The sequence below is a fragment of the Lygodium microphyllum genome, chromosome 2 (genome assembly GCF_053477565.2).
Source record: "Lygodium microphyllum isolate KBCC chromosome 2, Lygodium_microphyllum_v1.1.10, whole genome shotgun sequence".
NCBI lineage: Eukaryota > Viridiplantae > Streptophyta > Polypodiopsida > Schizaeales > Lygodiaceae > Lygodium > Lygodium microphyllum.
This window is the reverse complement of record NC_141136.1, coordinates 111,927,847-111,999,935: the sequence shown is the minus strand read 5'-3', so window position 1 is coordinate 111,999,935 and position 72,089 is coordinate 111,927,847. Positions and strand designations below refer to the sequence as shown.

General features: G+C 41.4%; 1 protein-coding gene across 3 annotated transcripts; it reads right to left on the bottom strand.

The window, feature by feature from the left end:
* Positions 1-56,487: 56,487 nt before the first annotated feature.
* Positions 56,488-70,271, bottom strand: LOC148040194 (uncharacterized). Of its 3 annotated transcripts, none has more exons than XR_015694421.1 (8): positions 69,612-70,269; positions 69,054-69,106; positions 68,915-68,952; positions 68,508-68,808; positions 67,115-67,527; positions 66,812-66,997; positions 57,433-57,652; positions 56,488-57,346 (listed from the first exon to the last, which is right to left on the bottom strand). XR_015694421.1 is itself a non-coding variant. In XM_087697487.1 (7 exons), exons 1-7 carry the CDS (start codon positions 69,985-69,987, stop codon positions 57,716-57,718), a joined length of 1,374 nt encoding a protein of 457 aa, XP_087553613.1. In that variant the 5' UTR covers positions 69,988-70,271; the 3' UTR covers positions 57,602-57,715. The 3 variants fall into 3 exon arrangements, 1 of the variants encoding a protein (XP_087553613.1); XR_015694420.1 differs by having other exon boundaries at positions 56,490-57,353; XM_087697487.1 differs by lacking the exon at positions 56,488-57,346 and having other exon boundaries at positions 57,602-57,722; positions 69,612-70,271.
* Positions 70,272-72,089: the final 1,818 nt, after the last annotated feature.

The window sequence follows — 72,089 nt, the reverse complement described above, 5'->3', positions numbered from 1 at the left end:
AGGTGTTGTTTTCGTGTGTATTCTTAGGATATCTTAGTGGCAATTAATTCCTTGGTTGCTTGGGGGGCTTGAACAAATACAAATTTAGATTCCTCCCATGAGTAAGGCATACCTCCGTTGCTAAAGGATCGTCCAAAAGACCTAGGTCTAGTTGATCATAGCTTTTAGCAAGTGTGGTAAATGTGGCATCCAACTGTCGAAGGCAGGAAACCAAGTCATCCCCCATATTTTTAGTGAAGTCTGTGGCCAAAGTGAAAATTGATCTTCGTTCGTAAGAGGGTCTAAGACCTGCAACTAGGTGGTTGGGGTTTGACTGAGTTCATTCTCTGCCTCCTAGGTTTTGAATACAAGTTCCTAGCCTTGAGAGGTCGTGATTGTGTGCTTTTAGGTGGTGGTCCTTGATGTTTAGGCATCCATTTGAACTATGGTGCATGGGCCTTAGCTTTGATTTTAGCGGTTTTCTGGTTTTGAGGTTTGGCAGGTTGTGATAAGTCATAGCCCTCCTCCTTAGGCTTAGTAGTGGGTTGCTCTATCGGTGGCTTTGCAAGCTTTGATGGAGCCGTGCTGCCTTTGTTGAAAGTCATGATTATTCGTACATTGTCGATGGCTAAATGAATGCACTATGACTAGTAGTTGACATTGCATAGTATTTACTTTTTAAATGTACGTCCCAACATCGAATATGTACCCACATCCTTTGTATTCGGCAACACATAAAAGATCATTGGCATGCTTTCAAACTTGATAGAGACTGTAACCTTGCACTTTCCCAGAAGTGCATATGATCAACCCCCATATGGGCTAAGTTTGGTGTTAGTGGGCTGCAATTGTGGTCTGCCAATTTGGATCCAATGATTGTGAGTTAAGACATTAAAGTCAGCACCCTCATCAATCAATGCATCAAACACTCATCAAGCATATGTGTTTGCTTAGCAGTGACAGTCATGCGCAGGTAAGCCGGAGCGACAACTTCCTCATCTTCATCTTCAATTTCCATGATAGAGGCCACTCGTACATTGACAGGGTTGGGTTGTCTATGCAAGATCCTTGCCATTATGCAAATTGGTACTGAGGGTTTGTAACTAGGCTTACCAATTGCCTTAGCGGCTTGCTCATACTCCTCATTATTTGAGAATGGTAGATTGATAGTGGCTAGTATGTGCATCCAATCTCGCTCATCCTCTAGACAAGGGATATACTTGGTGAGCGGCCCGTACGATATTCTAACTTGCACGTCACCCTTTAGCATGGTTGAGATGGCATCTAAGTCGACTGGAGTAGTCTTCCAAGTATCCATCTCTACCCTTACCGCTTCCATTCGATTGCCTAGGAAGATCAGATTGTTGCCCTAGTCTTCTATGACTCGTGCATTACGCATCCAAGGTCGGCTTAATAGGATGTCGTAATCCACTCCCTTCTTCATGAGACAATGAAGTTCACAAAAAATTGGACAAAGGCTGCCCAAAGAGTCATAGAATAGTGTAATCTGGCAAAATATGTTGAGAAATTTGGGCAAGAGACCGACCATGCCAAATGCGTAGAATTCTTGAGAACCTATGACCCTGATAGAGAATGTGGCACAATGACAATTGGAAGAGGAAAAGGAGCCAAGCAGGTACACGTCCAACTCAGTAAAGCCTTCATGGAGAAGGCACTAGGGCTGAAATCCAAGGTGGAAAGGAGACCAAAAAGAGATGTCTATGCCATGTTGAACATGAGGAAGGACCTGACTAATGATGGCATTAGCATCCAAGACATCCCCAACCCAAAGATAAGGCTCCAAGCAAAGGTCATCCACTCCCTATTCTCCAACCAAAGGTATAATTTGCTTATGCACAGAATCAATGTGCCCACATTAGAGAGCATGGCAGCCCACTCACTGGATGAGATTGATTGGAATGGGTATGTGAGAAAGACGATAGACCAATTAGCCCTCGCACAAGTAGGCCAGTAGGTGGAGAATCCCCGGCATCAAAAGGTGGAGTTGAAAGAAAGAAACCATCATCAAAATCCTCGCTCATTAGGTATGGGGGAGTTTTGACAGCTCTTATCCAAGAGGTAGTGAAAGTGATGCAGAAGTATGAAGAGGAAGGGGTCGACGAGACACAAGAAAGGTCGCCCCCCACCATGAACAAGAGAAATCCAGTGAAAGGACCGTGAGTGAGGAAGAAGGAGAGTGGCAAGCACAATCTAGCTGAGGAGGGACCAAGAAATCGAAGAAAAAGGCTCCGTAGAAGAAGACTGAAGAAGAGCATAGGAAGAAAGAAAAAACAAATTTGACAAAAGCCCAAAGGGAGCCCAAAAGTGCCGAAGAAAAAAGGAAAAGGAGAGAGACGGAGGAGATGAAAATAATAAAGGAGGAATCTAGGAAGGCCGAAGAGGAAAGGAGGAGGAAAGTAGAGCAGGAGGCCAAGGAGTTAAGGAGGAAGGAAGAATAAGACATATCCCTCTCCATACACCTCTCAGTGAAGTAGCCTCCTTCAAGGGAAGAAGAGCTGGATGCCATGAGTCCACCACCAAGATGTGCGAAGGTCCAAGCACCAGCTCCAAAGCACGCAAAAGCCTGCCATCCCTAATAACCAAGGGTAAGGGCAAGGGTCTAATCAACCCCATCCCACCCCTCCTACTGCCCGCCACCCCGGTCACTGCACCCATCCAAGGCTCCTCTACCACGGTGGATGCAGCAATCTTGTGGCATGGGTGCAGTTTCTGGTCAATAAAGAGACAACTCATGGTGCAAGTGGAGGAACCCCTATGACTAGAGCTAAAAGACCGACTATAGATGCGGAGTCTAGACAGGACCCCAAAAGGCATAAAATAGAAGCATCTACGACCACGACCCCCACTGCACTACCGTTGTCTACAAACTATGACGACTATGTGCAGGAACTCCTATCATAACTGGAGCGGGCGAAATAAGACTAGAAAATAGCCATCGCTGAACTTGACGCCGAAAGGGAGATGATGGTAGCTTCTCAATTAGAAAGAACCCATCAAGTGGCCATGTATAAAAAAGAGATCAAGGAGCTAAAAGAGAAGCTCAAGGCCAAGGGAGGAGAAGAAGAGAGGTGGCAAGCAAAGCTTGCGGTGGAAACACACAGCCTCATGAGCCTACAACACCATTATGATGAGCTGGTAGTGCTATATAAAGACCTACAAAAGGAAATTGAAAAGATGAAAAATACCGTGGAGCAGCTAGCAAAAGAAGAAGAAGAAGAGAGAAGCCAATGGCACCAAAAGCTCTTAGAAGATCTGGAAAAGAGGATTACCTTCATTTTTTCTTAGTGTTGCTCTTGCTCTTTTTATGTATTTGCATACTCTATTGGAACAAGCCTCTTTTTGTGTCAATGGAATTGAAAGAAGTAAGAAATTTGGGAATCTAATCAAAGTATTTTTCATTGTGACAACACTTTGTCTTCTATCTTATTATTGCTCTTTTGCTTTTATGTATTCTTATGCTCTATTGGAAAAGGCTTAGCATGCCAATTGGATTAGATGAATGAAGTAAATTTTTGAGATAATTGGAATGCTAAAGTAGTTTCTATTTGCATTTACACTTGGATTGGTTTAAGAAGTCACTTATAACCATATCTTTCAATGTTACAAGTCTTTTATTCTCTTTTGCTTTTAAGAAACATGGATAGAACTCCAATGAAAAAGAGGATTCAGTGGAAGAAGAATATTCCACATGGAGAGAAAAGAACCACAAGGTTCTTTTCAATGAAATTGAAGTTGAAAGATTGAGACATGAAGGCCAAAAGAACATTGATTTATGGGTAAATGGAGGTTTATATTAAAAAGATCCATTAAGTCCACCATCTAGATTTTGGACTCTTCATGAGACAATTAGGTTTATTGGAGATGGAAAGGATGCCTTGTTGGGGTATCATAATTGTGTGGGGTCTTAATATATAAGTGAGGTTCAAAATTTGAGGCAATTACTTTATCACAACCATTCTTCTTGGGAGGCAAAGTATGGACAACAAGCAAATAGACTAGTCGTGGTAGACATAGAGTTAAAAACAATGAAGGAGGAAATGGAGAAGCTCAGGGAGAAAAATAAATCACAAAAGGATCAAGAGAAAAAATTGAAAGCCTCATTCATGGGGGAAATCCGACTATGTGTTGAGCTTAGCATAGGACAAGAAAGAGGATTTTGAAATGTTACCCTAGCATATAGGCAAAGGTCAATAATGAATTGTAGATACATCTCTATTGATGGAAAGCTTGGGTTAGTGCATGAATCTTCTTTTTTATGTAGGCCAAAAGTCCTAATGAATATAAAGTATAAATGTCTGTAGGGCAGATAAGGATTGGTAGTGCTTTTTATTTTTTGAAAATCAAGACATGTACAAGAAGGCTCAAGTTTTATATGCACCTCATATAGCCCACAACTATCCGTGGCTATATGGAAAACAATATGTTTGAGATCCTCAATGGTAACTTCATTCACAAGGCTTGCAACCATATTATGTGCACTTGTGACTCTTTTGGCTACCTCTTCTGAAACCCCATGCCTCCACTTTGTAGACCTTGATGATGCTAGGGTTGGAGGAATTGATGGACTTGTCGTTGGTGTGGGCATGGTGATACCTGTTTCAGTGGCCACGTGGCTTACTCTCCTTGTGATTGTTTCAAGCCCAAATTGTACATTTATCATGTTACCTATCTCTTCATGTGTGATATTTTGTACCTGCACCTAACTTCCAGATAAGAGGGATTCTTGGGGCATATACTATATTTTTATCCACATAGTGAGCATCTGTAACATCATCTCACCTTCAGGCCTTCTTTTAGAAAATAAGCTTGAAGGCACAACATCTTTTGAACAATTTTGTATTATCTTGCCACATTTTGTCTTTTTTCCAATCAATCCCATATACTTTACTTTGTAACCTCGTGGAGTCCAATGCCCACAAAATTGGATTGATATTGTGTTTCACAACTATGAATTACCCTCTCACTGGTGTTGATGCATCTTGTTTTGACATTGTTGTGTGATGTAAAGTTTCTCCATCCTTAGAGCCCCCACATGCAGTGTTTCCCATTGGACATTTGCTATCTCTTTCCACCCCATGAAACAAATTTTGCAAGGGTAGCCTTTTTACCATTACTCCCTAGTTTCCATGACAAACCCAAGCTTGTGAGAACAAGTTCCCATTTTACTTGTTGATTTCCTCCCCTTTCATTGTGCAGTTTCCTTATTCCCTTTGCAAATTTGTTGGCTTCTCAAACATGAGAGTTCCTGCCATTGATCCATGCACCATACGTGCAACATGTGGTGGGCTTGGGATATTCCTTGTTGTAATACTCTACAAAAGGGCTTCCATGCTTGGGCCATCACCAAGATGCTTGCTGAGGGTATATGCATGCTGTGTTGCACTCTAAAGCATGGCATTGTCGATGTCTGATAAACATGCATCATAGAGTGAGATCTTGTCCTTGAATCGCTCCCTAGCAAGCTAGGAACAATACATGCTCTTTGAGGGATTCATCCTTGGTATTTGGGCAACCTCCATGGCAATCGTTGAAACCTACAATTGTCAAGGCTTGTATTGAATCAAGTATTATTGATCATATATATTACAACAACTGAAATCATGTTTTATGAGCCCTTACAATAGACATGAGGTTTCCCCAATGAGAAATTTGATAACTAAGACAAGTATCCATGGAGGAAATATCACTCTCTTGGACGTGGCCTTTTTGCCACCACTTTCTTATGAATGCTACTCACATCACATCATCGGTTTTTGTTTGCACCAGCCTCCACTACTAATGGAGAGGTATTCCTATTGCTCTTCTTTCTTCACAAACTTTTTAGTATGTTGCAATGAGATTTGCTTCTAGTGAAACAAGCATGAGCTCTCTCCCCCAACCATCAAATTTTTTGGGCCCCCATTGAAGAGAGTTCTAATGGACAACCAATTTTCTCTTGCCTCGTTTGCCATAAATTCAAAAAAATCTACACATGGATATCCCCATTACTACATCATGGAGTTTAACCACTCCCAAAATAAGACTTGGTTGGTTGTGTCCTCATCTTTCATCTCACACATTGTCATGCTACTACGGGAACAGTGTGAAAAACTCTAGAGTGCATCATCATTTGACTTTCTTATTGATCTAGAGAGTCAATGCCATATTAGTCATTAGTGTCAGTGTCCATATTATGGATGGTTCAAAAATACTAGATTTTTGGATAAGTTTACCTTATTTTTGATATTTTGGATATTATTTCTTGTAAATATCCTAAAAAGATGTAGAAAGCTTCTAGAATAAGGTGGCATGCAAAAAGCAAGTGGCTTTTTCAGCTAGTTTTGGAGATTTCATACAAAAAAGAAGGATTGGAGAAATTATGCACCGCGCAATCGTAATTTATAGGCAACAACACTTCGAATTGGGAGAAGAAGAAGGAGTGATTTGGAAGAATTCTTACCAAGTTTGCTAGATTTTTTCCACCTTTTCGGAGCCAATGGAACCATTAGATTGGTGGTCTAAGTAGCATAGACGAAGCTAGTGTTTGATGCACGTTTTTGGTCTACAAGGGAGCTCCAAGAGATCTAATGCTTGGAGATTGCTTCTGAGTAGTGCCAAACAAGGAATTTTAGGTTCTATCAATACAAATGCTTTGATTCATTGTGCTTTGTCTTTATTGTATGTACCTCTTGTGTATTAGTTTTCTTCTCTTCCATCTCCTATTCTCTACTTCCTTCTATCTCCGATCCTCGATGGATACAACCTTTCGACTAAAACCCCTTTGACATTGTGGGAGCTTTCGCTCAACCACCAAGACCCACGGATCACTTATTGTTCAAACGTTCCAAGCCGAGCACTAATGGCGACCTCTCACATAGCCGACGTGCCATCCATATCTACGGGTGTAGTGAGCTTACCTCCATGCCGATCAAGTTACCTCCTCTCCCGCGCACTCCGGTAGCTCCACGATTCAAGTGCAAGCTTCAAGCAAGCTCCATCCTCAAGCTCCACGCTCCAAGCTCCATCATCGCGAGCAAGATAAGAGAAGAGAAGAGAAGAGAAGAAGAGAGGAGAAGATGGAGAGCTTCTCCTCCCCGGTCCCTCACCCTCACACACTCACTCTCTCACACTCTCACACTCCCTCTCTCAAGCACAAGCTCAAGAAAGTAAGAACAAGAAGAAGAAGAAGAAGAGGAGAGCCACTTTTGGCCACACATAAGAATGAGCTTCTCATTCACTTTTCAACTTTATATACAAAACCCTAAATCCCTTTTCGGTGGTCATCCCCTTATCCCCTTTTTTACATGGCCGGCTGTGGCCTAGGCCCTTTTCCCCATGGTCCTTCTATCTTCCTAGCTTCCTTTCCACCACACGTCTACATTTACAAATTGCACGGGTGAGAGCCTGGCTCTCCTTGAATTAAACCATGATGCGCTTGCACTCTTTTACAAAAGTATTGACTTGCGCTTTTCCTTGTGCGCCTTTCTCTCTTATTTAGGACTTTTCTCCCTGTGCGTCTTTGTCTTCCATTTCACTTTGCCTTAGCATTTGTCTTCTGCTTTAGCTTTTCTGGATTTTCCACCTTCATTCGTTTGAGGGTTAACATTACCCCCCTCCTAGACGAGTGCCAGTCCCATGGCACTCACCAGCGTAGGTAGCAGGCTTTAACATGCACCGAAGATGTGGGTGGCAAGGACGTCTGTAATTGCCATGGAGGAGTGTTGGAAGTGGTGGGGAGGAAGGTCATTGGGGGCACGTTGGTGGTTTAGGTGGTTGGTGGTAGGGCTATTGGAGTTGGTGGTAGGGCTGTTCTTTGCGGGGATTGCACTGATGGAGTACAAGTGGTGGGTTGTTGGGGATTCTGCACATGATGATTCTTGGTGGGCTTGCAGGATGATAATGAATAGGAATTCAGAGTTGAGTGTCAATGAAGAGCGAACGACACCTTCGTTGAAGTCTTCAATACCTGCAATTGAAGACCTCTCATAGGTGGTCTCTCCCTAGGGGTAGTGCTAGTCTTCTCTATCGTGCACAAGACATAGTTCAAATAGTTTGGGAGACATGTCGAACTCTAAGCAAGCGAAGAGTATTGTCCTGCATTTAAGGACCCAAACTGTGTATATATTTTGGTGCAGATATTATGTGAGTGCTCGTGCATACTTAGATAATACGTAGCTAGAAGACCGCGGGCTGGTTTCTCATAACAATGTGTGGATGAAGCAAAGTTGTCCATGTTGAGAAGAAGTATACATGAAGGTGTATGAGACATCCTTTGCATTGTGACTGCACGACGTAACATAATTGAACACAAGGACACTGCACTATTGGTAGCTGGTAGCTATTGGACCTGTGTGATGAGGACAATGTACTTTTCATAGCCATTCGTGCAATGCTTACCACAATTGAATGCAATGGTATTAAGGCAGAGTGCAAGAGGGAATCGTGCGAATGGGTCAGGGTGACAGGTCTAACCATAGGCGAGACAAGCTCCCTAGATATGTCCTGCCTTTGATGTGCCCTGAACAATTGTGGGTGATGTTTAAGGGGCTAGGGGATTAGGGGCGGAGCTAGCCGACCAAGGCCACTGGATGCCCTTAATTTGAGGACCCCTAGGTGTTGTGCTGTGATGGTGGGTGCTTATTATCTTTTCGTTCTTTTCTTTTTTTTTTCTTTTCTGTTTTCTTTTTTGTTTTTTTTTTCTTGTGCTTTTTTTCTTTTTTTTCTTTTTTTTTCTTTCTTTCTTTCTTTCTTTTCTCTTTTCTCCTTTTTTTTTTGACTTGCCTGAGTACAACCATTGCAATATGTTGAGGCTATCTGCCTTCCAATGGGTTGGGAAATGTCAAGCTTCGAAGGCTCACGAAATGGATATTACAGGGATGATTGTACCCTAGCCTCGTTGTTAGAGAAGCAGTTGTTGAGATGGGGAGATACACTTGAGAAATTGCAAACCTCTTTGTGACACGCGATGTCGGTACAATTGAGGTAACAACTGTTGTGAGCCAACTGTAGAGCTTGACCCAGAAAGAGAGCATAGCCCATGTCTATGCTTTGGCTCATGCAATGTGGACACTCGTAAGGGTGATTCTTCACGTTCGGCAGCGTGGTTTTGTCGTGGTGCTTTGTGAGGTTGGTGGTCTTGTGGTGACTTGGGCATTGAACACGTTCACATGAAAACTTGTGTCATCCTGCATCCACTTGTCACTTCATGAGAGTATATGCAAGTCGCAAGCGTCAAGTACAACGAACAAATGCAATCATGTCAAGATATTACTTTTTCAAAATCCTATGATGCTGATTGCGATGCCTATTCTAGTGCTTGTTAAAGACTTAACATATATTAGCAATAGGTGAGGAAAGTGTGTACAAGTGGGGAGTTTGCCCCTTTAACCCTCAAAAGACAAAAATTTATGGAAGGTTGGCCTTTGTTAAGTTGCTTGCATATCATAGGAGCTATTCTATTTGCACAAGGCGGGGTGAGTCCGAGTGGTCAGGCAACTGAGGCTCTACTGGTGAGGAGCTCCTGTGAGGTTGGGTAGGGAAGATGTCGGTTGGGACCTGAATGGTGTAGTCTCTTACCGCAACCGTTTCCAAAATGCTTTTGAACAATGCATTGAATTCTTCCTTGTCTCGAGCTGCCCTTTTTGCCTTTGAGCACCTGGTGTCCGAGCGTCTGTTGGGGGCTCGCGCAATTGGTGTTGCCACTCCTTGTGTGCTTCTTTGAGCTTCTATTCCCTTGGCCTGGGGATTCTTTGGCCTACGTCTGGAGCGGTGTCACTTGGGACCTCGTTTCTTTGCATACATTTTGAGGCTAGGCACATAGCGCACCGGCGGAGGAGCTCGTGCTGCATGTTCCCTTCGATGGTAGAAAGCGTTTTTGCAAGCCAGCTGCCCTGGGTGCTCCATGTCTTCCACGTAGGGGAACTGCAAAATGAGAACCAAGGATTAGGCCTTGATACAAGATAAAACCATTTGTATGGAGGGGATTATAGTGTGGGTTATCAAGCGCATATGACGAGGAGGGGAGAGATGAGGCATGCAATGTTTGTTGTAGAGGGATAACCCCCATGATGATGTTCATTTTTCCTCCAGCCAATAGCAGATCTTGGCTCATGTTAAGTTGCATGGACTGGTTGTCATGGAGTGGGATAGGGTTTATCCTCGGAAGGATAGATCGGAAAGGGGGAAAGGTGTACAGAGAGGGACAACACCCTGTCTACACCCTCAGAGATGTTGGTCAGGGCTTCCTATGGTGGTAATGAGGGTTGCATGCCCTCCACCTGGAGGCGGGAACAGTCACACAACTTCTAAATATGTGGTGAGAGGAGGACTTGAGGAGCTTAGCCTGTTGAACCCAACTCTTCTCCCTGCGCTTGACTATCATTGCTTGTGTGTGTTGATATTGTCTATATAGGGTCACAAAATTTATTGTTCATTTATGTACATATTTGCGAATCCTTGTCACTTCACGAGGATAAAAACCAATTGTAGAACTTCGGATTGTACTGGAGCATGGCACACACATCTAGTACTCATGGCAGCTTACTCAATACCAATAGATATTTTGCAACATCGAGTAGCATGGAACCTTGTCCGAGTCTATTGGCAACATGTAACTCCTCCTCAGTGAGAACCTTATCAGATAGAGAGTTCTCTTGGCTAGTTTTAGCTAAGTCTGTACCCCGAATGGCGGTCAGCACTCGAAAGGAAGTTGGTGCCACATAGGTTGGGTCTCTTTGAGACTACCATTTGGCCAATCGCTCCTCTGAGACTGTCATGATCTGGGCTCCTAGTTCGGCCATTGCAACGCGGTTTTCACACCAACATTGTTCAAATTGACTTCGACCCTCTGATAGTCACTTTAGTTGCTCTATCTCTAAAAGATTTGGTTGGTAGAGCACATCATTGAATGTTACAGTTAAGCATAGTTCGTCGGCTTTCTCGTCAGAGATGAGTCGCATGTGTTCATACAGGAGCCTATTATAGTGCTCGTCAAGATGTTCTTGCTCTTCCCAGGATAAGGAAAATGAAAAGTATTCTTCAAGCTACTCTTTAAGGAATGTGCCCATGTCTGCCAGGATGTAGACACGTGCGAACACTTTGAGCTTAGCATCCAACTCGGTTAAGCATTCCGTGACACTTCTATGTTCGACGAGGGCTTGCTCGGTTGCTATCTCATGCAAGGTTTTAGGAGTTTTCCTGGGCTTCAGCATTGCTGGGGGCTCAAGCCTAGATGAGCAAGTTTGGCCATCGCTAGGATTTCTTATGCTCTTGGGGTTTCCATGTTTCTCCTGAGGCTTCGCTATTGAGTCATGGTTCTCCTTGGATGTGACTGGTATAAATTTGTCACCCTGTTGTGACAGCGTTGTATCCACTCTTGATTGGTCAATGCGAGTTCTATTGTCGGTGGATTGAGTGTTGCGAGCAGCCATTGATGGTAACGACTATTTTGATTTTTCGGAGCATATGGATGTGTCTGAGGTTTCACTGCTATTAGGAGAGGCATCAATTGGTTCAGTGGTGGATGGACTCGCTGCTTTATTCCTCAGCTCTCCAACACTCTTCGTCTCAATGTTCTTGGGGTCCACAACCACCTACAACTGCTATTGTTTTCATTGTTTTCTCCTCTTTTTCTTGGTCAGTGAAGGTGCATCTCTCAACGGCTCAGGACCCTAGACTAGGTCAACCGTTGATGTGCTTGGTTGCGCCTCAGCATTTTATTTCTCTAGTATGTCCTCATGTGACATAGCCATGGCCTACTGAATAGCCTCGCTAGGTTGTGAGGGTACGACTGTCTTCCTCTTTGGAGAGTCTAGCTCTTCAGCCAATTCCCTTGTGTTTAACTCCTCCAGCCTAGGCTTTAGGCACTTTGGAAGTGCTAGAGTTGTCAAGGAAATTGGTTGCGACACCTCCTCCACAGGTAAACTAGTAAGGACATGTTCCACAAGGGGCATTGTCATGGCCAAGGGCTGTGGCTGCTGTGATCCCTGATTTGAAGTAGTAGCGACTAGTCCAGTGGGCTGGCTACCCTTGGTGGCTTGCGGTGTCAAGTCCCTAGGGCGATTGAAAGTGGTCGTGTCTTTTTTTACCCTTTGAGCATTCATCTGTGTAGATCGAGAATGAGTTGATCTAGTCGCATTAGGTTGCTCAGGCATATCCTTGGGCCGAGAGCTATAGATGGTGTCATGTCCCCCCTCTTGGACATTTGGAAGCTTAGATGGAGATAGAGATTGGGACTGAGCATCCGCCCTTGACGACTGCTTTTGTGCTTCCTGTGTCTGTTTGGGACAAGAGGGTGTAAGAGATCTAGGACTCTTAGGTGGACTTGGCACTGGTTGAATGATTTGCTCGAGGCTATTAGACGATTGTGCCATGTGCTTTGTTGAGCGATCAGCCTTGCCATGAGCAATACTGTGCCTATGATGCCTATTATCCTCTTGGAAAATCAAAGGCTTTTTGGGCACTAATGGCTTTTGTGCACGCTCAATGGTTACATATGACATCTGCTTATTAAGCATGCTAGGCCGAGGCTCTTTCTTTCGAACACTCATGTTTGGTTTCTTGTCTTGAGACCTGGAGTTTCTCTTAGATTTCCTCCTGTGCTTTGTTGCTTTTGGTGCAATCTGGCCTTTAGCTGATAGAGGTGGTTTAGCAGGGGGTTTTGGTACCCAAATCCATCGGTTACCTGCATAATACCCTTGAGCACGTAGCAATGCTTTGGATATCCATCATGGCATTGTGCTAACCCTCCATTGATGCCTTCGTCTATAAGGCTTGGGCTTCTTTTGGGGTCTTCTACGATATTTGTAAGTCCAAAGCCCGTCCTTGGAATTGTCTCTTGACCTTCTTGTTTCAGGCATGGCCTCACTCATTGGTTCTTGTTGTTCGACCTGTGCTTGTATCAGCTCTTCCAACAAGTCCTTGCTCTCGTTAGTAGGCTTGGCTATTACATCAGCACCTTCCTTGCCTTTCCCTCGAGGTTTGATGAGCTCACCCTTGCTAAAGGTTGTAACTATCCTCACTCGTAACTAGCACTATTTGGAGGAACATGAAATAGGATAGGCAAGCTTTCAGTTTCAATTGTCGCAAGGATTTCGTACTTCCCTATGAGTGCTTGTGGGTGTCCCCCATAAGGGCTAAGAGTTGCATTAGTCGGTGTGAGCTCTGGTTGGCCTAGTAGGGTCCATGATTCATAGGTCAAGATATTAAAACTTGCTCCTTCATCAATGAGAGCATCGATAGTATGCTCTCTTTTCGTGGTGAGTTTGACCCTAAGATAAGTAGGTGGTTCTATGTCTTCATCTTCCGGGTATTGGCTTGTAAATCTAAGCCTTCTGAAAAATGCCCTTGAGTCCCCAACTGCACGACCAGATGTGGATTCTCCACTGATATCTTGGATCGTCAGTGCAGTGCTGCTCAAGGTACATCTCTTGTCAAGAGTGTCATGTCTATTCATCTTCGCATTTGTAGCTTGCTGAAGTTGCATTTTGCTCTGACTAGACACGGTCTGAACAAAATGTCTTTGTGTTCTCGTGGTGTGGCCTTTTTGCCCTTGATGGCTAGATTGGCATGTTGAGGTTCTAGGGTCTCTCTTTGTCTTTGTTTGGGTGTGGGCTTCTGGTTGTTGCTTTGTAAGTGAAGATCTGTGCTTGTGTAGGGCCATTACTACACTAGGGCCTAATTCGGAGGACCTGTCACGACATGCGTTTTCCCTCCGACCTATTTGGGGGAGGTGCGGAGGGGGCGCCCCCTCTGCGGGGGTCCCGGGGGGCAGTCCCCCCCGGCCCACAGGGCTGTTACGACAAACACCATGCGCAATTTGGAGGACCGTTTATAGCCAAATTTGAACTACTTGCTCTAAGTTTCAGCCCAGCGATGGATCTGTGATATGCCTTTAGCTCTGCATAGCCTTTCGGGTCAATTTCGGGGTTTAGATGCATCAAAATTTGTGTTCTAGATACCTGTCCGATTTTGACAGTTTTTTTGACCGATTCTCAGATGTCCGATTTTCAAGAGTCCGATTATCAGAATCAGACGTCTGTTTTCGGGTTGGTCCGATTAGCCCCGTGGTCCGATTTCGGTCACATCCAATTTCTGGGATCTGACGTCTGATTCCTTGTGTCGGAGTGTTCGATTTTGACACTGGGTCTGATTATAACAGTCGATTAGGGTGGTCTGATTTTTGGAGCAGTCCGATTCTAGGACTCAGATCGAAAAAGTGGTCCGATTCTGGGAATCGGATTGGAAAGGTGGTCTGATTTTCGGAGTCGGACGGTTTTCGGGGAGGTCCGATTTTCAGAGTCGGACGGTTCGACTCCAGAGATAGGGCAATCCTATTCTGGGACTTGGATGAACTAGTTTGACTACGCAGCCGACGGCCCACGAGTTGCACGCGATGCCTCTAGGCCGACGTCTACTTCACTGAATTGTGCCGTGCCATCTAATTAGATGCAAAGCAACAGAGGAAAATGCCTGGCGTACCTAAAAACGGTGTGGCGCTCGAATCGACCACAGCACGTTGACGATCTCCCTGCAGCTCTCTCTCTCTCTCCCTGGCTCTCAAGCTAACTCTCTTCTTAGAGGGTAGGATGTCAAATGTGGCCTTTCCTGGTTCCCTAGGCCTCTTATTGTCCCATTTCAACTTGCTGTGACCTTAGAGGTTAGACCCTCATACTCTTCCAGCCAGAAATCTGAATCTGTGACCCCTATTTCCCTGTTTCAGTATGTTTTACAGCAATAGAAAACCCTGCTGTTTTTCTTCTTTTTTCCTATTCTAACCTTACCCTAATGCAACAAAAATCAAAACCAGAGATGGAGATGAATGGTCCTACTCTAATATTCAACAACAAATCAAAAACCTACTTGCTAAGGAGATCGAATACCTCTTCAAACTCCCTCGCTTCCTATCTATCTACCTCAAGCACCGGTTCGGGGAAAACCCTACTCCAATGCTCGATTCGAAGCGCGCAAGCGCTCAAGGCTTGAATCCGTTGGTCCCGACAACGGAACCAAAATGTGGGAGCTTTCACTCAACCGCCAAGACCCACGGACCGCTTATTGTTAAAGCATTCAAAGCCGAGCACTAATGGCTACCTCTCACATAGCCGACACACCATCCATATCTACAGGTGTAGTGAGCTTTCCTCCATGCCGATCGAGTTACCTCCTCTCCCGCGCACTCCGGTAGCTCCACAGTTCAAGTGCAAGCTTCAAGCAAGCTCCATTCTCAAGCTCCACGCTCCAAGCTCCATCACCGCGAGCAAGAGAAGAGAAGAGAAGAGAAGAGAAGAAGAGAGGAGAAGATGGAGAGCTTCTCCTCCCCAGTCCCTCACCCTCACACACTCACTCCCTCACACTCTCACACTCCCTCTCTCAAGCACAAGCTCAAGCAAGCAAGAAGAAGAAGAAGAAGAAGAAGAAGAGAGCCACTTTTGGCCACACACAAGAATGAGCTTCTCATTCACTTTTCAACTTTATATACAAAACCCTAAATCCCTTTTGGGCGGTCATCCCCTTATCCCCTTTTTTACATGGCCAGCTATGGCATAGGCCCTTTTTCCCATTGTCCTTCTAGCTTCCTTTCCACCACCCATCTACATTTACAAATTGCACGGGTGAGAGCCCGACGCTCCTTGAATTAAACCATGATGGGCTTGCGCTCTTTTACAAAAGTATTGACTTGCGCTTTTCCTTGTGCGCCTTTCTCCCTTATTTAGGACTTTTCTCCCTGTGCGTCTTTGTCTTCCGTTTCACTTTGCCTTGGCCTTTGTATTCTACTTTAGCTTTTCCAGATTTTCCACCTTCGTTCGTTTGAGGGTTAATAGACATTGGTGAACCCGACATGAAAGGTTGTTATCAAAAGGAAAGACAATATGGGAGAACCTTCGAGCACAATTTCTAGTGATGTTTTGCAACAACTAGTGTAGAATGTGAATATGCTTATGCAGGTACGACAACAACAATAGGTGATGTAAGCTTCTACTCAAACAGAAACTATTGTGATGAATGCTCTGCAAGTAGTAGAGCGTGAGATGAAGTTGTTCAATGGCAAGAATGTATATGCATATGTGCTGCTCAAAAGATGTAATTCTTTGGGGTGGCTCAACTTGCATGGAGCTAGTATTTTGTATGGGTTACTGTACATGAATTGAAAGCACGAATTACTTAATTGTATATGCAGGATGCTGACTAGGTAGCTTTCAAGAATACACTCAGGGAAGAATTTTACATTGAAGACATTAGTTTGGTTATCCGCAAGACTTTCCAGGAGTGGGTTCTACAACCCAATAAGGGTCTTGTGGTTACAGAGTTATTAAGAGAATTTGAAAGTCTGTTTGAGTAGTTAGATCTTGCAGAATAGCAATATGTTGCAAGTCAGAAAATTGAATTGTTTCTACAAGTAGTAGATCTTGAGCTTCAAGAGAAGTTTGATGATTTCCTAGAGGATCAGACTACAGAGACATGTTTTAAAACAAAGTCAAGGCATGTCAAGGAAGCTGTTACTGCACTGGTGAAAAAGCATAGAAGAAGATAAAGATTGCATGTCTCTAGCTTGCCCACTGTTACAGGCAAAACAGTTGATATATCTAGTAAGCCACCCACTTCTGTGGCTAATCCTATGGCTGCACCTGCCGTTGTTCCCATTATTAAAGAAGATGTATTAGATGAATTGGTCAAAGGTATGTGGGATCTTCAGTTGAAGGTTGCAAAATTGGATGAGAAAGGACAAGAGGAAAGGGGACGGGAAACAACCCCTAAACTAGGGAAAAGATGTACATGGTGTGATAGTTTGTAGCATGAAAGGAAGGGTTGTGCTGCTTATTAGGAGGCATTGGTATAACAACTCATCTTTTGGAAAGATGGCAAGATCCATGCATAAGAAACAAGATTATCCCTTGCTTTGAATTTTGGAAAGGGAGGTATGCAAAAGTTGTTGGAAGACTTGGCTGTCCGAAATGCTTATGCGACTGTACATGCTTCTACTTTTGGTTTGCAATTGGATAGAATATCTAGCCAAATGGTCCGAAAGTTGCATATGGACACATGCTTTGCATGTGGCTGAAAATAGAAAAGTTATTGATATTGAAATGTCTCATGCAGGGCAAGACATTCGTAATATAATTGGTTGGAAATCACCGATAGATGCATATTCAATGGATGCATATTTAGCAAAGGTGTAAAACACGAATCTACTTGTGGAAGAGAAACCAAAAAGAGAATAAGATAATGTAGGGACATCTAAAAGAGTGATAAGAAGAAGTGTAGATCAGCCTCAAGTGACAAATCAGTCACCTCCCGAGCATGTTATGGAAGAGGTCAGTCAGGAGCAAAAACATGAAAGCAAACAAGAAGGTTCTTGAAGAATAGATCTTAAATAGTCGAGTGGAATTCGCCTTGGGAGAGGTTCTTGGCATCGCCAAGTGGGAATTTCATGATGAAATCATTGAAGCATTAGTTTCTTGGTGATACCACTAGTCCATTGCTACAATTTGAAGAGGAAATTGGTTTGTTGGGTACTTGGGCTGAATATGAGCATGATGTAAGTACTGGTTTATGTCAAGAATCGTGTGGTGGGGGGACTTGCTTGAGCTGCTGCACCAAACACACACTGTATACACAAGAGGAAGCTCACTCAAGAACACAAGAAGAGAGATGGAGGACAAAACGTTTTCTTGCCGGTTTCTTCTTCTTCTTCCACACACTATACAATGTACACAAAGTATAGAAGATACAACATAAAGGAAAGTGGCCTTCTAAGTCAAACAGTGCATAATCGACTACACTAATCGACTGGCATTATATCTTTGCTAGCTGTAGGTAGGTGTAACAAACTAAATATAATAAGTGATAAGTCATGGCCATGTGAGTATCATAATGACCACCAACGTGCTAAGTGTAGACGTGCAGACTCATCTAGCCACGCGGTCCATCATCAATGTCCGCACGTGTTGAGCTTGCCATCTCAATAGTTTATCTATGCAGGATGCTACTAATCAATGGGCACCATGTGGAAAAGAGAAGAAAGTGGCTGAAAATGCATTGTCTTGTAGCAACATGCATGGTGGAGTAAGGCATGTGTACCAATATGGGGAAGAGACTCCAAGATTTATTCCTCAAAGTCATTACACAAGAAATCACTAGGCCAAGGCTACCACTAAAATGGTAGTTTGTTGGCGTTGAGGTTAAAAAAGGGTGGTGGGAGATGACATTCTTGTGAAGTAGAGTCTTGTCTTAAAAACCGTCTATTAAAGGAGCCACGTCTTACGGCCACCTTTCAAAACTTGGCCCTATGTCTTTACTCAGCCTATGTCTCTCTTCTCCCCTATGCTCTGGTGGCTTTGCTTCTTTGGACTGTGCAGTTTGTGGTTGGACATGCAACCCATGTCTTAGAGCCTTGCGCGTGATCTCTAGCTTTCTCCTTAATGACTCAACATCCTCCTCTTCCTCAGATTGCGTGGCATCTAAGAGAGTGTGGAGGAATGCACATTGTTGGGCTTCCAAAGTCACTTATGCAGCCTCTGCATGCGCTCTCTACGAACACGTTGTCGCCTTCTGCAAGGGCTAGCCGGTGCACTAAGTCTCTCACCCTTTCTTTGCTCATGTCCACCCATTCATTTGCTTTCTTCTTCATTTCTTCCAGGCTTTTGTTGTGCCTACAGGCTAATGCCCTTAGCCTCCTCTCCTGTTCCTCGATTTATCTTTCCAATCATTGTTGCTCTTCAAGCTTCGAGCCATGACTTCTAAAATCATAAAAATCTTAACATTACAAGTATCTTTGTCAACCTTCTTTCTTTTTTCCAATAGGGCATGCAAATACATAAAAAGTGTAAGATTTCTTAAACTCTTAACAATACCAATGGAAATGATATCTCAAGCTTCTTCTAACAACATGGACAAATATATAGAAGGAGAATGCTAACGAGAGGAGGAAGGAATGGAAACAATAAACAAAACAACAAAATAATATGTAAAACCTAGAGAGAACCTAGAAAAGTGAAAGAAATAGTAAAAGTTTAATTGATAAATAAAATGTAATTAGAACATGAAAAATAGACATCTAACAGTTGTAATTAATTTTCTTGAGAAATGTGGTGTTATTGTCAATATCTTATTTAAAATCTTTGAGAGTGAGGTTATTAAATATGAAAGTAAAAGAAAGAGAAAGAAAAAAGAGAGCTACCACAATTATTTAATGATATTTCGGTCCTAAACTTAAAGAAAAACAAGCAATTCATAAGGTGTTCTTCTTCTTCTATTTTTATCTAGTTAGAATGTGATTAATAATTAATCCAGATCCTTACAAGGCCCTTTCAGCCTCAAAAATTGCCTTAATGTGTCGTGGATCTTCATATCTTGTGTCAAAATGTGTGTCCTCTTTTGTATATGTTGAATTTGTCATTGGTCCATCTTCATCCTCAAGTGAAAGAGAATTCATGGAATCAAAAACTCATTGGTTTCAAGGATTCACATGCAAAATTTACCACCATGTAGGATTGCCATCTAGATGTTGTAAAAGAAGGCACATTGAGCAAGCATCAAGAGAAGGTAAGGCTCTTTGGTTTTTCATAGCAACTTCAAAGGGTTGATGGACCAAAATTTAATTGGTTCTCTATCCATGGTAGATTGAGGTCCTCTATAGTCCACACAAAACAAATTAACATCCAAAACAATTTGTAATTAACAAACAACTTTGTGAGTTTGCAAGGCTAACTAATTTCATCAATAACTACTATTTTCAAGCAAGGTTTATGAACCTGTTTCATAATGCAGTAGTTGACTTCATATATGCTCACTAGTTCTTCCACATAGCCCAACTCATAAATGCTCACTAAGAGAACAACCCAACTCATCATCGACTAGATTTGTCTCGTGAGTGCTTACATGACAAAGTTGTTGAATGATACAACAACATAATAATATCGAGTAATACAAAGATAATCAATCCTCTTCATTTGAAGATGTTGTCCATATAACAACAATATAAGAATATTGAGCAATACAAAGATCATCAATCCTCTTCATTCGAAGATGTTGTCTTTAGCCTCACATATTGAATATCCAAACATAGTATTGAGAAATCAAAAGCTTTAACACAAAATATATGCATACAATATAAAATTTAAAACACAATAGTATTAATTATGAGTGTTCTCTTTATCACACCCAAGAATGAGCTCAAAGTCCTTATGTGTAGCTTTTTGCCCTTTTGCTTGTGCTATTTTAGCTTCATTTCATATCCATTACGATAACATTGTTGGAGTTGCTTGTCTTTTCTTTCATGCACTTCTTGTATGATATCATTTTCTAATGTGCTTCTCAACCTATTTTGCATACATTCTAAGTTACAGATTATAGAGGTTCTTAAAATCTTGTCTATGTTGAGCTTTCATGTGTGCACTTTATCACATAACACCTTTGATGATTCTTTGTTGTCTTCATCTAACTTCCAAGCATGAGGGCCTCATCATCCACATCATGCACGTTCTACAAGATAGTAATGCACTCCTAAAACAACAATCCCTCCACCATACAACCTTCAAGCCTTACTCTTTGGCACAAAAATCCCTTCAAAGCATCCCTTATCTAGTGTTAATAACTCTAGTGAGCATATCTATTCAATTAGGTAAATAAGAAAATGCACTTGGATGTCCCAAAAATGGCATTTATTATTTCCTTTTCATTGTGCAGAAAAGCTCATATTTTTCTATGTTATATGACGAGAGTTAATCTCTTTTGACATAGTCCACCTGCAACAATTAGCAAATATAATAAGTTATGGATAAATATCAATGTAAATTGCAAAGAAGAATAAGAATTTTGTCTTCAAAAGGAGAACATGTATAACTAGCAAGTGATCGCAATTGGCATATCACTTCTCAAACATGCTTAGCTAGAAGCCCATCAATAATAAGCAACAAGAAGTGCTATTACATGTAAGGCAATGATAGGATGTGAATAACCATTTTAAAATCAATATCAAACTTCTTTGTTAATAATGGGGTAGGTAGCATGTCAATGTACTTTTATGAGATTATGCCAATCATGTGTCTTCAACCCAAAAAATAGCATGTCAATGTACTTTTATGAGATTATGCCAATCATGTGTCTTCAACCCAAAAATAGCAAATCAACTTATTGCACATAGCATGTGGGGATGCACATGGTGAACATGTTGCACATAGCATGTGGGGATACACATGGATCTTACTCTCTTATTGATCATGCTTAACTCTTCCTTTCTTAGTACCCATGGAGTTGACTTATCTCATCATCAAATGTAGGCCATAAGATTGGTTTCTGGTTGGGTTGCATTAGATTCACTCTTGCTACCTTTGTATCCTTGCAACCTACAAGATGCTTCCAAATAGAGTGTGTCACATTCTTGAAAATCTACATAAGATCAAGAAGATGAGTTATCCTTGTATATTTCTAATAATCCAAGTTATACCATACTAAAATAGATGGTGTCATGGATACTTTCCCTCTTCCTTTTTGGTAATCTTCATCTTCCTCCTCACTCATAAGCTCTACTTCCAAATTAACAAAAGGTAATGTCTTCCACCTTCTATACCACTTCATTGGAGCCATTCATATAGAACAACACCCATTCTCCATCTTGCCATTCAAATGTCTTGCGTATATTCATGATCATAGCATATGTCCTATTGGTAGAAATCATCGATATTAAATATATAGATTTTTCATATACCTTAATGCAACTGATCTCCACAAGATGGACATGCATAACCATTTATTGAAAAACCTACAAAAAAATGTGTTATGTTACAACAATTAATTGATAGATATTCTCATAGTTTTTATCATCAATGACTTTAATCTCTTGCTTGAAGCAAAAGCATTCCCAAAATTTTGATGTAGCTCAAGCACAACCAATCACCACATGATCGACATGCTTTATAACATTTCCTTGACAAACATATGAAAAAATGTGTTATGTTACCATAATTAATTGATAAATATTCTCATAGTTTTGACAATCAATGACCTTAATCTCTTACTTGAAGCAAAACCATAGCCATAAAAGTCGTGAGCTATCCATGATACAATAATAAACCTTGAAACCTTGTGCAAAAGGATTGATCATATATCGACCACCTTTGTTGTAGATTGTAGATGAGTGGAGCTAGGTAAACATCAATGTCTTTGGGTTGACATTTTCCTATGTTCGTGTCTCTTATCAATTAATAGCTCATAAAGCATAGAGATCGACTTATGCATAAGATTACTACTCACATACCTAGAATCAATAAAGGTAATATTAAGTACCCCTTGTTAATAGACATGAATAGCGGTAGGTTGTAGTAATAAGAACTATTGGCCATATTGATCATCTTCTTGATGGCATTGAGAATGGACTTATTTGATGAAGTGCACCATCAAGTTTGATATGTGGAGGCTCCCTATGGAACTTTGACCATGTTCTATATCGATATGCTTGAATTCTTCTTGTCACTTTGTATCCTTATAATACCATCTTTTCTTGCATTTTTGGAGCCCCAATCCATAAGTATGGCTAGCTCAAGGCCTCAAAAAATGTGCTATATACATGGCATTAGTGGAAAATGTCAAAGGACCTTTCAAGAGGGAGTTATTGATTCCTTGAAACAACCTGCACCACATTTTGGACAAGTTATAGCATATTTATACTCACCTCGATATGAAATGCCATCAATGATGCATGCATGAATTGTATCATAAACAAGTTCTAGGGTTGCCACCATCTTTCTCACTTCATCTTTGATATTGAAAGGATATTGTTAGGTGATAGAATCTTTCTTGAAAGTAGCCTACCATCAATAAGAAAACAAAATTAGGATACTTGTGCATGGTAAAAAAATATGATCTTCATGCAAATCAAATGTGCATGAGAGTTATGTGAGTATATGTGTTTAAGGTCTTCACATTGAATACATCTCTCTTGAGGATTATCATATTCTCTATCATTTGAACCCATTCATTAATAAATGAAATCATGCCATCATCATCATGTAACTCATTATTAGAATGCATTGGATGAGAGACATACTTATCTCTTAATCTTTGCATAGTCTCAAGATCCAATGGATTGTAAAATCCTCATGCACTTCATGGACAAGGGATAGTGACTTCAATAAGACAAGCATATAGCATTCTTAGCATCAATATTTGGAAGCTACATATCCAAACAAATAAAAAAGAATAATGCTACCTCTCAAAAGAAGAATATGATCCACACACACACACACACACACACACACACACACACACACACACACACACACACACACACACACACACACACACACACACACACACACACACACACACACACACACACACACACACACACACACACACACACACACACACACACACACACACACACACACACACACACACACACACACACACACACACACACACATGTATGTACATATACACACAAACATGCACATACACATACATGTGCGTATGTGTAGAGAGAGAGGGCAACGTGCGTGCGTGCGTGCGTGCGTGCGTGCGTGCGTGCGTGCGTGTGTGTGTGTGTGTGTGTGTGTGTGTGTGTGTGTGTGTGGAGAGAGAGACAGAGATGTATTACTAATGAGCTTCTCACATAAAAATCCATAGATTATTGCATTTTCAAAGTGAAGACAAGTGGTAACGTTTCAAATAATCATGGTTATATTTCTTGATTGAATTATAATTCAAAGGATGACATTTTGCAATGAAGTACATATAGGGTTATGAACCATCCTCAATAAAAAGATTATACATTGGATTCATATAGTCTAGTGAAAATTTACTTTTTACTGCATGTATTTTTTCAAAAAATAGCAAATTGTATTTTCCAAGTCAAAGTATTAACATAATGGCGAAAAGGTGATCCTATTGCCTACAAAACCAACCTAAGAGACTAATAAGGACTAAAGAATATCAATAGGTTGTAGGCGTCTGGGGATCACCTTGGCTGTTATCCCCTTCACACCATGTGATGATACTTGGTTTGAAGTGAAAGAAGACAATTTTGTGGTATGCAATAGTTGCCTTTTGTCTCTTAATCTTGTTGCCCTTTTTCAAATAAGCCTGTAGGAGTTGTCATATCTTACGAGAAATTTTTCTTGTAAAAAGATCCTTGAGATCCAATAGAATCCTTGGATTCTATCTTTTGATTATTAAGTTTTTAGAGTATGTGTAGATTCGTGTATAAGTAGGGTGTATTACCTTAGCATACATTTAATAGAGGAGGAGTACAAATTAGCGAGAGTGTGTAAAATGAGAGATCATCTTTTTTTTGGATATGTACAGATTTGTGGATGAGCAAGAATGGGTTATTTTAGCGAATTAAACAATTCCTAGGAGACATAAGTTTTAATTTTTGAAGAGGAAGGAATATATTTATATGGCAACTAACAAAAGGGAGCACACGGAAAATTAGAAAAAATGTCTAGCATTATCAATTATTTTATATGAAAGTTTAGTTTATATAGTTTAATTCATGATCTATGGGTTAAACAATATAGTGTATATAAACATATTAGTATATCTACATATCCTTAGACAATTCCTAGGAGATGTAAGTTTAAATGTTTGAAGAGGGAGGACCATATTTATATGGTAATTTATCTAACCTTATCGATTATTTTATGTTAAAGTCTAGTCTAAATAGTTTCATCCATGATCTATGGATTAAACACTATAGTGTATATAAACATACTAGTAACTCTACATATCCTAATTCATAAACCAGCCTATTTAAACTTGAAAATAATCTTCATATCTAGTCTTTGTGTTCGGTTAATGTGAGAAAAAAAATTGGTCTTACCCTTTTTGTTACAAGTTATTCCTTGTGTCAATGCACCTGGTTGAAGATCTGAGGGTGGAGAGGTGCACCTAGAGAGGTAATTGGCAAGCTAAATCAAGGAAAGGAGAAGCTAGAACTTTGGAGATAATGCCATTGAGTAGAAAAAAGAACCATAGGATGCATAGGGAGATGAGCGGCATTATATAGTCGAGAAGGGAGTGGTATGGGACAGTAATGGCATTCAATTACAAGGACGCAGACGGTATCAATTATGTATAGGCCAATTCGAATAATCATTTGTTGCTCAACTGTCAATAATTTTTATTTTTCTAAGGTCTCATTTTCATTTTGTTGATCATGAATCATTTGTATTAATACTATAGTGTTATAAGATAAGCTTATCACATTGTGTATAGGTCCATGTGAGCAAAACCAAAAGCCATAAGCCATAGAATTGGATGATTTGGAATAGGTGTGATCCTTGCGAAAGCATAGGAGCTTGCAATTACGTGGTAACAATGTTTGTGAATGTGCCAATGCGTGCTTGAGGAAGCTTGAACTTCCACACTTTGCCAATGAAGGTAGAATCAAGCTATCCCCCAATACCCTTTATAGAAGTAGACCAAGGCACCTACTTATACCATGTTGAGTGTAGCTAAGAGATAATTGTTAATACCATATCTTTTAGTGTCAAGGTTCTACTACATTAAACAATATACCCAATATTGGTTCATGGAAGAGAGACCCATGACGCAAAATGCAATTCTCAACATGATGGTCTTTACAAAGCACTCTTGAAAGGATTGTTTGTACTAATTAACTTCAGAGTGAGAGGAGAGAGAGAGAGAGAGAGAGAGAGAGAGAGAGAGAGAGAGAGAGAGAGAGAGAGAGAGAGAGAGAGAGTGTGTGTGTGTGTGTGTGTGTGTGTGGTTTGTACTTGGTCATATACCATTTTAGGATTCCTTGTTGCAAGCAAGTGAATATCATTTAATTTACTTAGATTGCCTTATATTTTTTGTTACTTTAATTGATGATAGAGATGAGGGACATTAGAGCATGAAATTGGTATTCAATCATAAGGATAGGGGTCAATCTTCATGTCTATAACTTTCCTCTTGTTGTCGACAATGGAGGAAATCTACTCCTATTTTTGCTTGTGCTAACTTCACACATGCTTGCCTAGATGAGGGGGTATATTAAAAATTACTTAGTTGTTGATCACATGTGTCTTATAAATAGTTTAGTTTAGTCAACTTTATTAGTTGGATTGATTGTAACAAAAGGTTCTAAGTCATCGTTAAATTACACATTTATAAAAAGGTTGTCATTACATAGTTTAGGAGATTTTAGGGAATAAATATAGTTACTTATCTTAGTGTCATACATTCTAGGACTTACTATGGGTTAATATTTTTATCAATACTTTTTTGTTGAGTTTTTTAAGAAGGTTAGAGTGAAAAGCTAGCAAAATGAATGCTTTTTCTTGAATGTTAGGAGGTCATGAAGGGATATGATTTAGACCTAGTGTGAGAAGCTTTTTAAGTGAAGTTTCCTTAATAATGTTGAGGTCAATAGCAATGTGTTGATGATCTTTCAAGTAGAATTTAGGATCATAGAGGTGATAGAAACATGAAGGATCATTTCTACTAACAAAGCAATCTTTTAAGAGATACAATGATTGTTTCAGATCGAGAAGAAAAGGCCACCCAAATGTGATGGTTTTTCAAACTGAAATAGGGGGAGATACATCTTGAGCAAAAAAGAATTCTCGTAGAAGAGACTTGAAATGTATTTTCTCCATGAGTACATTGGCAAAGAGAACATGGATAACCATCTTTCAACTTCTTTTAGAGACAAGGGGCCTCCTTCCATGCAATTGCTTAATGAAAGAAACCTGCATTAATCATACAATAATTTCTTAAATTATTGCAACTGCAATCTTCCAATGATATACCTTTTAGTTTCAAATGAGTAGGTGTAGAGCTGCTTGTAGACAGTTCATATAGTATTGGGTTTCTATTTCCAAAATTCCTTGGCTTTGCAAAAGGTTACCCTCTTCTGCTACCATGACATGATGTAACTTATTGCAAGAAGTTGCTTCTTTTGCTAGTTTGTGGGGTAGCTTCATGAGTGTTGGTTTTGGAGGGGAGTAGGCATTTGTCAATAAGTTTGATGCCATCTCCTCTAAAATTTGCAAGTAAACTGTCATTTTTATGTATAAGTGTCTTTTTCATGGTTGAGATTACTAGCTCATTGTAGTATACGAATACTTATGATGCTCTAATAAAAATGTGGCATTCACCAATCCACTTTAAGAGGAGAATCATATCTTGCAAATGTTCTTCCAATGAAGATTTTTCTACATTGTGGATAATGAACCGCAAAGTTTCAATAATGGTATTTTGAGAAGACTACAAAAGTGGAAGTGCCAGCTATCATTTTTTGGTGAATATTATTTTTGTGGAGCTTCAGTGCATTATTTTTGGGCACTTGGATTAAATTTATACTTCATGGTGGACATCACCACATTATTATGGATGTATTACTTTGTGAGAGTCTGGCTCACTCTCGTGCACATTGTATTCACTACCCGCAGTTGTATTTGTTGCACCCACAAGTGATGCGTGGGTTGTGCATATATATTTGTCATTAAAATATCTTAGGCTTGGTCTAATTAAGCTAAGGTTGAAGCATACAATGATGATTAACTGACCTAGAGCCCACAAAGTGGGTAGGATACCCAAGAGCGGCGCAAACCCTAAACGAAAAACGCAAAAGGGGTGCAAACCCTAAACACAAAACGTAAAAGGGACGCAAACCCTAACCCTAACCCTAATTCTTGGTCTATATAAGGATGGGAGGTCTCAGTTGTATTCACCCCTTTTGGCATATCCATGCATTGCAGAAGCTCTATCAGTGAAGCTCTATCAGTGTGACTACTCAAGATTTCTATTCATTCTTTCTAGTCTATCATCTTGCTTCCATTGTGTTGAGAGTGATTAAGGGTAAGAGAGTGAGAGGTGTGTTGAGGAAGGGACTCAGGGAAGGTGAAGCTCTTCGCTATCGTCTTGCTTTTCTTGTCTTCTCTACTAGCTCTTTGACTCATTGGTGTGATTGGTTGTGGATGCAAAGGAGCGACGGCATTAGATCGTGTTGATCATGGTCGTGGAATCATCTCCAAGCCTTCGAGTTATCAAGCGTAAGAAGGTAAGTTAGGTGAGTCTGAGCTAGTCTTGTGTTCTTGCTTTCTTGGATTGGAGAGGAGGATGCTTGGTTAGTTAAAGTGGAGTGTTGAGAGACAAGGTGAGAGATTGTCGCCAAAGTGAGTTGCAGCTTCTAAAAAAATAGAAGTCTGTCCAAAGTCCCGAGACTGTTGGTATGTTTGGCTCAATAATTTGGTTCCATTGCCGGGACCTAGGATGGTGCAACCGTCAAGGTTCTCACATTCCTACTGTGTGACATAATAGGAGGCTTGTGCATGGGTGTGGATGGGATCAATGCGGTTCCAATCATCTGCAATTGTGGCTAGCATTCCGAAACCCATGTGGCTAGGTTAGGAAGGCCGAATCAAAAGGAACCAGTTTATTGGATTGAGATTGTGAAGATAGGCATTGATAGGGTAGAAAAAAATACAAAACACAAACTAAAACAAAAACACACAAAAAGACTCAAAACTCAAATCTCAAACACAAAACACAAACTCAAGGTACTCTTCTTGTTGGGCATGTTGTGTAGCAAGGTTGCTTGATTGCTTACCCTGATCGGTGGCTCTATATACTACATGTTCATGATTAAATGAAAATCAAATCTGTTGCTTACCCTCGTACTTGTCTCATGAAGCTATTGTCTTGTTGAGGTAGAGAAAGAAATGTAGAAGAAGGTATAGATGGAGTAGGTGAAGAGAGTAAGAAGAAGTCTAGTAGTACAACGAAGAAGGTAGAAGAAGAGGATAGAAGGGTAAGAAGAGGACAAGAAGAAAGAGGAGAAGAAGAGAAAGATGACGAGGTGGAAGGAAGATGAGAGAAGAGAAGTAGAAGGTGGAAAGAAAGAAGGGTGGAGGACATGGAAAGAAGAAGATTAGAGGAGAAGAAGGAGAAAGAAGAAGAAGAAGAGCGAAGAGGAGTAAGGAATGGAAGAGAAGAGATCTGTGCTGCGTGACGACAGCGGCAGAAGCCGGGGTGGTTGGACGGCTGGCAGGCTGTTCGACGTCGTCTGGTGGTTGGACGGCTGGTGTGGCGGCGCGATGTCTGGTGGGTGGCGGTGGCAAGCTGCAGTGGCGGTTGTCTGTGGCGGCACGACCTCAGGTCACGCTGGCAGGCGGCGACGACACGACGGCGATGACCACGGCAGGTAACTTTTTGGTTTGTTTCAAATTTTTTGTTTCTTTTTCCCTTTTAAAAAAAAAATCCTACTCTTCCTTTCTTCACACACAACACACACACTATCACACACATAACACTAACATACCCACACACACAAACACACACACTAACATACATAAACACACTCGTAAATACACATACACACACACTAGCACACACAAACACCCACACGCACACATAACACCAACACATACACACACTCATAAACACACGCACATTAATACACACTCCTTCACCCACACAACTTCCATTCACACACAAGTTTTCACACTCACTTGCTCATACCACAGCCACTCACTCATCCACACACTTATTCTCTCATACTCATCCCTCACTTAAACCCACTCACTCATTAGTCATCCCTCACTCGCTCATACCGGATCCACACACTCATTCTTTCATAGTCCCTCATCACTTAGACCCACTCACTCATCCTCACCCATTAGTCACTCACTCATCCACACACCCTCATTTATGCTCATACCTCTACTCACTCACTTATATCCACACTCACTCATACCCATAACACTCACATCTCACTTATACTTCACTCACACACATCCATCACACCCACACTCCCACACATCCATCATATCCTCTTACTGTTCCATCACATCCTCTTACTCACACCTTACTTATCCCTCACTCATACTCACACACTCACACTTACCAATCACTCACACACACACTATGTCTTAAGGCTCACTCATACTTGTCTTACTCACATTCTAAATTTGAACCTCTTACTTTACGTATTCGCATCAAAATGCTGCCCTTACTTGCCATATTGTTAGCATGACATGGTTGTGACACTTTGAGGAATTGCTTGCACCCTTGCACATTGCATTTGAAAGGAAGAAAGCTTGATTTTACACCTTGTATTTCTTTTAACCTTGAAAATGGAAATGATGAGGAGAATGTGTTGTATTTGACCCACATTGCGAGAACCCTTAAGGTACTTCCCAATTCCACTCAATAACTAAATAAATAACACACAAGGAAAGTCTGAAATATTTGACCCATCACTCACTAAGGACCACAGCCAAGGCCTAGGCTAACCTCTCACATTGATTTAGTTGTATGCGCTTGCAAAACGCAAGGTGATCCTCTCTCCTTCTAGGGAGCAGAACCCTAGCACCGAAACTCTTCATGTCCCAATAACTTTCACCATGGATGAAGTAGCATTTCTCAACTCTCTTCCACAAGATGTTCGAGAGTCCTTAGATAGCTACCAACTAGTTGCATGCTTCAATCGTGCTCGACTCTCCCTAAAGACCTTGAGGAAAAACTTATGGCCCTTAAAGACCAATGAACTAGTACTTTTAGCAAGATCCTCAAACACACCATGGACACAAAGTAAGAACTTTTGAATACAAAATATGAACTAGATGGGATCAAGAACATGTTGTTGAATGCAAGAACGTTAGGAATATCCACTAACACCCTAACTGACCTCATTTAACTCAGGCTCTTTGATCACACAAATCTGCTCACTGTAGGAGCTCATATGACACAAACACTGTTAATTGGGATGGGTAACACACTGCCCAACGAGACCAAGCCAAAGTACCCCTAGTGGCCAAGCAAGTTGACAAGTATTGTGCTGGAGATAACCCATACAGCTTCATGGAGCAGTTCGAGCAAGTTTGTGAGGCCAACAACCTTCTAGGAGATGCCAAGTAGGCTCAAACCTTTGGGCTTTGCATGGGCAAGAAGGGTTGTACTTGGTTTACTAGCCTCGATCTTGCTCTGAGAAGGCTTCCTTCACAGCCCTTAAGTATCTCTTCATTAAGCAATTCATAGAGGCAAGCTATGGGGACAATTTAATTGTCTAACTCATGAACATTAAGCAACATGATGAAGAGAGCATGCAAGACTATGTGTCTCGATTAAAAGGCCTCTACAAGAGAATCCCTCTAGCTGAAAAACTAGCTACTAAAGCAGTCATGAAGGCTTTCATCAAGGGTATCTGCGATGAAGAGATCTATGAGGCGCTAGCTAGCAATTCCATGCTAGATCGAGCAAATCTCAATGGAGTCTTAGATGAAGCAATCTGCATAGAAGGATTACACAAGGAGAGAACCCATGACAAAGAAAGGAAAAGGCCTCGAATCTGACTCCCAATCCAATAGACGAAAACTCGAGATAGGTAACACCAAAACTCAAAATCTCATGGTCGATGTAATGAAACAATAACAAGAGCTCTTGAAAATCATTGACTCATTCAGGCAGACTCAACTTTGCTGACAAAATGTGAAGTGCATCTATTGCGATGACGAGCACTTACCATCTGAATGCTCTCGATAAAGAAGGGCATGCACTAATTGTGGGGCAGTTTGGTCACAAGGCATCTACGTGTTGAGCCCCTAGGCCGCTTCCCTATGCTGCACCATATGCCAATCGTGGGCTCCCATACCCAAGACGTCAACATATGGCCCTTCCTTCTCCCTCCAAACAGTTTCCTATAGCTCCTCAAGTTGACATTAATCCATTGGGTATCCCACAATCTCCAGGCCCTATCATAACTCATCCACCTAGTTATGCCCCATCCATTGAAGAGCCTATTGAAGATGATGATCATACCCAACTGTTTGTCTCTTATGATGAAGATGGAAATGCCATGCTTATGGACTATAGACTGATCCCAATCATGATGTTAGGACGAGGTAGAGGCGCAACTTGATGCAACCCCATGAGACTCTTGCATGTTGTTCACTCGGTCACATATCCACACAGTGCCCGCAAAAACAAGAACAACCAAAGGAGAATGAAGCTGTTCAAAGGTGTCTCAAGTGTGGAATCATTGACATGTATTTTGATTGCCTAAAGAGGAAAGCTAGCTCTAGCAAAGCTATAGTACCCATTGTTTCCTTGACTCTCTTCGCAGTAGAAATGTTGAAAGACGAGGATGTGATTCCCATCTTGATTAATGCCATTACCCAAGTGTAAGCTAAGCAAGGTGGTGTTAGTATCCCTGGCCCATCTCTGGCTACTAGCTCTATCATTGGCAAGAAGAATGCAAAGAAGAAAACCAAGCGTGTTGCTCTCAAGCTCAAGAGTGACGGGGAGTCGTTAGTTCCTGCGGTTGCTTCTAGTGCTGAGCAAGCTACATCTATTCCACACATTGATTGGGATGCATTGGCCAAAGTAGGTGAATACCCTAATCCCAAGCATCAACTCAAGTTGATTAGCAAGGTGAAGAATTGGGTGGAAGAGGCACAAGCTAAAATTAGGACTAAAGAAGCCAAGGACAATTTACAACCAATTGGCATCAATAGCACACTTCCCTTGGCCTCCACAATTGGCCCTAACACCTTTGGAAGATCTGATACTGAGCTTGGTGCACAACTATGTGCCCAAGATGAGCCAAGGAAGTTCCAGTATCAAGAAGTAAGCCTTGGGCTTTTAGCTGCCCTAGCCTCTACAAGTGTCTCCATCCCATTGGGCATGCTCTTGAAGAACAATCGTGTCATTTGGATAACGTTCAAGACTTGGATCAATGGAAGCAACAAAACCCAGCCTATTGTGGACAATCCACCACCTCCATTTCCTAGCTCCCCATTGACCCCTGTCATTGGTGCTCTTGGAGTTGCTACGTTCTGGGAGGGTGCTAAACAACATGTAGTTCTACCTGTGGCATCATTTGGTGATTCCATGAGAAGAGGCATTATAGATACTGTAGGTGGTGTTGGTATTGTGAATCAAGCAATGCTTCAAACATGGGGCAACCCTCCAATTGATCCTATCCACTTTAATCTCACTATTGCCGATGGTTCTAAGGTGCATCTCTGTCACATTTGTGGTCATGAAAGGAGTTGACTATGACCTCTTGCTCGGTTGACCATGGATGCATAATGCACGACTCATTGAAGATTCGGGCAATGGTCTAGTCTTTTTGGGAAATTGTACTGAGGCTATGCATATTGAAATGGATAGTTGGAAGACTACCTTAGTTGACTTGGATGCTCTTTCTAGCTTACTGCAAGGTGACACCATCTATCCCCCAACACAGAAGCCCTTGAACAAATATTTTTCATGCCCAAAGATGAGCAGGATGACTTGCTTCATATTCTTGCTACCCCTAGAGTTGCCAATCACTCAAGAAGGAGAGTACAAAGAAGCTCACGAACATCTGAGTCAACAGGGACTTAAGGAAGCCCCCGTAAACAAGTGATATTCATGATGCACTTCCTTTTGTGCCGTTGTTGATGATGCATGTTGGCCCATCACGAACATCTAAGCCACAAGGCTTCCATGCACCCACTGATAGATTTGAATTCCATCAACTCCTCTCATTATGGCAATCAACCTTCAAGAATGTGGGCAAGGCTAACCTATTTATCTTTGAAGAGCTCTTAATGTGTCCCATTTGGCATTGGACTGAACTACATCCGATTTTTTTATTATTATCATAATAACCTTTTTGTCTCCATAATGCCCCCTGATGACTCAGACATAGAGGAGGATAGTGACTATGAAGATGAACTGATTGAGGATGAAAGCACTACATATTATGATGTAGACTATGACTTTGATGGATGAACAATTGAGCAAATCACAATTGACCAAAAGCCCTCCAAACACCTCACTTTGCACATTGATGCTGGCCTGGTCCAGTTGGAGTACTTGAAGGCCATACAGATTACGCTCGACTGGAATCCCACACTTTTGACCCCACTTCCAACTCTGATCTATTTATTATTGAGCCCTCACAAGACCTATCTTTTGATGCTCCACCAACGTTAGAGGGGTCTCATTCTGAGTTCGATGCTAGCACTGACTTGGATCTTGAAATCCCTAAGCTTACCCTAGCTCCACACTCTAAGATGAACTTACCAATTCACTTGCAAAGGAAACATCTTAAGAAAGCTCAGAAGAACCCTAACTCTACTATAGGCTCGCAACATACGCCCCAGGATCTACCTAAGGTTCAAGAAAGGGGATCAGGTTGTCATTATGCTTGGTGCTAAGCACCAGGGTGCAACTAATGAATCTATTGAAGGCCTAACAAAAGTCAAGGAAGTTAACCTGGCTGAGGAGGGGGAAATGCTTAAACCTACCTTTATTTTGCTGAGGATTTAAGCAAGGGCATTGAGGAGGCACTCATCTCATTACTCAAGGAGTTCTGTGAGATGTGCTTGCTCGGAACTACATGGATCTCGAAGGAGTGCCACCTTAGGTACTTGCTCACACTATTCCCATGAAACCAAATGCTAAACCTGTCAAACAGAGGCCCTACCCCATGAATCCTTACTACGCTCAGCATGTGAGGAGGAATTGGACAAATTTCAAAAATCAAGATTCATTTATGAGATTGAGCATATTGATTGGGTATCACCCATTGTTGTGGTACTACAAAAGAATGGCAAAATTCGTGTATGTGTCAGCTATAAGAAGGTCAATGCAGCAACTAAATGCGATCACTATCTGCTACCCTACATGAATTACATGATTGAGACAGTGGGCGGGAAGGAGGTTTATAGCTTTCTTGATGGATTCTTTGGGTGCAATTAGGCACAAGTTTACCCAGATGACTGGTAAGACTGCTTTTACCACTGAATGGGGCATCTTTGCTTACATTGTCATGCCATTTGGGCTGACCAATGCACCCACCACCTTTCAACTATTGGTGTGCACCATCTTTAAAGAAATGTTGCGTAAGTGGCTTGAAGTCTTTGTTGACGACCTCTATGTCCATACCAGTTGGGAAGAGCACTTAGCCAAGCTTTGCCCTGTCTTTGAAAGATATCGACAGTATCAACTTTTCCCAAAATCGCTGAAATGTCAATTCTGGGTATTCTACGGCATGTTGTGTCCAAGAATGGAATTGGCACAGATACAGCCAAGATCAAGGTTATTATGGAGCTTCCACCCCCACCAATCCAAAGGGTATTCAATGCTTTCTTGGGCATACTAGCTATTATCGCCACTTTGTTCTAAACTATACTGCTATTGCCAAGACACTTTATAAGATTTTGGTTGTGTGGGAATGGAGTGCTGAATGCCAAGATGCCCATGAGGCCTTGAACAAGGATCTTGCCTCTACACCCATTTTACGAGCCCCAGATTGGATAATCACGTTCCATGTTCATATTGATGCATCCAAAATTGCCATTGGAGTTGTTTTGTGCCAACCCGGTAAACATAACATCAACTTTCTAATGAGGTTTGCAAGTAGGTAACTCACTAAGACTGATATGAATTATTCCACCACTGAACATGAAGGTTTAGCAATGGTTTATGCAATTAATAAGTTTTGACATTATTTGCTTGCCATACCCTTCACGTTTTTTGTTGATCACATCAAGCTCTACTTTGTTTTGTGAACAAGCCATGTGCTATAGGCAGAATTTCCAGATGGTTGTTGCTTTTTCTCGAGTTTGATTTCTCTGTGGTTGTGCAAAAAAAAAGCAGGATTACATGGTGGATCACATGTCTTGATTGACCAATGGAGAAATGGCAACATGCGTTGATGATAATTTACATGATGCCCATTTGTTTCGACTTCAATAAGAGGCCCAACTATTCAAGGCTGCTCTCACACCCCATTGGCCAGATGATATCGTTGCACTATTTTAGAGAATGGAATTCCTAAACACCCCATTGAGAAGGCTCGTCTCACTCGCTTGTTAATTAAGACTCGACCCTACCAGATGATTGTTGGTCAACTCTTTTGACTAGGGCAGTACGGTCTCCTTCGACGATGTGTATGTAAATATGACATGGAGTGAGTGCTCCAAAAGCCCATGGAGGCATTGCTAGTGGGAATTTTGATGGTCAAGGTATAGCACATAAAGTTTTATAGGCCCAATCGTGGTGGCCCACCACGTTTTGTCAAGCATTGCGATGAGTGCCATCACACCAAACTACCTATTCACAAAACAAGGACTAGATGGAGCTCTCACTCGTCGTCTCATTGCTAGATAACCTTTTGAAAAATGGGGGATTGACTTTGTAGGACCAATCACTCCAGCTGACCAATATTGCCAAGCATGCTATATCATAGTGGTAACTGACTATTTAACTAAATGGACAGAGGCCCGAGCTACCCACAAGAATGACACCCATACAACAGCTAAGTTCTTGTGGGAACAAGTGATTTCTCGCATTGGCTGCCCGATTGAGTTGGTTAGTGATTAAGGGACTCATTTTCCCAATGAGATCATTGAGCATTTGCACTCTATCTTTCTAGTTATCCACCACAAGTCATCTCCATACTATCCTCAGGCCAATGGCCAGACTGAGTCCACCAACAAGGTTTTGCTGAATGTCTTGACCAAGACTTTTTCTGCTTTGCGCTTTGATTGGGATAACAAGCTTATGGCAACCCTTTGGGCCTACTGTACTACTTTCAAGACTGCAACTAGCTAGACTCCATTTCGACTCACCTATGGTACTGATGTTGTTATAACCTTTGGGCCTACCGTATTGCTTTCAAGACTGCAACTAGCCAGACTCCATTTCGACTCACCTATGGTACTGATGTTGTTATGCCAATTGAATTTCTAATCCCTAGTCTTCCCATTGCAATTCAAGAGCATTGGGATGGCTCTAGTGCTTAGACTAACTACCTTGTGGAGTTGGAACGCCTCACTAAAACTTGCATTTTGGCCACACATGCCCTCCTTGCTAGCCATAAGGCCTGGTTTGATAAACATGTGCAACAAAATTTCTTTGATAAAGGTGACTTGGTGCTCTTGTATTCTCGTAAAGGCCATAAGCATAAATTGAAACTTTGAGGTGGCCTAGGACCATATCATGTTCATCAAATTAGCAAGATGGGCAATGTTGAACTTGAAACCCTGGAAGGGGAAGGCATTGGACACTTTAATGGTAGCTGCCTTAAGAAGTAATACCCCCCAAGCCATTACTTGCATGAACGTCCCATGCATCCTCCTGATGTTCCTAAGACAATGTGGTCATGGTGGTTGAGCAAACATGGTATGAGCAATTTGAACAGCAGGTTGACACTCATACGATGACTTCACCTAGTTCCATATCAAACTCCTATTCCTTTTGCAATGTGCGGGTTGTTTCCATTTCTTTAATTGACCCCAAAGATGATCATGTCATTCCTCCAACCTTTCTTTGAATCCAATTGACTGATGCCCATCAAGTTACTCATGATGCTCTCATTGATGAAGGTTTTGATTTCAAAACCCTTCACTATAACCTTTGCCTGGATTTGGGCCAACCCACTTTGATGCCCATTCACACTAAGCTTCACCCCTATGGTGGCCAACCCTACCTTGATATTGGGAAAATGTAAGCTCTCTCTTATTGTTGCAACTGAGAGCATTCCTCTTATTTTTTGTGGTATTTCGAATCGGGAAGATGTGGAAAAGCACTTCTCTTGGTCAACCTTTTAAGTATCAGGTTCCCTACACGATCAACTATGTTGATCAGCACATTACATTGCAATTTTTTGATGCCCAGGTCGTTACGGCTTCTAGTATAGGGGATCTTTCTATAGGGCACATAACACCTCCTCATCCCGCCCCTTCACAATCCATTAGCTCCCTGATTCGTCAATTTCTCCAAGCTTGCTACCATGCTCCTCCTATTAGTTGCACCTCCAAGCCCGCACCTGTGAAGTTTCCTGCCTTCCAGTGTGGTGACCTCACCTCCCATCACCCATTCCATCTCCACCTTCACAATCCTCATAGCCATTGCATAGGAAGCCATTTCGACATCACCAAACTCCTCCAAAGCCAACAATTTCCTAGTGTTGGGTAGCACGCTCTCTCTTGGAGGCATAGGGCTATTACAATGGCAATGCCTCCATTTGGATTCCCAAATGATTTAAAATTTTCTCTGTCACTTTTCCTTGGGCTTTGTCCATGAATGCTTCAGGCCAATCTAAGCGCCAAACTTCCTCTCCACAAGATTCTTTCTCATCTCCACCCCCAACCGTACCATCTCATGTACAATTAGATTCTACATCCCCTTCTGCCGCCCCACTTGTCCAACCACTTCCTAAGGAATTGCTTATCTTGCCTCCCTCCTACTCCCTATCTGACTTATCTAAGGCATCCACCTTGGCTATGCTCTCATGGCCAGTCCAGCCCAAGCTACAATCCAATATGAACACGGGGACCCACTTCTACCTCAACTTCAAATTAGTTCCACCTCTCCTAATCCACCTTCTAGTCTCAAACCTTTGCTAATCTATCGCTCTCTCAGCAGCATATGCAATAGACTTGACCATGAAAGACAACTCCTCAAAAGCTAGTTGGTTACTCCAATTCGACTCCATGTTTATCACTTTTGCAAAATTATTTTCTATGATTGTTGACCTCGACCGCCAATGATGAGGTCCTTGAACTTGCTACTCATTGGAATCCCACATGGAAGGAGAATGAACATCTCTTCCGCAAAAGCCTCTTAGTGCAAGCTGACTATGCCATGACTCTTCCTCAAAAGCATCTCTAGCCTTCCTGCTTCATTTTGACGTATGCCCCCGTGACCAAATGTGATGATGATGACATTGAGATTGCAGACCTTATGGCCAAACAAACCACGTCTAGTCTTTTCTTACACCGTTGGTATGGCCACCGGTTTTGGAGATTGCTCATGCTAGGAGTTGCCTTATGACCACTATTGAGCAACGACATGCCGTTAGCACCCTTCGAGAGCCGATCCTATATATCATTCCAATGTTTCACTCCACGCTATCGTTTTGGCTCATCATATGGAAGTGCTCTCTAATTTGCAACACCATCCCTTATTTAATAATATTCTTATAGAGGAGGAACTACATGTGGCTAGCTATTTTTTTGGACCATGCTTACTCACAGCAGATATTACCACTTATTTGTGCAGTTTGGCAATGCAATCATTTGACCTCGATGCATTCGTAGAATTGGAGTATAACCCCACCTTTTATACTTTGTGGCTTTCCCCCATTTCCGCATCTTTACCCGCCATTTAGTTGTCTTTGGATTTTCTTTGTACATAATTAGTGTGGGTTATATTTTTCTTTTTGTTGGTGTTGCACTGACACCTTCCCTAGTCCTTTGCTTTTGTTGCACCTACAAGTTCGGAAGCTTGCTAGTCCTTTTGTTTGCAGGGGGAATTGGACCGCTCAATTTTAGCATTTATGATTTTATAAAAAAAGGCAAATCTATGGCTCTTATTTATTGTAATTTTTATTGATTACCTAATAGTTTATCAAGAAATGGTCTTATTTTGATTACGCAAGATGGCATGTTCACAATCCGATATGTTTACATTGGTGGCTATTGAGGATTCTCACTATGAGGACAAGGGAGTACTCACTACGAAGCAATGCAAGGAGTTTGATCTAGATACTAGATTATGGAGCTTTGGAGCTTTACCAACTTTCCAACTTAGAAAACATTGTCAACAGGTAACCTAAAGTAAGGGAGTTAGTTGGTGGCTAAATGTGGGGTAAACGACTATGTGCAGGCAACAAATAGGCCTATTCATTTTGCCACTTGCTAGAAATTTTTGCAAACCTATGATTCTAAAACTAGAACAAGTGTGATAGGATATAGGGAAGGCAGGGAACAAAAAAGCAAGGAAGTGGCACTCACATAGAATTGATAGGATGCCCTAGGTCTCTGCCAAGGGAATATGCAACAAGGTAAACTCCTTTGGTGGATCAAAGGTGGAATGATAAGCCTAGTGTCAACTTATACGAATTGTTGTTTTTGGCCATTGAAGGAGGATCTATAGGTCTTCCACCATTTATTCACTTACAATAAGACTAGCACTCAAATGGGAAGAATCCCCAAGGGCTTTATGGAGGATATTTTATATGATAAGATACTTAAGGAGGATTTGAATAAGTTATGGCTAGAACAAGTTTGGAGACCCTCGCCAAGGTACATGTGGTTCTTTCCGAAACTCCTAATGAGAACCTCACCTCTACTGAGGCTATGTTGTGCATGTTACTATAGCTCTAGGACTCTTAAAGTTGTTACAAGTGGCTCCAATTGTGGCAGTGTTAGCCCTCAAACAAACAAGGAGGAAAATCTAAAAAATCTAAAGTAGAAGACAATGCCAAGGCAAAAGCGGAATGGAGGACAAAGGCACACCAAGAAAAATCGGGAAACACAAGAAGTGTGAAAAGTCCTAAATCAAGGAGAGGTGCACAAGAAAAAGCACAAGTCAAAACTTTTGTAAAAGAGCACAAGGCGCACCATGATTTATTTTAGAAGTGCCGCGCTCTGGGACCCAAGGCTATGACCCGTGCAAATTGTAAAGATAGATGGGCGGTAGGAAGGAAACTAGGAAGATAGGAGAACAATGGAAAAAAGGCCTAGGCTATGGCCGACCATGTAAAAAGGGGATGACCGCCCAAGGAAAAGAGGGTTTTGTATATAAAGTTCAAAAGTGAATGAGAGCTCATTCTTTGGTGTGTGGCAAAGTGGACTCTTCTTCTCCTCTTCTTCTCTTCTCTTCTCTTGCTTGCTTATGAGTGCTTGAGGGAGGGAGTGTGAGTGAGGGAGGGAGTGAGTGTGTGAGCATAAGGGATCTTGGAGGTGAAGCCCTCCTCCATCTCCTCTCTTCTTCTTCTCTTCTCTTCTCTCGTCCCGTGTGTGGCTATGGAGGATGGAGCTTGGAGGTGGAGGTTTGAGGATGCTTGAGCTTGCATCAAGAATCGTGGAGCTATCGGAGTGCTTGAGAGAGGAAGCAACTCAATCGGGCATCAAGGTAAGCTCACTACGCTCGTAGAGAGGTATGGCGCGTCGGCTATGTGAGAGGTATCCGTTAGTGCTTGCTTGAAACGCTTGAACAATAAGCAGTTCGTGGGTCTTGGCAGTTGACTCGCCTCTACATTTTGGTTCCATTGCCGAGGCCAACAGATTCAAGCTTAACCACTTGTGTGCTTCAAAACGAGCATCAAAGTAAGGCTTTCATCCCTAAACCAAAGCTTGAGATAGATAGGAGGTTTTTGGATTTTAATCCATGCTACAAGTAAGTATTTTTTTTATTTTTGATGATTAGTTGAGTAGGAGAAATTAATTCAGTACTTTGCTGTTGATTTTTGTCGCATTTAGAGTAGGATAGGAAGGAGAAATCAGAGTGGAAAGCTTGAAGTTCACTGCTGTAAAACAGCCCTAAAGAAGGTAATAACATGGAAAAATGGAAGAAGAAGAGGGATTAGCTGTCTCGGAGTCGTAGATGGAGTGATCAAGAGGGCTGATGTACTAGAGTGACCAAGGAAAACCTCATTTACAGTTCTGGCTTTGTGAGAGAGAGAGAGAAAGCGATTGTAAGTCTAGGCCTACGTCAGATCGATCAGAGCATATCGAGGTTTTCAGTGAGATCCAGATATAGGATGCCCTTGGCCTACACTCCTTGATTCCTTAAGTCCTTATAGGTGCTAGCAATGTTTAGGTGAAGATTTGTGGCAAAAACGTGATCGACACGCACATCAGGATAGTGAAATCAGACACCTTCCACAGTGTCTGATTCCCAAAATCGGACCGAGCGACCCATCCGATTCCTAGAATCGAATTGAGCGACCCATGTGATTCTCAAAATTGGACTCGGACAAACCCACTTAGTCTGATCAGACACCCTTGTCCGATTTTGAAAATCTGACCAATTCCACATCGAACACACAACCCGTTCGATCGGACACTTGACCTATCTAATCGCGACAATCGAACACACCACTTTTGTCCGATTTTGAGAATCGAGCGAAAAGAAATTGAACACCACTTCGTCTGATCAAACGCTCAACTCGTCCAATCGCGATAGTCAGACCATAGAATCGGACCAACATATCTGTTCAATCGGATATACCTTCAAATCGAGCCAAGCACCCTGTCCGATTCTGAGAATGGGGCATACCCCAATCGAACCAACTTGAGCTGTTTGATTGGACACACATGTCCAATTATGACAATCGGACCCAACCCTGTCCGATTCTTAGAATTGGACACTTGTAAATCAGACATAGCCTAAGAAGTAAACTCTAGGAATTTGATGAATCTCGGCTAATAAGAAGCGTGACCTACACCGGAAGAACCCACCAAACATCTCACAAGTAGTTGCAAACCTAGAGATTGTGGTGGAACAGTCTGAAAGGGTGTCTGGTGTTGTGGGCTTGTTGCAAGACCCCAACTTGACCACCCTAAACAAGCCAAACGGGATAGTGTAGCAAACTAACTCAAGAAGCCAATGAGAACAGCTAGAAACTGAACACACGACCCTATCAAGCCAACCCATAGACAAGAGCGTCGAAGTTGCACACACTTTGTTTTCTCACTCACTCTGATTCACATCACTCAAAGCACACTTGAAAAGAGATAAAAGCCTGATTTCGCACAGTGCACAGGAACGAATACACACACATGTACACTCACAAAGTGAGGGTAAATTGAGGACTAGTTGTAATTAATAAGGAACTCACCTAGACTTAAGAACTTGAAGGAACCCACTAGTAAGAGAAGACCCAAGGACATAGATGGGTGATTGAATCCCAAAAAGGAGGACCAAGCGATGAACACAGCTGAAAAACCAAACACGCACTCTTGGGGTAGTCGACCTTATCAACCTGATTGACAACTTGGCAAAATAGGAAGTCCTAGACATAGAAGAGGGTAGCTCAAGTCATAGAAGCAACAAGGAGCTTAACCTAGGAGACTTTCCTGAGGGTGTCCAACAATTCGTGAACAAATACGACCCTCAAACCCGGCTAGAACACCGCAGTAGACTGGTAGAGGATATCATAGCAGACCTCGAGGAGGAAAGGAGGCTAGCATGTATGGCTCTGCAAGGCTTAGCTACGTGCAACCAAGATCAACAAACTAGAAACTTACGCTAGAGCCTAGAAATACGAGAGATCCAGAGAGTGCTAGCCCTAGCGAGCAGAAATCGGCCAGAGAGTGAGAGAGCACTAGAAGAAGACCTCACATTGAGCGAGCTCTTGACGAAGCGGCTGCTAGATAACACGATCGCAGAACAAAACGTTATAGCATTGGCAACATCGCTAATTGACAAGGTTGGGAGTCAACCAAGGCTCTAAGAGCCAATCGAAAATCCCCATGGTAGCAAAGCAACTGGACAAATACTAAGCAACCAACGACCCATACAACTTTGTGGAGCAGTTTGAGCAAGTCTACGAGGCCAACGGCCTCACTGATCCTACTCAACATTCCCAAGCCTTCGGACTGTGCTTAGTTGAAAAATCTCTTCATTAAGAGATTTTCTGAGCCAGGATACTCCAATAACCTGTTAGTGCGACTCATGAACGTCAAGCGGAAAGAGAAAGAGAATATTCGAGATTATGTGACCCATGTGAGGAGCCTCTTTGAGAGAATTCCCATGGGCGAGAGACCAAACGAAAGGGTAGTATCCACACTATTCATCAACGAGATATGAAGCAAAGAGCTCTACAAAGCCTTGGCCGACAACTCAAGCTTGCAGCGAGACGCACTAGCAAGGATCTTTAAAGAAGCTATTAGAGTGGATGACTAGCTCAAGGAAAGAGGCTCTAGAGGCTCGAATCAAGAAGAGTCTAATGCCAGGAGTTCCGAGAGAGCCTTAATGCCGAGTGAGATAGCAAACCCAAGCATGCAGGACAAAGGGAAGGGCACTGAGTCGGGACAAGAGCTAGCAGAGATTGGAATGGACATAGCCAAACTACAGAAGATGATGAGACAGCCAACACACCCACACATCCAATGTGTGCATTGTGGCGGAAACCACTTGCCAGCTGAGTGTCAGGACCCTAGGTCACAACCTTGTGCTAATTGTGGTAGGTTCGGCCATGACACCATGCATTGTTGATTACCTCAAAGGCTCCCATACCCGCATCCTTACGGTCGACCCTACCCTACGAACAGGCCACCGACCTTCTTTGGAAGGGGAGTCCCACTGGCTCTCCCGGCACCTAATGATGCTAAACCAACCATTCCTAGAATGGAAATAAATCCTACAGGCATCCCTAGACCACTTGAACCCTACGTGACCCACCCACCAAGTGATACTCTAGTCCACTATGTGGATGAGCCTAGCAGCGAACGAGCCTTATGCCATATGTGTCGTATGATGAGGAAGGCAACGCTATCCTCATGGACTATCGACCAGCACCAATGATGGCGTTAGGTAGAGGGAGATGCAAAGGCCTAGGAGGGCAAGCCCAACAACCAATTGTGTGTTGGACTTGTGGTCACCCAGGACATATTTCTTCACACTGCCCTGAGAGGGAGCAAGCAAATAGAGATAAGGAAGACCTGAGATGCACTAAGTGTGGAATCACTCATCTCTTTATCAATTGCCCTAGGTGGAGGCCATCCCCTAGTTTAGCAAACGAGCCATCAGTGCCATTGGGGTTGTTCGGTGTTGAGACCCTCGACGGGGAGGCCACACCTATCCCATTGCATGTCGTGACCCGTGCACAAATGAAGCAGGCCGGCATATCATTGCCAAGGCCTAGCAACCTTGACGCAACTTCAGTCGAAAAGAAGAGTCAGAGACGAAGGAAGAAAAGACCAGATGCTAAGGTCACCCTCAAAATCGTAAGTGCCACAACACTACATGTTGGAAGGAAAGTCATTGACGCAAAGGAAGAAACGTCGGCTCCTTAGACAATTGAAAAGGGAACTGCTAAGGTCGGGGAGTACCCCAACCCAAAGCTCCAACTCGAAGCCATCAAGAAGGTAAAAGAATGGGTGAAAGAGACCCAAGAGCACCTAAAGGATGCGGATTCCATACTAGAGGATGAGATTGATGATCTTTCAAGCATAAGCACCCCAATCTCTCTCCCATGACCAAAATCAAGGGAGGCAATGGAACCACAAGCTAGGCCACCTAGACAAAGTCTAAATGCTCTGGGCCACCAAACCAGTCAAGGCCATCGACCAAGAACCACGGAGTTAGAAGAGAGGCAAGCAACTAGCAACCTCCTCAATACTCTCGTTACCACCCCTATAACTCTAAGCTTAGGCGACCTGCTTAGGTAGCATCCAACGCTATGGGTAGAGTTGAAGCACTGGGTTGAAGAACCAAATGAGTCAATTACCATAGACTTGTCTGAGCATGACGCAGAAACTCAAATACTGACTCTGATGCTACACTCCATGCCTAAATCTCTACACGTCAATGCCTTTTGGGAAGGCACAGAAATGCATGCAGTCCTGCCATAGTCCTAGCTTTGGGGGATGTCACAAGAAAGGGAATTGTAGACACAAGGGCATGAGTGAGTGTGCTAAGCCATGCAGTACTCCAAACTTGTAGTAAACCACCAGTCGAGACTACTAGGTTTAACGTCACGTTGGCTAATGGAATGAAGGTGAAACCGTTCGAAGTGTTGAAAAATTGGCCAATGAAGATTGTAGGAATCCAATTCTCGATTAACTTCATAGTCATGAAGGGAGTGGACTGCAACATCTTGCTAGGCTGACCCTGGATGTGCAATGCGAGAGTCGTAGAAGATTGGGGCAATGGTCTCATCTTCTTAGGCAATCGAACGGAGGCTATGAGAGTAGAGATGGACACTTGGAAAATTACAATGGTTGACCTAGATGCCATCTCCACCATGCTGAAGGGTGATGGACAGATTAGGAGATCCTATGGGGCCCTTACCAAGTACATCCCATACCAAGAGGATGAGCGAGACTGGATGCATGTTCTTGCTACCATCGGCCTACTGTTCTCATACACTGAGGAGTACGAACAAGCCACCAAGGCAACTAGCAAGCTCAAGGATACACCTTCAGTGCCAGTCTACATGATGACTGGAAGCCTACGTGGAAGACCCAACCCTATTGCATCCCGAGTCCCAAACAATAGATGAGAGTTCCTGGAGATTCTAGGGTACTTGTCTGATAAGTTGGCTGGCAATCCAGCAACGAGTCTTAAGACACTCCAAGACCTCTTGGACTAGCCCAAATGGTGATGGTTCAAGATACACGATTTAAACTTCAAGTACAATTAGGCCTTAATCCTTGACCAACAAGAAGAGAATTGTCAGAACCAGGAGAATGAGGAGCAACCGGACAAAGACAGATCTGACGACGAATATGAGGACTGATGTTCCTTCAATGACAAGAGCAAAAAGGAAATCAATACTCTAGAGTACGACACTGGGGGGCGTATAATTGAACAAATACGAGTAGACCCTAGACCACGCAAGCAGAGGGCACTTACAATAGAGAAAGGAGTTAGATGCATGGACTGCAAGCAAACTTGGTTGGAGCATACTGGTGCAATCGACTACAAGCAAGCATGCCTAGCCCAACTGAGTGATACACTATTGTTGCAAATGGACTCACCTTCTGAGCTACGACCACCAAGATAGAGCCCCTCTTCTAGCGAAGATGGAGAGTTTGATTCCGAATCGGAAGTCAACTCGGATAGTGACCCTGAATTACCTCGGTGTCCCAAGACTAGACACACCAAGGGGGACCTACACATCCACCTAACGCTGATGATTAAGGGAGGAATGACGGACGTAGAGCAAAGTAATGCAGGCAGAAGAACAATGAAACCCACAAGACCTACCAAAACAATTCACGAAGTTCAAAAAGGGAGATAGGGTGGTGATCTTGCTAGGAGCCAAACGATAGGGGCAAGCAAGCGAACCAATCGAGGGACCCACCAAGGTCAAGGAGGTCAATTTAGCCAGGGAGGAGGAGACCCCATGACCTATCTTTATAGCCGATGACTTGGCTGAGCAAGATGAAGCAAGTCTCGTTACTCTCTTGCGAGAGTACATAGACGTCTTTGCTTGGTCCCTAGAAGAGCTCAAAGGGGTAGACCCGAGTGTAGTGACTCACAACATACCCATACACCTAATGCAACACCGGTCAAAAGCAGTGACCATACCCCATGAATCCAAAGCACGCCCATGCTGTCAAGAAAGAAATCGACAAGCTAATGAGAGTAGGATTCATCTACAAAATTGAACACACGGATTGGGTTTCCCCCATCGTCATCGTATTAAAAAAGAATGGAAAGATTAGAGTGTGTGTCAATTACAAGAAGGTAAACGCAACTACAAAGAAATATAATTACCCACTGCCATACATCGAGCACATGCTAGCAAAGAGGCCTACAGTTTTTTGGACGGCTTCTATGGATATAATCAGGTGCAAGTACATCCTAATGATAGGTATAAAATCGCATTCGCCACTGAATAGGGAGTCTTTGCCTACATAGTCATGCCTTTTGGATTGACCCCAGATTGGACACTCACATTTTACGTGCACATCAACACTTTGAAATTTGCCGTAGGAGCTGTGTTGTGCCAACTGATGAACATAACTTGGATTATTCAGTGAGCTTTGCTAGCAGACAACTCACTGAGACTGAAATGAATTACTCAACAACGGAGAGAGAGGGCTTGGCCATGGTGTTTGCCATAAAGAAATTTCGACATTATCTTTTGCCTACGCCTTTCACTTTCTTTGTTGACCATCAAGCCTTGTTGTATCTTGTTAACAAACCATGCGCTACAAGACGCATCGCTAGATGGCTACTTCTGCTTTTGGATTTTGACTTCTTCTTGATGGTGCATAAAGGGAAGTAGTATTACATGGTTGACCATCTGTCTTGCATCCCCATGGGAGAAGTGGTCAGACAAGGCATTGTGGATGAACTGCCAAATGCGCATCTATTCCACTTATCCAACGAAGAAGATTTGTTTAAAGCTGACATGATGCCATACTAGGCATACGACATAGTTCACGTGCTTTAGCACAGACTGCCGAAACGACCGATAAAAAAAGCTTGACTTAGGCGGCTCATCCTGAAAATCCAACCATATCAATTGATAGCATGCCAACTTTACAGGCTAGGGCAGGATAGGTTACTGCGCAGATGTGTGTGTGAGCATGAGATGCATGATGTACTAATAGAGGCACACGACAGAATCGCAAGAGGACACTTCAGTGGAGACGCAACATCCCGCAAGGTGCTGCAGTGGCCTACCCTCTTCTGAGATGCAACACAATTTGTGAAGCATTGTGATGAGTGCCAACATACTAAAGTTCCGATTTATAAGGATCACATGGAGCTAACCCCAATTATCGCACGACAATCCTTTGAGAAATGGGGGATTGACTTCATTAGACCCATTAGTCCTGCGGCACAGTATTCACAAGCCAAATACATCATTGTAGCCACCGACTATCTCACAAAATAGGCAAAAGCACGAGCTACAAGAAAGAATGACACAAGGACCACTACCAAGTTCCTCTGGGAGCAAGTGATCTCACGATTCGGCTGCCCTATTGAACTAGTAAGCAATCAAGGCACTCACTTCATCAACGAAGTGATAGCTCACCTCCTATCCTCTTTCCTAATCATCCATCAGAAGTCTTTGCCTTATTACCCTCAAGAAAATGGTCAAGCTAAGTCCACAAATAAAATCTTAATAAACGTCTTGAGACCAAAGTCATCTCTGCCTTGCGCACTAATTGGGATAACAAGTTGATGGCGGCCTTGTGGGCCTACCACACGGCTTACAAGACGGTTGTAGGACAAATCCCCTTTAGATTGACATATGGTACAGAGGAAATCCTTCCCATGGATTTCTTCGTACCAAGCCTCAGGATAGCAGTTGAAGAGAGATGGGATGGGAAGGAGGCATGGATAGAACGCTTATCGGAAACCTGGCTTGTGGCCACCCATGCACTAATATGCGAGAAGACAAGACGCAAATGCTGGTGCATGTCAAGCAACGCAACTTTGAACAAGGTGACTTGGTACTGTTATACTCAATCAAGGGACACAAGAAAAAGTTAAAGTTTCAGGGGCTATGATATTTTAATATTCGAACCATCAGCCAAATTGGCAATGTAGAACTCAAAACCCTAGAAGGTGAGGACATAGGCCCACTAATATCTTGACTCATGACCATTGGACCCAAATTGGCAAACCGTAGTTGCAGCCCACTAATGCTAATCTCACCCCTTATGGAGGCCAACCCTACACGCTATTAGGAAAGTGCAAATTTGCAGTTTCTATTGAGTTTGAAAGCATGCCGATAATCTTCTATGTGTTGCCCAACACTAAGAATGTAGGCACGGAATCATTGTTAGAACAAACTTTCAAGAAACAAGCTCGTTGCAATGTGTACTATCAGTTGCAGCGTATCCACCTAACCATGGGCAACATTCACATTGTTATAGCTTTCAGCAAGGGTGGCACGACTCTTTTCGAGTCTGCAGAGCCACAAGTAGAGAAACCCACCATCAAGTCTAAGGAGAGGGGTCATCACTCGTCACAACCTATCAAGCCTTGATGCCATGCACATCACCAAAAAGAAGGTAATTGATGCCTTACTTTCAGCTCATGATGAGTTGTCACAATCATGGATAGTGGACAGCGGTGCCTCTTTTCATGTTACTCCCTCTTTGGAGTCATTTTCTGAATACACTACATGTTGCCTAGGCAAGGTTTACTTCAGTAATAACTATGCATGTGAGATAGAGGGTGTTTGCACCATTCACTTGGCTCTTGAAAATGGCCAAGAGCTGATTTTGCAGGATGTTAGATTTGTACCTACCATAAAGAAGAGTCTACTATCAGTTGGGCAGCTTGATGCTAAAGGGTATTTTACTACATTTGGTGGTGGATCTTAGAAGGTCCATAAGGGCTCTATGCTGATTGTTAAAGGCAGCAAAAGGGGGACTTTATATTACTTGCATTGTAAAGCATTACCTAGCAAGTTCTTGGCTGTGGGCTGAAGTTCATTCACAGATGGAGCTTTGGCACAAAAGACTTGGTCATATGAGCCAGAAAGGCCTTCAAGTTCTCTCCTCTTTAGGGAGATTTGATGTAAAAGGCTCTGGTCTTGAATTTTGTAATGATTGCTTATATGGAAAACAAGTGAAGTCTCCTTATTACTCTAGTGTCATTAAGAAGTCTAATGCTCTTGACCCAGTACACTCTGGTGTGTGCACTATGCTTGTTAATTCGTATGGGAGTGCACGGTACTTTGTTACTTTCATTGATGATTTTAGTAGAAAGTCATGGGTGTATGTACTTAAGAGCAAAAAGGAAGTGTTGGATTATTTTAAAAAGTTTCGTGCTTTTGTTACCACACACAAAAGAGCTTAAGTTAAAATCCGTAAGCACAGATAATGGGGGTGAGTATGTCTCAAAATAATTTAACAAGTTTTGTGAGATACATGGCATTAAGAGGGAGTTGATAGCCCCTTATAATGTTGCATCAAATGTCATTGCTAAAAGATTTAACCGCACACTTTGTGAGAGAGTCACATGCATACTGTCCACATCTAATCTCTTGCAATAGTTTTGGGGAAAGGCTCTTAAAACTGCAGTTCATGTATGCAATTGCTCTCCCAATTGTGCATTGGAAAATGGCATTCCTGAAGAGGTTTGGTCTGGCAAACCTTCTTCATATGACCATTTGCGTGTCTTTGGTTGTGATGCCTTTGTGCATGTACCTGTAGAACAGAGGACCAAACTAGACATGAAATCCATCAAGGGCATCTTCATGGGATATGGAGATGAGGGAGAGATGGGTTATAGAGTTTGGCTTCCTCAGGGCGGCAGAAAGATAGTATGTAGCCGAGATGTGTCAGAAGGTAGCCACAGAGGTTTCAGCCATCTTTGGATTGCATTTTGTTGACTAATGGGGTGAGCCTTTGACATTTAAAGAGGCACAATCATGTGAAAACAAGAGAAAGTGGGAGCTTGCTATGTAGGAAGAGATGAAGTCTCTATATGCAAATAACACATGGGAGCTTGTACCTTTGCCCAAGGATAGGAAATCTATTCCTAATAAATGGGTTTACAAAGTGAAATGTATTGATGGGAAGCCCAAGTACAAGGCACGACTGGTTGCTAAGGGCTATACAAAAAAGGAAGGCATAGACTTCCAGGAGGTCTTTTCACTAGTGGTGAAGATGACTACGCTCCATGTTTTGTTTGCTCTTACTGTATCCTTGGATTTAGAATTGGATCTGATGGATGTGAAGACTACTTTTCTTCATGGTGACTTTGGATGAAGAGCTGTACATGAAGCAGCCAGAAGGATTTGCTATTCGAGAAAAGGAGCATTTGGTTTGTAAGCTCTCAGCTCTGCCCTTCAGCACGTCTTGACCTTGCACTCCATTCCGCACTCTCCCCTTCACATGTAAGTTAGACACACCCCTTAGGGAGAGCACAAGTTGGCTTACAAGATTTTTTCAAAGAACTACTTGAAGAACTCAAGAACCATTCACATCGGTGGTCTCTACATCCTCACCATTCCATGATTTCTTCTTCCATAGAGCCACCCTTGATTGTTCATGCTACCATCCTTTTCCTCAATTAAGCTACATCTTCTAGACATCATCTACAACATTAGCAGCACGAGACTCCTATTTCTTTATAAAGACTATTCCCAGCATTTCGCGTCTTTGGTGCAAGGTCCAGCATGCTACTTACTACATGTGAGTGCCATGGGACTGACACTTGTCTAGGGGGAAATAATGTTAATAATATTTTGAGAAGACTGCAAAAATGGAAGTGTTGGGCTACTATTTTTTGTGGAAATTATTTTTGTGGAGCTTCAATGCATTATTTTTGGGCACTTGGATTATATTTGTACTTCATGGACATTAGCACATTATCATGGATGTATTACTTGTGAGAGTCGACAGGCTCACTCCACTCCCGTGCACATTATATTCACCACATGCAGTTGTATTTTTCACACTTGCAAGTGTTGAGTGGGTTGCGCACATGTATTTGTAATTAGAATCTCTTAGGCTTGGTCTAACTAGGCGAATGTTAAAGCATACAATGATGATTGACCAACCTAGAGCCCACAAAGTAGGTAGGATGCCCAAGAGGGGTGCAAACCACCCTAAACACAAAATGCAAAAGGGACGCAAACCCTAACCCTAACCCTAATTCTTGGTCTATATAAGGGTGGGAGGTCTCAGTTGTATTCACCCCTTTTGGCATATCCATGATGCGGAAGCTCTATCAATGTGACTACTCAAGCTTTATATTCAATCTTTCTAGTCTATCATCTTGCTTCCATCGTGTTAGTGACTGAGAGGGAGAGATTGCAAGGTGTGCTGAGCGAGGGAATGAGGAAAGGTGAAGCTCTTCACTATCATCTTGCTTTTCTTTTCTTCTCTACTAGCTCTTCAACTCATTGGTGTGCTTGGTTGTGGATGCGAAGGAGAGATGACATTGGATCGTGTTGATCATGGTCCGTGGAACCATCTCCGAGCCTTCAAATCATTAAATGCAAGAAAGTTAGGTGAGTTCACTACAACTCGAGATACTCTTATGTTCTTGCTTTCTTGGGTTGGAGAGGAGGATATGTGGTTAGTTAGAGTGGAGTGTTGAGAGACAAGATGAGAGATTGTCAACAAAGTGAGTTGCAACTTCTGAAACAATAGAAGTTCGTCCAAAGTCCCGATTGTTGGTGCATTTGACTCAACACAAAGCATGATCAAACCATAGAATAGAACTATTCATGCATTCTACTTTGTGACCACTAGCATCACATGCACATTTTATAAATGGTCTAAAGTAGTCCATACATCCGTAGAGGAACTTAGCATCATTTCTACTATCGAGTTATTTGTTGTGGATATGCAAAGACCGTATGGGGATGGGCATCTGTTTACTTCAAAAGTCTACATTGAGAATGGTCCCGTTAGTTCGATGGTGCCTACTAATAACGAAGAAATCCCATCATAAGTTAGTCTAGAATATTCTTTAGCATCTACAAATAGGCTTTTTTCTCCAAGTAGGATCAGCCACATTTCGATTGGAATCGATGCTACAAGAATGTAGGCTCCAAAACCCTAGTCGTATTGCTATTCTTATCTCAAAGGAGTTCTAAATGTCGTGGTGGAATGAATATATCCACATCAAGGGATTCCTCTTTGTTGTTTACCCATGATAGGGTGTGCCAAGTAGTGGCTAAAATATTTTCTTCCTCTTCGAAGTGATGGGGAATGAGTGAAGCATATTCCACACTTTCACGGCTCAAAGAAGGTGAGAGGAGTTCAAATGATATTCTTGGCTTGGAATTCTCAAAGGCAAACAAGAATTTGTTAATACTAAACATGTTTCAAAGTTTTTCTAGAAGAATCAAGCCATTCAAAATGCATTTTCTCATCTTCTTCTATACACATTGGCAAGCCCTTGGAGAAGGCTTTAAGTTCTGTGGTAGTAGACTTTGGATCCACCAAGTGTGTTTGGTAGATTTTTAGCCATCCAATGATATCCAATGGTAGGAGTACAAGTGCCTCCAAATGGGAACCATTCACCAATGTAGTTGAATCCAAATTGATAACTATATGTTGAACTTTAGCATCACTAATACATATAAATAATCCTTATACAAAAGTAGGTGATGCAGGGAGAATATCTCCATAACAAAGAGTCAACTTAGAATGCCACATATTTTGAAAAGACCAAAATTAATCTAATTAATGGTTATAGAAGATAAATATCATAGTTGTGCAAAGACACCATGACCACTAGTATGTGTGTGTTAGCAGTGAGCTTCCCACATAAAAATCCCTAGATTATTGCCTTTTTAGAGTAGAGATGAGTGGTAGCATTTCGAATAATCACAATTATATTTCTTATTTCAATTATAATTCAAAGGATGATATTTTGCAATGAAGTACAAATGGGGTTATGAACTATTTTCAATACAAAAAATATACATTGGAGCCATACTGAAGTCATACTCTAATGAAATTTTTCTTTTTACTACATGTATTTTTTCAAAAACTAGAAGATTGTATTTTCCAAACCAAAATATTAATACCAAGGCAAAGAGGTGATCATGTTACCTAAAAAAACCAAATGAAGAGACTAGTTGATAAGGACTAAAGAGTATGAATGAGTTGTAGGTGTCATGGGATCACCTCAGTTGTTATCCCCTTCACACCATGTAATGAAACCTAGTTTTAAGCAAAAGAAGACAGTTTTTGTTGTATGTAGCAATTTCCTTTTGTCTCTTGATCTTGTTGCCCTTTTTCAAATCAGCATATAGGAGTTGCCATATCTTGTGAGAAAGTTTTCTTGTTTTAAAAAAACATTGAGACCCAATAGAATCCTCTGATTTTTTTAATTATTAAGTTTTTAAGAGTATGTGTAGATTCATGTATAAGTAAAGTGTATTACTTTAGTGTATATAGATTTAATAGAGTACAAAATAGGGAGAACGTGTTTGCAAAATGAGTGATTATCTTTAATTTTTTTGGATATGTTTAGATTTATAGATTAGCAAGAGTGGGTTATTCTAGTGGATTAGACAATTCCTAGGAGACATGAGTTTAAATTTTTGAAGAGGGAGGAGTATATTTATATGGTAACTAATGAAAGGGTGCACAAGGAAAATATCTAACCTTATCAATTATTTTATGTTAAAAGTATAGTCTAATAGTTCAATTCATGATCTATGGATTAAAAATTACAATGTATATAGGTATATTAGTATATCTGCATAACCTTAGACAGTTCTTAGGAGACGTAAGTTTAAATTTTTAAGGGGGGAGAAGAATATTTACATGGTAACTAACAAAAGGGTGCACATAGAAAATTCCAAAAAAATGTCTAACCTTATCAATTATTTTGTGTCAATCTATATAGTTTAATTCATGATCTATGGATTAAATACTAAAGCATATAAATATATTAGTATATCTACATATCCTAATTCGTAAATTAGTCTATTTAAACTTGAAAATAATCTTCATATCTAGTTTGCGTGCACAATTAATGTTAGAAAAACAATGTGTTTGTGTTCGTGTGCCTGTCTGTGTGTGTGTGTGTGTGTGTGTTCTCATTATCAAGTTTATTACAAAGACATGCATATTATTTCAAATAAGTACTTTTTCATAATAAGAGAATTACTTGAAATAAAATTTCAATAATTTCAATTGGTCTTTACAAGATTTAATGTATACCAACGGTTCATGACCAAAAGTGTCAAAGGCCTTCATGCTATTACCTAAGAGGGGCTAGTGATCTCCTATTCCATTCATGATTCACTAGAAATTATTTACCAACCCTCATATAGATCTAATCGCATTCCCTACTATATATCTACCACATCTCTACTCATGTAGCTTGCTCATGATACTCACATTTTGTAAAATTATAATAATATTCTTTCATGTCTACCTCTACCCCTATTGATTAACCCTACATCATTTCCTTTAAGGTATAATCTTTCATCAATGAAAGGTTGCTCTCTCTTATTATATGTAATGCATCCCTTTGAAAGACATTAAATTAGCACATAGTCTATATGTTATCATACTTCTAATATAGTGAAGAAAATGATGTCATGAACCCCATTCATATTTGGGTCTACTAAACAATATGAGAGTAACCTTGGAGTAAGGAAGAACATACAAACCTTGTGCAATGAAATGATACACCCACCATTAGGAATCATAGATGGTGCATAGCAAGTATTCCAAAAGCTTCAAATCTCTTTATCTACTGTAAGTAATCCTTCTGCAATCCATGTTTGACCCGAGGGATTGTAGGTGACTAGGTGAAAGATCATCATGGCATGTCATCGACCCTACACTTAGGGACAAAGTAGCAAGGGAAGGGACCATTTGGAGCCAAAAAGCTATTTGCAATGCCATGAGCAAGGAAGCAAGAATGGATCAAGTCCAAAGTCTTTTGACTCACAATCAAATATTTAACAACAAAGAACCAAGGGATGTGATGCAAATTGTACATAGATATTGGTACAATTTAGCTATATTTCACTTGTGTTGGTATTGCAATGTTTAGTTTGTTTATAAGATGCATATAGCATTCAAATCCACTATATTAGTTAGCAAAGGGTAGTCTTATTGCTCTAGAGGTGGCATCTTAGAACATGCACTATACTTCATGTGGTCATGACATACCATCATTTTTGTCAATAAGTACCACGGCAATTTTGTACCAAATGACCAATGACAACACAAATTTAGCTTACCATAAAATAAATGAAATGTTGATATCGCTAACAAGAATATTTAAAGAGGTTGGTGCATTTTCAACAAAATATTAAAGACCTAAAATCTTAAAACACAAGGATATAAAAATCAATAAGCTATAGATTTTGCATAATGTTTGCGGGATTGGGTTACAATATGATATCTCTACTTGGTAAGTTAGTTACAATTTGTTTCACGCCCCAATCCTAAGATGAGAGTAAAACTTATAGATTAATAGGGTTTTCAAGTGCTCAAGTCAACCTTTAGCTCTTATAGTTTCAAAATGTGGATTCGTACTTGCACATATCAAATATTAAACCAATCATGAGTTGGGTGCAAAACCAAAAGAAAATAGTATGAAAATACCAAAGAAGAATTCAAATCATGTTAAGTTCTAACAAGGATCAAATGTGGAGCTTATCTGATGTTTAATGTGATAGCAAAGCACACTTTGAGCTTCAAGGATGGGGATGCTATAAGGTATGGATGCGGATGCTATAAGGATATGGAGCCCCATCCTATTCTTAGACGTATATGGTACACATACATATGACAATAGGACTAGCTACATATTCTTATGGCATAGATGGACAAAAATGCACTTCATAATTCCCAATGTAATAGCTTAGACAATACCCCTGTACATACAATAATACTAACAAGGTGATTTTCAATGTAGCCTATCTTCAACATAATGTTGAAGTCTTATCCATACAAAAAGAACAGAATGTGCATTGTGGTCAATGTGGTGCATTCGCTTGTGGAAAGTCTTGACGTTGGCTCAAATGGGTTGATGAAGTTTTGGAAGCTCGTTCAGAAGTAAATGTACAGAATTAAGTGATCGGGCCGTTAAACAAATAGCTTGTCCCTGTGCGAGTTGATGATCACTCATCTTGTGGGCTCTTGTATATGCTGTTGTACATGTAGGTATCTTTCTTCATCGTAAGCACTAGTAGACTTCACCATTTTACTTGCTTTTGGTGTATTAGCTTGTAACAAAAGCTGATTATTAGAAACACTGGTGGTTATCCCCTTTTTACTTGCTTTTGATAGGAGAAAGGTTATATCATTAGCCAACAGACTCTTTGCTTCACAATACCCACCTCAACCATGAAGCTATACATACAAATACCCCAAAAATGCTTATGTGTTCAATATACAGTATACAGTTACAGCAACTAAATGAGCAACAGGATGTACACACTCACAAGCTCCAACCTCCAGGCTTCAAATTGCAAGCCCGCAGTTCCAAACTCTGAGTGAAAGTTCCATGCCTGAGCCCTGACACAAAACAAGATAAATAAACAAGTCTTTGCTGTACTGAATAACATTCTTAATTGGAAGCAAGTTGTAGATTTACCTTACAATCAGCAATTGAGATACAATGACACAATCTGGTGGGTCGCAGCGTGCAAAACTGGAAAAATCTTTACACCTTTCTGCCTTTCTTGTAGTGCTGGAAATGTCCATCCATGATAATCCTCAATTGTAATTACACCTGCCAGTTGCACTAGTATCACCAATGCTGTATGGCATTGGCGATATTGGTACCAGAAGAAATAGTCCACTGGTGTCTGCACCTGTGTACATAAGTTTATGCATTGTGTGTATGAGATATTGAATCTGCATTTGTGTCCATCAATTCAGGCACTGTGTATACCCAACAACCATGCACACAGAAAGGTGAGTCTCATAAATTTTGTTATTGCAGATAAGTACAGAATTCCATTCCAGTTATGAAAAAGTAAACGAAGAAAACTTACCAGCTCATAAACAAGCTTAAGTCCATCTGACATTCACAAGGATCACAAGTTTATGTGTAATCAGAAACTAGTGGTAAGCCCATCATATGCAAAACTAGTTCCAACAGCTGAGTTTCTTATTCTTCAAGTTAAAAATTGATGAGATAGCATCAATTCTGGACTAAATGCATGGTCTTAACAAGAGTTAACATGCTAGCTATACTAACTAAAATGAGCCAGTAAAGAGTTCTGGAAGGATTTGAAATGATCTTATTTGGAGGGATCACTCTAATCTATGGGCATTCTCAACATGCATGCAGTTTGGTGGCCATCCTGAAGAACACGACCATGGCAGTAAAGAAGATCAGAGAGATTTCAACACTTTTGCAGACTTAGAAGTCAAAGTAAAGACAAGATCCATAATTGTCCTTCACTGAAAGCACTCACTCTGCAAGTTAACTTTAAGATATGCTCATTACATGTGTAAGTTGTTATTGAGCAGTACACCAGCTGATGCTCAAAACAAACAAAATTATCCAAAAACAGGTCAAATGTGATTCAGGCCTGTGAACGCACAATGCAAATGCTGGATACCTGGAATCAAACTCCAGGTAGCACATAAGTTGTGTAACTAGAAGATAGCAGATGCCCATCATCAGCAGAATACCACACAGCTGTTCAACACTAGCAGAGGACCTGTTCATCTGCTGCCTTCAGATGCGACCCATCCAACACCAAGGCTACTGGACACCCGCCCATGATGACTAGTGCAGACTGGTTGGGAGTCAGGACATCATCACCCCTGTTGCGCCCAGCCTCCACGCCAGCTCCATCAGCCATAGCGACTGCCCTGCTGCTTGATGACCTTCCACACAGCATTGGCAACCTTTCTACTGTCCTGGCAACCTTTCCTGCTGCCCAAAGAGGTTCCTGCTAGCTCCAACTGACTCCAAAGGCTGCTCCTGAAACCAGCCTTCCTTCTGTGGATGGGTAGTAAATCCCTGATTACAACTTAATTACAGCAGCAAACAAAGTTCCACCCTTAGCAATTCTTTCTCCTCAGATGCGACCGTTCGTCTGACAACTCAATTGTTGCAGCAAGGCATTAAACCTACTAACATTCATTTGAAACTGCAAGAATAGCAACCGACAACCCCTCTGGCAAATCACAAGCTCATGGTTATCTCCAAGCCCCCAGAACGAAGCCCACATATCATTCACAAGTAGATTCATTAATCTACTTGTCTCAGAAACAATTGTTGAAAGTGCCCTTACTTCACCTCCTAGATCAGCCGATACCTGTTGGAGAACACTCCATGTGCTTTGTCTCACACACAACACCATATAGACCTTTAGCTTATTCATGTAACTCCATTGAGTACATGGCAAGTGCACGAACATAAACCCATCTGCATTTCCATCAACTCTTTCATCCTGGCCTCAAGATTTTTAAAGTCCGAAGCACTTGAAGTAGCTCTCCTGTTCCTACAAATCTTTGCAGCACAAGGCTGAAAATACAAATTTACCTACTAATCTTGGACAATGCACACCCGATTGGCCCCAAAATTGGTGCCTCTTTCGGTATTTCTTTAGCTTTATTGAAGAAGAAATTAAAACAATGGGATTCTCCCAATCCCCTTCACAATCCAAACTCCCCTTGCTGTCCAAAGTGACCAACAAGTCTTCAATCTATTTTGCCCCTTAATTCAGGCACTTAATTAGCCTTCACCCACTTCATTGACAATGGAAATGCCCCAAATTCAATGGTTGGCTAGTCCACCTGAATTTAGCTGAGATTCACCTCACCATAAGCCCTAAAAAATCCAAGTCTTGGAGCTTCCAATTTTTGGCATGCTTCCCAAGGCTGCTGCTAAACCCTAATTTCTACTGTAAATTAGGGGTTACAGCAAAGAAATTTGTAATTTCTGAATCTCCAAGGGTCCAAATGTTGAGATCTTCAGAGCAACAACTTAATTACAACAACAAACAATAAATGCAAATCTGAAAATACAAATTTACCTACTAATCTTGGACAATGCACACCCGATTGGCCCCAAAATTGGTGCCCCTTTTGGTATTTCTTTAGCTTTATTGAAGAAGAAATTAAAACAATGGGATTCTCCCAATCCCCTTCGCAATCTAAACTCCCCTTGCTATCCAAAGTGACTAGCAAGTCTTCAATCTATTTTGCCCCTTAATTCGAGCACTTAATTGGCCTTCACCCACTTCATTGACGATGGAAATGCCCCAAATTCAACGGTTGGCTAGTCCTCCACCTGAATTTAGCTAAGATTCACCTTAAGCCCTAAAATATCCAAGTCTTGGAGCTTCCAATTTTTGGCATGCTTCCCAAGGCTACTACTAAACCACAGTGAAAACCATACCAATCTGCATACCAAACATAGTGACTAGTACACGGAATAGTGATCTCTTGGCAAACAGACTATTTAGCTACAATACCCTGAATGTATGCTGAATACATTCGAGATCCACTGCTTACTGAGGAGAGAAGGTGCTAGCTCCCTCACAAGCATCAGGTAATACTCTGGACCTCTGCTCTACTAAACCTAATTGAGCCCGAACTAAAGTCAACTCTAGAAAGTATCAAGGTAAAGCTTCTGCAACAACTGAGGATGGTCTACCAAGTCATCCTCCTCCATCCATTTGGCATCCATTGGTGAATAATTCTAAAACTTCACCAAGTACCTTCTGGAACCCTTGCCCTTAATCTTCCTCTCTTTGTTTGCCAAAGTCTGCTCTGGTACTAGTATTTCATCGAGCTCTTCAATCTTCAATTGAATTTCACCAGATACATGCTCTAGCACATCTCCATGAAAAGGTCTAAGCATGCTCACATGAAAAGCATTGTGTATCCGCCAGTGTGGAGGCAATTTCAGCCTATAGCATGCATCACTGATCCTCTCCAACACTTGAAATGGCCCATAGTATCTCATAGACAGCTTTGGATACAATCACTCTTGCATTTACATGATTCCTAAATGCCAAGAAAAATATTTATCTACATTTATATAATTTGTAAATGTCAAGAAAAACATTCTTGATGCAATTACTTGATTCATAATTTCTTGTGGATTTTTCTAATGGATCTTTCTAATTTAAAAATTGATTTATTTTAGTGTATTTCGTTTATATGCAGGTAAAGAAGAGTTTAACTCAATGCGGTGCGATGTTGTGTAATTTATTCTACCTTTCAAAAATTAAAATCTAAATTAATAGTTCCTCTTATTCTAACATTCCTTTCATCTTTTTCAACCATGCCTTTTCAGATCGCAGCAATACATAATCGGCTCTGCAAAGTGCAAAGCACACCTATGACGATCAACTGCTCTCTTTTGCTTATCCTATGATCTTTGAAGCGCATACTTAACCTTTTGATAAGCTACATCCATGCTTTCCACATAGCATTTTTATCTCTTTCCAACCCTATTTTCATATCTGCCCTAATTTTCAGCTTTATTTTCAGATTTACCCTTTTTCTCAGCCTTTGCCTCTTTGACATGTGACTTAGCATCATCATCATCATGGAATCCTGCATCCTTTCCACGCAACAATGTGTCGGCTGTAGTAGCAATTTCTATAAGCTAAGACATGCTTGAAACAGTGGACATAATGCAAAAATCCTGAATACCCTTTCGCAAACCACAAATATACTTCTCCACCTGCTCATGGAGGGATACTGTGTGATAAGAAGTAACTGGCAACAATGCATCCCAAAACTTCTTAGTATACTAATCCAAACTCTTGCAGTCTTTGGAATTCAACTGATTCCAAGTTGTCATAATGTCTACTTCAAAGGTACTTGTCAACCAATTTGAAGCAAACATTTGCTTGAACTGGACCCAAGTGGTAGGTGACTTTCCTTGAATAAGAAGTGTAGACCACCACTGCAATGCATTTCCCTTCAAAAATGTGATTGCCTTGCGTATCTTAGATGCCTCTATGAAGTTGCCTCCAAAATAGGCTACATCAAACTGTTGAATAAAAATAAGTGCTTTCAGTCTATCTTCTGCACCACTGAAAGGCTCAAACTTTATGCTTTTGCCACCTTTATCATAGTCCTTCAGTGGACCTATGGGAGTCAAGTTATCATAAATGGACTGCTGCAAAAAGGATCATTAGCTGCATTTGCATAAAAATGGCTGAAGTAACTCATGGACCTTCGCATGAAGGAGGGCACTTCTATGTCAACTCACTTAAATGAGTTTCATTCCATTATTAGTCATTTGTCTTCACAGGGGATTGAATTCAAGGGCACTCTTCTTTCCTTGTTCCTCTTAGTTACATTGCCTGAATCATAAGATACCTTTCGCATTGCTATGTGTGCCAACATACCTACTAATGGATTACAATTGTAGGATGTAGAGGGTGCACTCTTGACTGAAGAGGTTAACGAAAAGAATGCCGATGCTTCCCGCACCTCTCATGCTTTGACAGTTAGAGGCAATAATGATAGGAGCGATAATGACCAACATGGAAGAGACTCTCGACAATCTCGCTCTCAATCACATGGGCAATCTTGCAATAAACCCATGGTCGTAAGTCCTCATTGACTTGTCATTACTATGGGAAAAACACGGCATATTCAACCACTATCCCATAAGTTGCGCAAGGACAAGTGCAAAGAAAAGGGCAATGATAAAGTACAATACAAAAATGATCGCCGCAACATTGTCCCTAGCAAGTCCAATGTTAAGATTGAAGAGATTAATGTTATGCAGACTGATTCTGATGATGATTTCATACTCGCAACTTCTTCTTGATACTTCACAGCTGACTAATGCTTTGTCAAGGTATTCTCGGTGTTGGCTAATAGATTCAGGGGCTTTCTTTCATGTGACCCCTTACATAGAATGGTTTCACTCCTATCGCAATATGACTCGAATCTTGATCTGTCTATTTGGATAATGGCCTGGCATTGGCGATAGTTGGTATTAGTGATGTCCAGCTACAGTTTGGTTCAGGTTGCATGTTTGCTCTTCATGATATACGTCAAGTACCGGCTCTTACGAAAAGCCTTATCTCTAGTGGCACTTTGAATGATGCATGTTATGTAGTTTCTTTTGGTAATTCCTCATGGAAGATTACCCATGGGAATCTTGTCATGCATATATTTGGGGCATTCCAGCTTGCATTCCCTTGCTGAAAATGCCCCAAAATTTGGCACATTTTCAACTCCCAAATTTGGGGCGATGATTAATTCAAAATGCCCCAAATTTGGGGGCTCTTTTAGATCCTGGGATGATGAATCCCAATGCCCCAAATTTGGGGACATTGTGGCCAAATATGGGCCCCAATCCTTAAGAAAGCTCCAAATTTTGGGGCAACTGCCAACAACTGATCCAAAATTCCCCAAATTTGGGGGAGATAATGGTCCTACTGAACAAAAATCAATACTGAGTAGAGAAACACTTTGGTTGGTGCTTGATACGAGATTCCTCACCTGTTCGCCGGCGGAAGTTGGGCCAAGCAGGAAGGAGAGGCAGGTGGGGAAGGCAGGACAGGCGGGAGCAGCAGGCGAGGCAAGCGGGAGCAGCAGGCGAGGCAAGCGAAACAGGCGGGAGAGGTGAGACGCGAGAGGCGAGGCCAGTGAGAGAGACAGGAGAGACGGGAGTCGTCGGGCCACCAGCAAATTGCGACCCTAAACGGACACCAACAAACGACCTCTTTTTTTTCCTAATTTCCATTGCTGGAACGGTCGTTCCAAACAGGAAACGACCCAAGAACAGCCAGGAAACGGCCCAGAAAGGGAGGGAATGGCCCGGAAAGGGAGGGAACCGGACATGAGACGGGCTGGAATGTTCCGTCAGCATTTCCTAGGCTCGGACCTCCCGAAACGCGTTAATTCGTTCCTATGTGCCGCATTGGCCGTTCCCCATCTCTATGACCCACATAGAAGATGCTCTACCTTGTATCAAAGGAGCGGACCTCCACTGTAATGCATTTCCTTTCAAGAAAGCAACTGCCTTTCAAATCCTGGAGGACTCCGTGAAGTTCCCCCTTGAATAGGCTACATCAAACTATTGAATGAAAGTCAAAGCTTTCATATGAGCTTTTGCCTCAATTTTGAGATCAAATTGTGATCAAATTTTGCAATCAATTAATGACCAATTTGAGTCACATTTGCAACAGTTTGTGATCAGTTCTCAGATCAGCAAATGATCAATTTATTATCAGATTATGCTCAATTTCAACGGTTTATAGTTGGTTCCATCAACAACCGAAAGCTAGTAAATGCCATTGACAAGTTCAGCCATGGTTTATGTTGAGAATATGCTTTACTATGATTGTGAAGTCAGATAAGTTGAGAAACATGAGTTATGGATGTATCCAATGGATTTCTAGCAACAGTTTTAGATTGTTTTTCAGATTTATGTCATGTTTATGCTGGGTGGAAATTTTCAGTAAGGTTTGGGGCATATGGCATGGTTAGACAACAATGGCCATTGTTGTGGCTATGATGCCTTGTGAAAATTCCAGTACAATATGCTTTTCCTTTGGCACAATACAATGCAATCAAGGACAATTGCAAGGATTTGAGAGGAGGGAGGAGGTCACAAGGACATGAAATTTTGAGATGCTCTAATATTGCCGATAACATTTGATTAAGATATTAATAAAATGTGCAAGGTTATTTAGCACATGTGATACACATGGCAGTTATTTCATGGTAGCAGGCCAAGGACCCTGAGGATACATTGGATGTCAAAGGCAAAAGTTATAATAAGTTATGCTTGATGGGTACTAGGTAGTACTCAATGTCAGATTTTGGCCTAGACCGATTTATTGGCCGCTAATATCAATGATAACATTAGAGATTAGGCATTAATTAAGCAATTTGAGCTAGTCTAAGAGTCAATAACTGCTCAAGGATACTTGGAAGACAAATTGGCCTAGCCAATTTAAAAATTTACTAGTGAAATTAAATTTTTTAGCACTACAATATTTATTAAATTAATTTTTGAATTTAACATTCTAAAAATTAATTTAATAAGCTGGATAATGCTGAAAAATGACATTAGAAGGCTACCACTTGGCAAAACTTACATGTGCAAGTCGGAAAAACGTTTTTTAGGGGCTAGTGGAAGTCTATTCCAACCATTGTAAGAAAGAAGGAGGTTCTTAGTGAGCAAGGAGAGACTGTTGACATGGTTTGCAACCACCAAGGATCAATCCTACAGCATGTGATAGCGGTTTGGAGCCCTCCAGGAGTAGGTGACATCAGCCCAAGGTTCTTCTGGTGCAGATGACAGCATACAGGATGAGGTAGCAGTCTTTCTGGTGGTCCTAAGCTATAGGTGACAGCTTCCATGGCTGTTTGAGCAAGGCAATAGCAGTTTAACCCCTTAAATTTCTTAGTCTCCTTGTTGATCCAAATGCCTCTTACTGCCACAAATGATCAACAAGCCTTCAAACCAATTAGCCTCTTGGTTTGCTTGGAGATTGGACTTCACCCTGCTCCTTGAAAGACAAATTCAGCCCCAATCTAATATTGGTTGCCTGGACTCTTGAATCTCCCAGGAATTCCTCAATTTGAGCTGTTGGAATTCAAGTCCTGGACCCTCAATTCTGAGTATGCATTTCGAGGTGGCTGTTAAACCCTAATTTCTGCTGTAAATTAGGGTTTACATTAGAGATTAACTGAAATCTCTTCTTCTAATGGCTTAAATTGCTGAAAAATAATGAGATAACTTGAGGGATGGCTGGGAAATGAGATAAATATCAGAATTTCATTGCAAGAAACGTTAAAAAGCTACTGTTGCCTTGCTCAAATAGCAATGAAAGTTGTCACCTACAATTTAGGACCACCAGAAAGACTTATGCCCCCTCCTGTATGCTATCATCTACACCACAAAGATCTTGGGTGGTTGTCACCTACTCTTGGAGGGCTCCAAACTACTATCACATGCTGTAGAACTAATCTCTAGTGGCTACAAATCACGTCAACAACCTCTCCTTGCTCTCTAACAACCTCCTTCTCTCTCACAATGGCTGGAATAGACTTCCACCAACCCCTAAAAAGCATTTTTCCCACTTGCATGGGCAAGTTTTGCCAAGTGGCAACCTTCTAATCCCATTATTCAGCTTATTAAATTAATTTTTGAATTATTAATTCTGAGAATTAATTTAATAATTATTCTAATACTTAAAAAATCAATTTCACCAGCCAATAATTAAATTGGCTAGGCCAATTTGTCTTCCAAGTATCCTTGAGCAATTATTAGCCCTTAGCCCGGCATTCATTAATTAATTAATGCCTAGTCTCTAATATCACCACTAATATTAGTGACTAATAAATTTGTCTAGGCCAAAATCTGACACCGGATACCACCTAGTACCTGTCAAATATAACTTATTACAACTTTTGCCTTTGGCACCAACTGATATCTCAGGGTTTTACGTCCCACAATGTCAAATAATTGACTTGCATATCTCGCATGTACAAGTCACATTAGCATATTCGATTAACTTTTAATCAAATGCTAAGCAAAGCAATAAGTTTCACGTCCTCTTGATACATACTCAATAGGGGCTAACTAGGCCTAAGCTTCGTGCCCCTTCCTTGAATATCAAATCTTACCTTCAAAGGGGGTGAACAAGTGAAACAGACATGAAAATTAAAGTTGCAAACAGAAACTCATGAATGGACACTTGTCAAGAGTCAAAAGCAAGAGTCAAGAGTTGGCGCATGATATTCTTTGTTTTCAAATATGCTAGTTAAGGAGCATCAAAATCAAGAAAAAGCTTCATAAACAATCATCTCTTTTCAAGTTAGTTCTAGAATTGTGAAACAAAAGGCTAGAGCTTTGGGAAATATACAGCTTACTGCTAACACTTTCAAATGAAAGTACAAACAGGTGTGTTCATGAGTCTACATGAATTTATTTTCCTTGGATAGATACAAAATGCACTTTCATGCATTTATCACACGAAAAGAAAACATCTTAAGGAGCTTTGAGAGCTCCCTATTTACTTTACCTTGTCTCTAGAGTCACTTGACAGAGAGCAATTCCAGCCTCTGCTTTAGATATTGAATTGTTTGCTTCCTTCAGTAAAAGTTGTGCCTCCAAAAGAGAGCACTTTAGACTCTCATTTTCACTGTCTGCATTTTCCAAAGCTTGGGCTGCAATACGAGCTGCACGTTCCGCTTCTTCTAATAGAAGTCTGCAGAGGGTAATGATCTCATAATAAATTACAGAACATTACCAAGCACAAGCAAATGAGATTGAACATTCTATACACAAAGAGAGAAACTCGCAAAATCTTCAAAAATGGTCATACCTAGCCCTTTCAGTGGCTTCACGCTGAGCTTGAAATGAAGTAGAAGTTCCATCATGCTGATTAGGTGTTACGACCTTTCCACCTTGGTGGGCATGGTCATTGACTGTAGTACCTCCATTTACTAGAAATGGCTCCTTCTCTTTGACACTTTGTAAACGAAGCTGCTTAATTCTTTGTAACTTTTCTTTGGATGAAGGATCACAATAGGATGATACACTGGTTGTGGTAAAGTCACCAATAGCTGGAATGGAATCTGACCACCTGGTTTCATTGGATCCACTGTAATTTCCAATAGCAAGTAGTTGATCAAACTGTTTATCCACTATGTTGTCACTCTGAAGCTTCTTTTTGTCTTGAGGTTGCTTATTTTTCCGACACTCTCGAAAACCTTCAGACATTCTCTCTCTAAAGACCTGCCAAGGAAAGCAGCACTTCACAAGCCTGCCATTCTCCAAGCACTGTATTTAAACTCAATCACCTCACACACATTTGCCATGTATTAGGAAAGTGATAATTACCTATTTTCTAACTGAAAGTCTGATCAAAGTAAACCATACAATTCAGTCGCACATAATAAAACTCAACTATTTCTTAACCTAAAAAATCTATATGGTTAACCTGAGGTCCTAAACACCAAGACAACAGCTGGCCAGCCTATTTACTTTCAAAAAAAGCTCATGGATGAAAGAGAGAGCTAACTTTATCAACATTTAAGAGAAGGAAGTACTATATCGGGAACTATAAACTTTTTGAAAGAGAAAGATGGACACCAATGAACTGAGCCCTGTTACCAGAGCCTGAAATTGACCAGAAACTTCATGGCCATATTTATTAAACACAGAATTGTGACACTGGAGATGCAGACATAGTTTTGCTCGTTTTATTGTACCCTGGTCCCTTGACACTCTGGTTCAGCAGTTAACAACCCCATCGAGAATGGAAGTTGCAAAACTTCATAATACAGAAGAGTTCCTCGACCCTCTGACAGATTCTACTCTATTCAGCTCACTTACTATGTTTGTAGCACTCATTCCCATATAGAGCTATCTCAGTTTCAAGGTGTTGCCTTTTCTTTTGCAGCTCATTAGAGTCAACTCATTGTTCAGAGGTTTATGCAGTAAACTGCATGGCTGTTAGAAATCGAAGCTTGGAAACTGCAATAGCTAATGTGATTTTTTAGTATGATGTATTCTCTGCAGGGCAATATACACGATGGGGGAAGTTTCAAAACAAACAGAGTAGCCGCAAAAAGGTCATACCAGTTCAACCTCATTGACTACTGAGACATTCAAGCAGTTTAATCAAGCAATCAGGTCATGAGCTGCACTAATCAGAACCATCTGTCTGAATTGGCAAATGTAACAAAACTTGTACCACATGCAGATGCCCTTACAGGATCATCCCATTTGGCTCTGACTCCTTCAGAAATTTTTTGCCTTTGCTCTGCCGTCCACCTCCTGATGCGTGGGACCTTTTGTTTTTGTCTCTGTTCCTTAACTGCTGCATAATGGTCTCGTCTCATTTCAGCTTTCAGAATATTGAAGCTATCCCATTCAAGTTCATCTTCTCTGCAATCCCCAAGCCTTGCAGCCTCAGCTATTCTTTCTTTCCAGTCCCCAACAATTGATAACTGTCTTTTTTCAAACAACATTCTGGCTTTCATATGCTTCTGAATTTTCCTTTTGGTCTCTTCACTGCATTAGCAATGGAGAGCAGAATTGAATTACTGCAGTTAAACTGGTATATATTCGCAGTAGTTAGTTAGAGAGAAGCACCCGAGTTCCTTGAGTAGTTATTTACCTTTGAGGATGTGAATGCTGCCTCAATTTCTCACGTATCTGCAAGACATTCAATAACCCTTAAAAAAGAAGTAACCGTGAGACCTGCCCTTAATGTGCTGGACAAGAAGCATGCAGACAGAAAAAGATAGAAGGCTTACTTTGGGATCTTGCATGACTATCCTGATTCGCTCACCAATCCGGGCAATTGTTGCTGAAAACAAATAAGAACAAACCATTTGGACACTTGTCTCACTCACTCTTGCACCCATGCAATCTATCTGTCAGAATATCACCCAACCAAACATTGTCACCTAGATACAGTCATTGCAGCACAGAAGATGTACATGAAACAAGAGCCATCAGGGGATCTAATTATATCTGATGCAGCCATTGCAGGACAAGAAGATGCACAGTGAAACAAGAACAATTAAGAAATGTAATGTTGTACTCAGGCTCGAGGGTCTGAATGTGGAGCACCTTGTGATTTGCTTTCTCTAGCCTCATCTTATAACAGGTATTCTGTGGAACCGATACTACAACGCAATCTAATTTGTTGTAATGGCTTAAAACAGAACCAGCAGGCCCCCTCTCGAGCAATACTACACCGATACTAAAACGGAACCAGCAGCAGCTCAAAGTACTTCTGAAGAACGCAACTTAATTATTTGTAAGGGTTTAGAAAAGAACCAGCGGTAGCTGAAATGAGTATTGATCACCTGGTGAGTGCGATTTGCCCTTATTCCAGGGAGTTCTACCCTTGTTAGCCAAGCCAATTTTCTCTCTACGCCTGCGTTCCCCCTCATCAATGTCATCATCATCGTCCTTGAGAGGGTTATCGTCCTCGTGAGAATGGTCCTGCTGGGGCTCATCATGATCCCCAGCAAGGCAGGAGGCAATGAGGAGGCGACGGGGTATGGCGGGAGGGGAGGAACGGGCACCACGAATGCGGAGCCATGGCCGGCCTTTTCCAAACGCAGGGGACAAGCGGAAGGAAACACTGGGAGCTGCTTGTCTTGTTGCTGGAAAAGACCGTCCGTCCGTCCTTCCTGCTGACGCGACCGCTGCTGCCGTGCCACCGCGAAGCGCAGCCATGGGGTATCTGCAGCGGCGGTGGCAGCGCGGGTGGTTATCATGGTCCTAGCCACCCATCATGTGAATCGTGTCCGACTCCTCTTCTCGACACCACCATGTCAGACTCCTTCATCAGGCTTCCAAACTTCACGAGTGAACAGGCTTATCCACATCGGTAGCCTACATACCCACTCTCACATCCAGGCTAGTTTCACATTGCCCCGGATGATGGAGCATGTGCCCATGGCGCAGGCACCATGTTTTAGAGTTCGCTCTCGCATTTAGGCTGATTAATTAGGCTGGTTACACATTGCCCTCCATGGTTGAGTATAAGAGAGAGAAAGAGAGAGAGAGAATCATTACATCATATGTCGATACACGATAGCAGGTCACATCTAGGTGGGGGAGATTCCCCATCCAACACTCACATCCACGCACAACTCACAAAGCGATAACACATCTTGAAGGAAATCATCATACTATGCAACAAGGCTTGAACCCTTGCAAATTTGTGTCATGCTAATTCTTATAACCAGTGGATCTTGTACATTTTCATACTAAAGGAGGGCATGAACGGTTAAAGGTAGGGGCAATGCATAATCAACCTTAGATTGAGCAAACAACCACACACACACACACAGTTGTGATATTGATGTGTCAATGGTGGATTTGTGAGTATATTGTTTGTTTATAGGTCATGCACATCAGGAAGATTATGTGTATTGACAAGTAATTGTAAATATACTTACAAGTATCATGGTTCACTCACATGTTAGTCATTGTATAGGTGTATCTGTCTCTTATTGGTGAATACAATAGAAACATTAGCACAATGGTCAAGACAATCTGTGATTTTGGATAATCTAGCTCCTTGGAGATGCTAATGAGATGTTATATGTCGGGCATGATTAATTTCTTTCAACACAATACAAATGCCACGATATTTAAACCCATGCCACTAAATGGAGCATATGCACATGCTTCCGACAAGATTTAAACCTGTGCCACTACATGGAGCATTTGCACATGCCATACGCACCATGTCACCAACCAATAACTTACAAAAGTTTATCCATTCATCATCTTTATTCACACACAATTAATAGAAAATGGGTTTTTTACAATCACCAATCATCTAAACTAACCCTTAAGTGGGTGTAGATTGAATCACAATCAATGGGTCCCAAATCATGTTAGTTAGGTTAGCAAGCATGCCTATTAGCCATCCTTCACGTAGCATTGCATCATTGTAAAGCCCATAGGGCTATGCCTCACTCCCTTGGTATGCTATCGCATAGATACTTCATTTTGCTCATAAAAAATGAAAGGATGGCATGCTTCATGCACTAATGATGTGCAAAAAGCCATCGATCTCTTGAGGCATAAAGGTATGATTGTAGGAACCCAAACCGATTTTAATAAATTTTGTGTCTTAGGATTGAATGATCATGCCTTCCAAAGGATCCTTGATGTATCTTTGTAAAAGAAATGTGCATTAGACAAAATAATAAAAAATGTTTAGAACAAATGTGAAAACCAAAACAAAGTAATTTTTAAAAAGTGTAGACTTGAGCCAAAGCTCGAACAAGAAACATAAGAAAGGTCGAATCCTACAAATGGCATCTAGAAGAGCTTTCCCTTTTGTGTATGAACTTGATCACTTGGCATGGGTGCATCAATGGGACCATGTGTATCAAAGATGTCGTTTCAATTTAGCTAAGGTAGCATTAGTCCTTGTATCCCCTCTTATTCTTGAAATAACATGGAAAACATATGTTAGTATTTGTTAGGGATGAGTAATTTGTAAGTAGTACATGACCTAATTAAAGCAAAATCGTAATCAAACTTACATACTCTTTTAATTGGTCATCGTTTGCACCACTCTTGTTTTTATATAATGCTATGAGAATTTAATATTATAAACATGTAAAAATGTATTTACAAATGTTGGAGTAAAGGCCAATGGCCTATAGCTGGGCATGCACCCCTTGTATATGTGCACACCATACAATCATATATAAGTAAACATAACAAAGAATAAGTGTACCATTCATTTTGAACCTACATAACTCTCTTGTGTTATTCTCTCTCTCTCTCTCTGAACCCTCATTTAATCTTAGTTT

What these genes read in the sequence shown, in the direction of transcription:
- LOC148040194 (XM_087697487.1), bottom strand. Translation starts at nt 69,987, where the DNA reads ATGGCTGCGCTTCGCGGTGGCACGGCAGCAGCGGTCGCGTCAGCAGGA. An exon ending in CAGCATTCACATCCTCAAAG is followed by an intron (nt 68,809 to 68,914) that starts GTAAATAACTAC and finishes TTGCTAATGCAG; the next exon opens with TGAAGAGACCAAAAGGAAAA. An exon ending in GAAGCCACTGAAAGGGCTAG is followed by an intron (nt 66,998 to 67,114) that starts GTATGACCATTT and finishes TACCCTCTGCAG; the next exon opens with ACTTCTATTAGAAGAAGCGG.